Consider the following 54,051-nt stretch of genomic DNA (forward strand, 5'->3'; position numbering starts at 1 on the left):
GCAAGGAAACTGCAAATGAACATTGACTCTCTCTCCCCATATCTATGACACTTTTCCATATACACTGACTCAGCACTGGATTAAGAACACCTTGAACCTCAACTCCTTGTCCATTTCATGAGCTCCTGTTGGCTGGATAATTTTGGTTGGTGGAGCATTTTCAGTCCAGCAGTGACAGAGGGCTTTAAAAACTCTAGCAGCCATCCTGTGTGTGATTCATTTCAACCACCACAACACACACTAACATATCACCACCACGTATGTGTCACTTCAACATTGAGAATTATCTCTGACCATGCACAGACCAAGCATTATTCTGGTTGTCTCCATGACCCCTGCAGAGAGAGTGAGGTTGTAAATCCCAAATGGGCCAAGGAACCACTACATAGGTCATACATTCCACAGGGAACAACTTTTTCTCTTGAACAATTCACATAAATGTAAACAAATACAATCAGTATAATAACAACGAGACACAATGAGCATGCACTTGGAGAAAAAGAAAGCAACAACAAAAAAATCGGATCAAAACATTCATATTAAATTTCCACCACAGAGTCTTTATGGGTCTTGCTTTATGCATGAGAGCACAATCATGGTTTAATAGAGAAGGGCATTCCTTAAAGTGTTACCACACATTTAGAGGCAAATAATTTTTAAATTGTCTTTGTGTGCTGTACATAATCCTTCACAGGAACAAACGATAGTAGCCCAACCTGAAGAAGTTCTGAAATCATTATGCTTCCTCCACAATTGTTTTCTACAATTATTTTTAATGCTGGCTTTGGAAACCATAACATTGAATAAAAACAGAATACAATGATTTGCAAATCCTTTTCAACCTATATTCAGTTGAATACACTACAAAGACAAGGTATTTATAGTTCTAACGAATAAAATGTACTGTTTTTTTGCTAAATATTTACTCATTTTGAATCTGAGGCCTGCTACACATTCCAAAAGAGTTGGGACAGGGGCATGTTTATAACTGTGTTACATCACCTTTCCTTTTAACAACACTCAATAAGCATTTGGGAACTGAGGACACTAATTGTTGAAGCTTTGTAGGTGGAATTCTTTCCCATTCTTGCTTGATGTACAACTTCAGTTGCTCAACAGTCCATTGTCGTATTTTGCGCTTCATAAAGTGCCACACATTTTCAATGGGAGACAGTACCTGCACTCTTTTACTATGAAGCCACTCTGTTGTAACACATTTTCTTGCTGAAAAAAGCAGGGACGTCCCTGAAAAAGACGTTGCTTGGATGGTGCTTCAAAACCTGTATGTACCTTTCAGCCTTTTATGGTGACTTCACAAATGTGCAAGTTACCCATACCATCAGAGATGCTGGCTTTGGAGCTGATAACAATCTGGACAGTCCTATTCCTCTTTGGCCCAGTGACACCACGTCCATGATTTCCAAAAACAATGGACACTTTTCCACTTTGCGTCGGTCCATCTCAGATGGTCTTGGGCACAGAGAAGCCAGCAGCTTTTCTGGGTGTTGTTGTTCACTTTGCGTGGTAGAGTTTTAACTTGCTCTTGTAGATGGAGCGTCGAACTGTGTTCACTGACAATGTTTTTCTGAAGTGTTCTTGAGCCCATGTGGTAAAATCCATTACAGAATGATGTCGGTTTTATTGCAGTGCTGACCGAGGGATCGAAGGTCATGGGCATTCAATGTTGGTATTTTGAGCATTCCTCCACTTCCCCAGTCTTTTGTTGCCCCTGTCCCAACTCTTTTGGAACGTGTTGCAGGCCTCAAATTCACAATGAGTGAATATTTGCAAAAAAACTCAAAATAGGTTGAAAAGGATTTGCAAATCATCGTATTCTGTTTTTATTTATATTTTACACAACTTCCCAACTTTGGAATTGGGGTTGTATGTTTCAGAGTTCCAGACAACAAAAATTGCTTAATTTTATACATCTGTGAGCAATGTGTGTGGCTGAAGCCTGTAAATAGGGGGGTTGTCCACATACATGTAAAGTAGCTGTAGTGTAGCTAGGTGTACAGAATATTTTGTGTTGGTACATCTAATCTTTATTTAATGTATTATGTAGCCATACATATGTAACATATTTTAACTTAGAAATGACATTATAAACAATGCTTACAAGTTCTTTTTGAGTTAACTATCCCGTTTTTATATTTTTCAGAAGCAAGTTCCACCACAGTTCCAGGTAAGTAAATAGTATAGTAACTATTCTGGTTTAATAATAGGGCTTTATTTTCATAGAGTGATGCAAGCTATATTAAAGAATACATTTTACAGTTGTATAGTTACACATTTAAAAGCTTAACATTTAAAAGTCAATAAAAGTCATTCTGTTAATAAGTTTAAATGTTCTAGGTTTTTGCCCAACAGTGGATTCCAGTGTTTTCCATTGAAAATGAATGTAAGAGTAAAATTGAAGTAATGAAATGAAATGGAGCATGAGATGGTTGCAAATATGACGTGATGGGCCCTGGTGATGGGCTGACCATGTTAATTTTGGTTGCTGTAGCTTAAAAATGACCAAATAAGAGTTTTATTTTACAAATACATTTCAATGCAATCCTATGGGAGTATTTTGTCCAAAAACATTTTTCAAACACCTGCTTACTTAAAAATGATTGCATATATATAAAAAAATGCTCACATCAAATCATTTAGATGGAATCAAAGATGGATGAAAGATGAAAAGGGGCAGAGTTAACAAGACAAAAAAAAATGGAGTGAGCAGAAAAAATGTAAAAAGTAAAATGATGAAAAGCTAAAAAGAACAATAGTGTGATTTCCTACTAAATTATGGGGTTGTTGTAAGACGTTAAAACATTTGAGCAGAGGATAATTGCTCATACTAATATCAGACGATTTGTGTAATATAAGATGACTGATTATTTGTAGTGCCGATGTGTCAACTCATACTTGGTTAAGTGATTAATTAATTGGTTGATTTATTTCATTGATTGACTGGCTGATTGATTGGTTGATTAGCCTCCTTTGTTTAACAATAGGTAAAAATATGGTTTAAATCTGGTCATTCAGTTCACACATACAGCTCTTTTTTCTTGCCCTATAGAGGAGTTATGCACCTTAGTGATCACAGAGGCTTATCCTGAGGATTCTGGGATCTTTAAGTGTGTCACTGCAAATCCATTTGGAACAGCATCCTGCAGTGCCTTACTGGAGGTTTACACAGGTAATTTCAGTTTTTTTTTTGTTCTAATGTCGTTACACAGTGTGAGAAAGAAAGAAAAAGGAGTCATTATTACTAAATTATTGTACAAAATTAATTGGCCTATTTATTGTGTCCTATAATGGATTTTCAGGGGATTTGGCATTGTGCCCAAAGATTTGGCATAGGCTCTGGACCCACTCTAACCCTGAATAAGTTACTGAATATGAGTAAATGATGATAATGATGATGATGATGAGGATTTTTATTTACACTCCACAAAGAAGCATAGATCTCTTTTAGTGCTGAAACAAGCATTTTTGGATGTTTAAACTTAAAATGTAACTGTGAAATAACTATTAGCTTAATATAACCAGCACATATATTAAAAAAATCTATATACATACAGCTGTATATAATGTATATACATACAACTAAGCATAAAACATACTGTCATGTATTGCCCTGTCTAGTGTGTTCCTGCTTTGTCTGTCTCATTGTTTCATTTGTTTGTCATGTGTTTATTAGCACATGGCTCTTTGTTTTGTTTTTTTCCTGTTTCCCTCCTTGTCTCCGCCTTTGCTCCACCTTCTCGTTGTGTCTCCTTTGTGGTCCTCCCCCCCTCGTTATCAGTTCCCAGGTGTTTCTTGTTTGTGTTATCTTAATACAGTCTTTGTCAGTGGTTCCTGATTATGGGTCATTGTAGATGTAAGTATGTTTGTGGTCTGTGCTGCATGTCACGTTCTGTGTTTAAAGCTTCTTGTTTATCCCCTTTGTTCTGTTTAGTTTTTGTTTAGTGTCCTAGCCCTGTCCGAGCTTCCTCGTTCTGTGTCTACGTCCTTGTCTCTGATTGTTCTGTTGTGATTATTAAAGTCTCCTGCAATTACCTCCGTTCCCCTTTCTATATCCTTGACCACCCTGACACTCCCCTACACCCCACGTTGTGACACATACATTTGGTAAACAGATTTTTGTTTATTAATTGTGTAAAATATATATAATATACAATGTAATTTTATAATTCTATTAATAATTTATAATCACTCTTGGACATCTTTCTCATTTTTGCTGCCTGACTTGTGTGCAGTTCTGACACAATTTTTGTGTGGGTTTAAGCAAAGGTGTATTCCCTTTTGCTAATATGGTTTTGAAGGACTGCTCACCTGGGGCATAATTATACACCATTAGATAAAGGTACAATACATTATTGACACTAAAGTTACAAACAGTCTAAATGTACTTTTAAAGTTCCAACAGTGGTTTTACAACCCAATTATATTAAATTCTCTTATCCAGAAAGAGAGGTGAATATTTGTAATGTTTTATTATAGAAATGTTTAAAATAAAACAATATGTCCTGGAAATTGTATGAATTCTACAATTAAAAATATTTTAAATCTACAATTATTATAGAATAATAACTAAATAACTATTATAGAATAACTAAAGTTGCTTAAATGTACCCTTGAAGGTACCACCACAGTAAATAAATTCAATTCTAAAAGTGCACAAATAATATTTTTTGTTTGATTGATTGCTACTTAAAACTTTTATGTCACTTTTTTGCTTCAGTGAGTATTATTCTCCTCAAATTCGTATTTTTGTTTAATCATTTTGGCACAAATCTGATTCCATATCCTACATTTGTTACTGTAAATATCAGCAGATTTAATTAGGGAACATAACTGTACCATATTCTATAATAATTGTAGATTTAAAATATTTCTAACTGTAGATTTCATTTAATTGTAGTCACCATCAAGGGTATTTATCCAGTACCTTTAGTAAGGGAATATAACTGTGCTGTATTCTATATTAAGTGCTTGATTTCATACAGCCCATTTAATCTAGAGGGCTTTATATATATAATATTCACAGTAATATTATATTTTATTGTTATGTTTTGCACAATTCTGTAATAAAAGCTTACACATTTTCACCTTCTGGAGAAGAGAAGGTAATGTATCTTTAGGAAACACACAACTGGACTTTAAAGGTACATTTACACTGATTGTACATTTGGTGACAGTGTATGAATTTTGGTAATTGACTATCCAAGACGATTGCATCATCTATCAAGCTGGCACAGTGGCGGTCCTCAAGATCCCAAGAGTGCCCTTTGCATGGATGGTAATTGTAGGTGTGACTATCTAAAGATAGGAAACAGCATGGCAGTGTGTGGCATACCCCAGCAAACAGAAACAGCAGTGGCTTCTTCAAGAGCTGCAGTGGATTCTGAAGGTGCCTCTAACTTGATCTTCATCAGCGTTGACACACTGCTGCCCTTTAACATAGAAATGGTTAGGCACTTCCAGGCAGATGATGAGGAGCCAGCCCAGATGCACTAATGGAGAAGTAAAGGTTGGCTGTGACAGTATTATCAAAAGTGCTGCAGCCAATTAAAAGGGCTTTCCAGAGACTTTATAAAAGCCACTGTAGAACTGCCTCTTCAGTACAACACATTTATCCCTAAATGGCTAGTCCTAGCCTTTTTCAAAGTCATTGCTACAATATAAGGTTACAAATCTAAAAAACACACGTAATTATTATGTTTTTCATTTTCTTTTAAAGACATAGATGAGGTTTTATCAGATGGTGACGTAATTGGAGATTCTGATAGACTGGAGAATGACAACTTCCCCACGTTGCTGCAGGATGTAACAGGGATTCCTCCTCCAGAATGGCCTGATAGTCATGAGAAAGAAACAGCTTCTGATACATCCATGTAAGAAATTTTGCATTGTTTAAATGTCTCTTAGAGGTCCAAACCTCAGTATTTCTGAGGCATTTTACTAAAACGCTGCTTAGAGGACACTAGGTAAAATAAGATATTTTTTTCTTTTGTTACATGTCTGTTTAATTATACAGTTTTTAAGGGGAATCACAATTGCACATTTATTTGGGGATCTGAAGTGAATAACAACCAACAACACAGGCAGTTTTTATGGTCAGAAAGCATGGAATAAAATGAATGGTTCTAATACTGTGCTGCATCTTCTGTAGAATGTAGACTCTTTAGAGTTGTTTTGCCTCCTAATCCCTCCAGAATTCAGCTGTGGCTTATTCTCATTTAAAATAACTGATGTTGAAACCGGTCTGTTTATAAAAGTGACCTATTTAGAAAAAAACTCAACAACAAGAAAATAATACATTTAATCATGGCTAGGCTTTTGACAATTTCGCACATGGGAAAATAAAATGCAAATGTGCAAAATGAATGAATTGCATACGGTGTGAATACAGATAAATTCTAAATACTAACTTTTAATTTCACAAACTCACATAGATCTACAATTCATACTTCCCAAGAAAAATACAGATTTAAAAATACAAATGACACATTTTGATTTTAGTGGCAGTGCAAAAATATAGACAAATTTTTGCATGTAACAGACTGAAATGCATACGTGTACAAGTTGATCTGAATGAACAAAAAGTACATCTGGCACCACACCTGTGAAGGCTAATACGGGGAGGCGAACTCAGGGCAGGAATTCAGGGCTGCTTCAGAATGTGTGCAAATCCAAGCCCTGTTGTTGTATAGATGAAAAAAAGAGAAAAGGGTGGAGATAAGGCAGAGGTGGGAGTGAGTTTTTCAGACTCGGAAATAACGTGAGTTTGGAGCATATACATATAGAGTTTGAGCATGGTCCTATTCCCAAAATTTGTTATTTAATAACTCCATAAATGTAGGTGAAATTGAAATCTGCACATCATAAAAAGTATTTCAATTCAATTCAATTTAATCCTAAAATTACTCACTTGTCAAAGGTGAGGACAGTAAAAGCTAAAGACTAAAAGAGATAAAAATAAGTGTATTGGTCAAACTCTAAATACCCCAGAGGGAGAGAAGAGAGGAGAGAGTAGAATGAACCACTACATTTCCCACAATGCCTTGAAAATCCAACAGTTTACAGATTAAGGTTTCTAGATGGCATGCACAATTACGAATAGTCACACACACAATACCGAAAAATAACCCATGAAACAGGCAGTATGCTATTAATACATATACCATTACGATCCTACTCCTAACTAATTTGATAAAATGCTATTTTACTTTTTTACTTGCTCTTAACAATTTACACCAGATTTATTTCTATAGAGTAGTCTCGGGGATACAATCAAAGATTAGTTGTCTTGAGCTTAGGCATGAAAAAAGAGTAAGACAGCTCAAATTACAGCACCAAAATAATCTCGACACTCTTGAATGGTGGCAGCAGCTAAAGTTGTCATGTGAGTCATGCAGCATAGGACGTGGAAAATAAAGGGACAGTCACTTGGGCTCTGTTCCCTCCTCGAACGTCCACTCAGTTTCTCTGACTGACTGAGTATTCATTTTTGTTCAGAGAAAACCTTAGGCTGTTGTGAAAGTATTTTCAGGTAAGTTAGGTTTTAATGTAGACTAACAAAAATAAAGCTGAAGAATTTAATACATAATAATGAGAAGTGACAAAGAACTGTAGACTATTGTTTGCCATTCGTTTGCTATTCAGTGTATGCTATCTTTTATTTGAGTGTGCCAAAATCAACATTGCTTTTTAGAAAATCAGTAAATTAATGCAAATTATTTTTATTTCTTCTATATTTTTTTTTCATTCTATCTTGTAAAAAAAATATGCAACCAGACAATTTTTGGAATTTATGTCTTGACATTCATTGAATCTAGCATTTAGCTTTGTGGACATTCTTGTAATGATTATATAGTGATTTTTTTAAAGGTTCTTGCATATATATGCAAAAACCTGACTTAAGCTTTTTAATTAATGAATTGAATGTAACTGTGTAACAGTGGCAGCACTAGCTTATTTAGCACAAGGACATCCCCACTTACCTGACACAACACAATGACATACACATTATGTTCAAATGTTTGTAGACATCTGCTTGTTCAACATTTCATTCATTTAATGGTTGTTTAGTGAAAATCAAGGGTATAGGGAGTTTTCTCTGCTTTGCTCTGCTTTTACTGGCATTCACTCACAAGGGCAAAAGTGAAGTCTGGTACTAACATTGGTTAGTTAGCTCAGGATCACAAACATCACCCCAAAGGCATTTGATAGTGCTCCATCACTCCAGAGAACACAGTTCCACTGCTCTACAGTCTAAAACTGGGGGGCTTTACACGTTGTCCAACAGTTGCTATTGGGTATGGTGAATTTAGGCTTATGTAAGATTGCTTCTGAGCATTCCAGTCTGTGTAGGTGCAACTGAACCTCAATGTCTGCAGTATGCGCAGCTTATATTCACAAATTTAAAAAGCTTCTGGACATGTTTTTTCATATGGTATTTGTAACCTAGCACAGTGTGCACTGTATGCCATTCTGCTCCTCCCCACTGAGCATGGTATTTTTTTCAGACATGTATGGGACAATTTTTAATTTGGATATCTGTATGCAAGTGCATTTGTAAGAATGTAGGCATTCCCTAGACATTTACTTTTATAGATAATTGCTTATCTTAATAATAAGGACTAAGTACAATGTTTGATGTTCTTTAAGGCAAGAAATACTTGGGAATTTGTTTTGAATGAATACACTTATACATGTCATATTCTAATTAAAATTTTCCATTCCAGAATAATGGTGCAGCAGTTACTTTTTAAATTTTGAAAATTAGAAACAAAAAAATTTGAGCCAAAATATTCATAGTTATTTTGAATTTAGAGGGCAATTAAATGGCCCATTCATCATATAAATATTTTAAATAATACATAAAAACAGCAAAGGGTCTTTAAACACGATCACAAATTTCATTACAAAATCATTTTTCATTTTGTTTTCTTATTGTTATATATTCTTATATGTAGTTATTAAGATTAAGTACGCGTATGTTGTAATGTTTTAAATAACAATACGTGTGGTTTCCTGCAAGTCACTTATTAAAGAGAACTGTACTGCCCATTTTTGATATTAGACAATACTGTATGATGAGATATGTGCCATGACTTTGCTTGTAATCCCTTACAGACATTTTGTTACTGCCAGAGTAGCTTTAAATGAATTGCACCTGCCAGTATTTGTCAGCCAAGAGTTACTTCAGTCTAATGTTTTTAACTGCATGACATGTAAAAACAGCCTCTGTTGCTATTAGAGGGTACTCTCTGTTTATGTATGCCTTATATACCCCTGCAACAACAACATGAATTCCTCTTCAACCCCTCAGGAAGTTTGTATTAGTCTCCCTTGCTACAGAATATACATAATATAATACATAAAAAATTGTTTGTTATAATTGTTTTATATTATGTATATACTGTAGCAGGGGAAACCGGTTATTTAGGCAGGAAGAGCCACTGCTAACAACATGAAAGTAAACAGACTAAAAGTGCTACAAAACTAAACAACTTGAGTTACAAGCAGGTTTCTGTGGTAATTCAAATAGTGAATAAAAACTTACAAACAGTTTAAACTTCAGCCACATACAAACAAAAGTGTTTTTTTACATAACATAAAAGATGCTGAGATTCTGAACATAAACAAACCAGAGAGCACTTCAGTTCCCCACAATTATAGACATTCCCTATAAAGCCTGCCTAATGGGCTATTTTTTATGTATGTAGGATGTAGGATCTCCATCATTGATAGGATTTGATATAGGATCTTATAGGATTTATAGGCTCAAGATAGAATCTTTTAAAATCATTATACCTTTACTTGTACCCGAGTATATGTGAGCAAGAGAATACATAATTGAATCTGTACCCTGATATCCGCTGAATTTGTATCAGCAGGATCCAAATATCGTATCAAAGTATTTCTAGAAAACAAATATTAAATTTCAAGAAGTATTAAGAAACTCTACAGCAATTTTTAGTGCTGCTTTTAAATTCCTATATATGTTCTTTTGTTAAAATAACATTTACTTTTATGTGAGTCACTATTTTTAATCAAATAATTATGTAGAATTAATAATAATTATCTCCAGTATGAGTTTTGGCTACTCTACCCACATCTGGTTTTATGTTACAGCATTATGTATCTGAAATATATATATAAATATGATATATATATATATGAAATAAATATGATATATTAAAAGATTAGCATCACAATCTGTTTATCATCTGCTTCCTTTTGTTCGATGGATTTCAATCAAAATTTCAAGCATTTTTTTTTTTCTGCAGGATGCAAGATTTTCAGCCGGTTAGTGGAACATCCAAGAAGACCCTCATACAAGTCATTAAGAACAGCTCAAGCTCTGCTTTACAGACCTCTACAGATACTACAAAGGTCCTCGACACTCCCACTTCTCAGTCTACTGAATGTGAAAACACTGCTGCTAAGCCATACAATCCCTCAAGCAATCTGCGAGCTCCAGCAAAAGTCAGCAGCACCAGCAAGAGTTTAGCAGACCTCCCCACCTTCTCACCCACACTGTATGCGCCGTGTGCTTTCAACTACGAACGCCCCCGCCACTTTATCCAGTCCCAGCCAAGCTTTCAAGCACCCAGTTATGAGAGCCTGCAGTCCAATGGCAGCAGCAACTCTTCCCCTTACTCTTCAAATATCAGCTCACCAATCACAACCACAGCATCATCATTTGACCATTTGTCATCTGCACCTGCTTCTGGCTCTGTGCGCACCAGTGTGACTTTGATCCCTAGAGTATCCAGTTCCCAAAGCGATGACAAATCCTCATCTGCAGAATACTTACGCTCTGTATTACCTTCACAAGGAACTGCAAAAGGAAAATACATTTCTATGCCGCAGCCCCAATCCATGTCCCCAAGATACTCCCCCACATCCCCTAGTTATTTGCCAAGCAATTCACAACAAGTTCCCCCAAGTCAGCCACAAAATAATAGTCCTTGTTCCCCAACTTCACCCCAAATGTCCCCAAAGGCTATGAACACACCTGCTCTCCCTCAACATTCTTCAATGTTCCCTCAGCCCAATAACTACAAGGACACTCCCAAAAAGTAAGAATGGAATGCAAGAAAGTAATTTAACATTTATTTGTTTAAGAACCTTTACCAAAATCTCTGTCCTCTTGTTTTGCAGCTTGCCAAAACCAATCTTGAAAAAGACCATTTCCCAACCAGTGTTGCTCTCTACAGATGAAGAGATCCAGGGCTCAAAGGATGCTCTCATACAAGACTTAGAAAAGAAGCTGCGCAGTAAAGAGGCTCGCCAAAAGAATAACCAGGTGTCTACAATCTCTTTATTTTCATATAAAACCCTGTAATATTTCAAAGTCTCATTGGGGAAAAACAAGATACAATATTGTATCATATGTTAACCTGTTAGCCAGGCAAAACATTTTCTAATGTAACATTATTTTGCACTACCAAGAGATGAACTTTATAATTGTGTAAATAAAAAAATCAATCTCACAAATTTTAAAGAATAATCACCAGTATACTTGGAGTAAGTGATCACCTTTGTAGGTGAGTTAAAAAATATTTTTATTCTCATTAACTGTGAAAATGTGTTTTAGTTCATACCTTGCCTAGCATTACTTAACTGTGCTGTAATATATATATATATATATGGGTTTTTTTGTTTAATTTAAAATGATGCAACATAGCACAAAAAAAGCATATTAGTTTAGCAAGTTACACCACTGATATTCTAATATCAGTTATGTTAGATTTTTTGGCATCAAACTACAGTTTAAAGCTGGATACCAAAACTTTGTGTCCTTTTTTACTTATTTCATTCTTAATTTGGTTACATTTTTATTGTCTTAAGAGTTTGTTTTAATTTAAGGTAGAAGTAGTTTCGGGCCACCTTTGACATTCCAGTATTCCTAGTTTATACTAAAAATGAGTTAAAGCAATTGAAAATGCTAGGGGTTGAGGGAGTGCTCTGAGGTCATGTTTTCACAGATGGTAAATTTTGCAGGGTTGGGGGATTAATAAATGAAAAAAATAAATAAATAAATAAATAAAAGCAAATGTTTGTGGAATCGCTGGGCATTAAACTCTGTCCTCATCTCTCATTTTACAGAAGCTGTCTTATGAGGAACGCATGGCTCGCAGGTTGCTGGGTCCAGCTAATGCTGCCTCAGTTTTTGAATTTGGGAATCCTTCTGAATCTTTCCCTATGCAGGTAAAATTGTATTTTAATCACTTGTGCTTAAACATCATATTTCATGTAATATTATTATGTACATAATACAAATTCTTTCTACAATTTCTCTCACTTAAACAGATTTAAAAATTCATAATCACTATTATTAGTGAAGGTAATTAATCAATGGTAAGAACATTAAAAATAATTTTGGGTTATTATATTTAAAAAGGTTATTAATCATTAATTGTAAGAACCCCACAGTACCATCACAGAGTGATGATTTGAGTGGTTGGTTGATCATTTTCAGAGTTACAGTAACACTGATGTGGTGATGGTGCATTAGTGTGTGTTGTACTGCTATGTGTGGCTCAGACACAGCAGTACTGCTGGAGTTTTTTTACACACCATATCCACTCACTGTCCACTCTGTTTGAAACACCTATCTCGTTGGTCCACCTTATAGATGTAAAGTCAGAGACAGTAGTTCATCTGTTGCCGTACAGTTTTGTGTTGTCGTCCTCTAGTCCTTCGTCAGTGGTCACAGGATGCTGCCCACAGGATGCTGTTGGCTGGACATTTTTGATTGGTGGACTATTCCCAGTGCAGCAGTGACACTGAGGATTTAAAAAACTCCAACAGCCCTGCTTAGTCTAATCCACTTGTACCAGCACAACACACACTGACATACCGCTACCACAGGAAGCAGGAATTTAGCACATTCATTTTTTCATGGTAATTGCCACAACTTTCTCCCATAATTCACTCCTGAAATTTTCAAAATTTCTCAAATTTTCACAAAACATAGTGACTATTAGCTGTTATATCTAGCAATGTAAACACAGCATTACTACTGTTGAATTCAGAAGATAGATTACATTTTATTTATGCTGAAATATGCATTAAAAATCATAACTAACTCTCACTCTGACAAATATATATTTGAAATTTATATGCTTTGCCACAGGAAAAGGGACCCAACAGTTTGCATCACACCTTACCTTCTTCACTGTATTATTTTTATTATTTTAAAATAACGGGTACTTGCATTAGGCAAAAATATTTTAGTAAGCACAGTAATCCGAAAGTCATTAAGTAATGAAATGTGTGACATATTAAGACCATTTTGACAAGGGTCACATTAATATAAATTTATAGCCTATAAAAATATATTATACAAACACTACATCCACTGTTTTAACAGACAGTTTCACAAGAAGGCCAGCAAACTGGAGGAATATGGTAAATCTTTGCATATGCAAAATGTTCTTGTCTGTGCATGTATTGTTAACTTATACTTCACAAAATACCCCATACTGTGTGAGATCACTGGGATGTATGCATGAATCAAGAAACTCTGATGAATTCAGAGACAAATTCAACCTGGAAGCCTACACTTCATTGCTTTAGTTCTCATTACCAATAACTATGTGTGATAAAGCATATTACTAATTTGTGCATCTTGAATGTGTGTGGAGTACTGTCTGTCTGTTGAAGACAGGAGGGCGATCCATGAGGTAGACAAGAGAAAACAATAACAATTTATAATAAGGGTACATTGTTCAAGGTACTTAAGTCAGTAATAAGCTGTACTAAATGGTTATTTAATATCACAAGTATTCTTTAAGCAATGATAAAAAAGAAAGAACTAGCATTAACTAGCGTTCTTTTAACCTAAATCCTAAAATAAAAATTGTTCTTGATTCTATCATTAGTTAATGATTAATTGTGACTTAAGAATTTTAATAATGCTTATTACTATCCTTTTAATTAATACTGTCTTAAGTAGCGTAATGAATGTACCTTTATTGTACAGTGTTACTGAGGAAACAGTACTGCAATAGTATTTGCAGAGCTATCATCTAGTATTAAAGTGCTATATTTTCTGGTTTTACTACAGGGCTGTTTTTATAGAGCAAGTTGCCTACTATGATGCCATATTCTTAGGTTTTAATTAGTCCTTGCCCAAATAATTAGAATATTCATGAAATTTATGTAAAATCCCTTTAGACCTTACTAGAATTCTAAAACATTGTGATTTTTGATGATATTCAGAGTAGAATTATTTTTCAGTTTAACTGTATCATAAAACCAAAGAAATAATAATAATTAACTCTTAATTATGCATCTTAATATTACACTATACAAATCATGTTGTCCCAGTGTTTCATTAGGTAAAGGCAAAAATTAATTACAAAAATCAGTTTCAAATACAAAAAAAACCCAACACAATTCATCATTGAATTCAGGTGTTGTATTCAGTCCCATTGCCAGTGGCCAGTCTTTCCTCCTACATATTCCACAATCTATTTTGGTAATATTAGTAACCTGTATAGGAACCACAGCTATTCAGCACAAATATATGCTTCCAAATTTGTGGGAACGGTTTAAACTTCTATTCCAGCATGACTTTGACCAGTGTAAAAAGCATGAGTTTGGTGTGGAAGGATATGACTGGCCCCCACAGAGCCCTGACCTCAAACACATCAAACAACTTTGTAACCTCAACAGTATCTAACTACAATGGCAATTGAGAACCAGGGCCTCTCATCCAACAACTGTCTCTGAACTTACAAATGTTATTCTGAATGAATAAGGATAATTCCCATAGACACATTCCAACATCTTGTAGGAAACCTTCTCAAAAGTGGGGAAGCTGTTACAGCTGTAAAAGGGGTCCAACTTCATTTTAATGCTTATAGATTTGAATGGGATATTATAAAAGCTCCTGTAGCTGTAATACGTAGTTGTTAATTCACCTACCAAAGTTTTTTTTTTATTTAACTTGGTATTTAAAATTGGAGATGGTATATTAACACAGCTTCATTAGTAAACCAGCTTAACAAACTGTAAAATGGCATTTTATTTAAATATTATTTTTTTTAAATATAGATGGACATATTTTTAACTTCCTTTTGTATCATTACTGATATGCAGGTAAGACAGAAATGCAGTTATACTCCTCTAGCTTATTATTGGATACAACATCATAGCTTGTCTGACTTTGGTACATCTGTACCAAACACACTAAATCCAATGCCCCTTAACCACCCTGACACCATCATCTTTCATACCAGCAGCAAGGGTCTTTCTGGAGGATCTCTGACCGAAGCTTCTACTATTCAGGAAAAGTGTTATGCCCCTCGATTTGTACAGGTGCCCCAGGACCTTGTTGTGGAAGAGGGCCGTTTCTGCAGGATTGACTTTAAGGCAATGAACTTACAATATATATATTAATAAAATAAAATTGTATGTGGTTAGAATTAATATTAGCATCTGTTTCTAAAGTAAGTGGCAAGTAGCTGATATAGTATTCTGGAATACAAACCACATTTCTGGAAAAGCTGGGACATTTTGTAAAATGAAATATAAAGAAAATCTGTGATTTTTTTTAATTCTCTTGAACCTTTAAGCCAAAAATGTTCCAAAAAAAGATTTTCTTTGTTTTCACTGACCATCTTTATTCAATTTGTGACTGGGATAAAACAAGAATGAAACGTTTACAGAGTAGATTTACTGGTCTGGAACTTTCAGAGATAAGCAAGTGAATTGGTAAAATGTGAGGGTATTATAATTGGGTATTAAAGCACCCGCCTTTGCAAGCAAAGATGGGTCATGGCTCACAACTTTATGCCAAACTTTATGAACGAACATTTCTCAGTGCGAGATTGCAAAGATTTCCAGTTTTTTATTCAGTCTATAACCGCTTATCCGTTCAGGGTCACTGTGGGTCCGGATCCTTCATGGTCTTTCAATATTTTGGCAACTAATAATGTGAAATTTTTTTGAAATTAGGAGAAGTCTCTCTGTAAGGAAAGGCTTGAAAACACTCTTGATCCTGTATGATATACAAGCCCTCAGTGGGCACTACATGAGAAAATGTTATGTTACTATATAACAAACTGTAATAAACTGTCCTCTTTTACCCGGACGTCCTCTTTTTAGACTTGTCCGGGCGGAATTTCACAAACGTCTGGGATTTTGTTTTTCTAGAGCTTACATAGAATTTCGAGAAGCGTTTCGTTCACAAACTAGTCCCGCCCTCCCCTACTCCGTTTGGTTTGCTTGAGTGAGAAGGGGGCGTGGTGAAGTAGCCTAAAATCTTCTGATTGGACGGTCTGACTGTAGAGCTACCGTTATTGGTCGATAACCTTCTCTGTAAACATTTAATTGGTCAGTCTGCACAGCAGTAGTCCTTGTTTATGTCAGGCAAAGCTCATGTACCCACCCTCATCTCGAGCAGCTATGCCGAAATGTAAATGTAAGTTCTTGGATGAATTAAAAAAGAAAATCCCATGTTTTGTGCAGCAAATAAAGGTGTAAAGGACCTAAAAGCACACACAGGTTCAGCTAAGCATACAACGGCAGTGGGGGGCGAGAGCTCATCACCCCACCATCACAGATCTGGTCACCCTAATAAAAGTCCGACTCATAATGGTGCTGTAACAAATTCACAGCCTAATTTATTTTGTGTAACACCTTGCTCTGTTGTTCTGGCTTTAATAATCCGGAGATTCTGTCCGTCTTCATGTAAAATTAAACAAAAAGCTATAATGTAATTTACTCGTCAGAAAGTCAGTAACGGTGAGATGTGTCCGTGTATTCGTGTCGTTATACGAACAGACAAGATGACTTTCTGTTTGTTAAATATATAGTAGAAAACAAAAGGATGTGTCACAGAAACATTCACTAAACATAAAAAAGAGAATGTGATAAATATTACCTCAACAACGTTCAACACATTTCTGTTCAAGGCTCCAGTAAAACACTGGGCTGCACCGCGGTGGATGGAGGACCTACAGCGCTGAAGCGGCGCGAGCGTGTCCCAATTCAGCTCTCAACCCTCTGACCCCTTGAACCCTTGAACACTTGAACACGTGTTTTTTAGGTCCCATAAAAGTACTTGACCAGCGAAAAGAGGCCCTCTGGTCACCGCCGAGCGGCTTTAGTTCACGAACTGGAGTGCAAAATATGGCTGAACTAACAACAGACGGTGTAGTGGCACCACCGTAAGTTCTCTCTGTGAAATACAGCTGAAACAATTCCTGCTCGTGCGTTTCAACATTAGGTCTCAGTCTATGGAGTGAGATCACTGTCTTTTATGCGAGAGCACAAAAACCACACTAAATCGAGCAAGTCAGACTCAACGAGTGCACAGAATCATGAAAACCAAGCGAAAACAGCGACAGCGATATTTTCAGTTCACGCTCTCGTTTTTTCCTCGCTTCAAAAATTTAACCGATTCCTAGTGATGGCACCCTTGAATCTGAAGCTTGAAGGCATGCACACAAAATTCTCTCATGTTAAATACCTCATAAAGCAAGCCCACACGAGCCTTGCCTATGGTAAAAAACATTAGCGGATTAGCGCTGTGATAAACGTAAATGTATTATCAAAAGCCCTGCTCAAGTGTTTCTGCAAGAATATTATAATTTTAGATATTAACTGAATAATTACATAACAAGAAGTGCCAACCTGCAATACTGTGAATGTAATTACAACAGTATAGTTTCCCCAATGTGCTTCATCAAGATGCGTTATGAGTGTGTTCTAAACTTATTTTTAATATATTACTGTTTTATGCACCCAAACACAGTAAAAAAAGCTGTAAAATGTGACATCTCTTCGCGAGATACACAAAACACTTTGAGGTTTTGGCCACCAGATAACACTTATGTGCACTGTGTCATGAAGCTTCGAGTAATTAACCTTTTTCAGATTCAAGAGTGCCATCACTAGGAATTGGTTACAAGGATTTGTTAAAACTGAGTGAGCAGATTTTTGAGAAGCGAGACTGAGCTCAAATTTTTTGAAGCGAGCAGATATTTGAGAAGCGAGAGCGAGCTCAACTTTTTTGAAGTGAGACAATTTTTGAGAAGCGAGAGTGAGCTCAAATTTTTGAAGCAAGCAGATTTTTGAGAAGCGAGCGCGAGCTCAAATTTTTTGAAGCAAGCAGATTTTTAAGAAGTGAGAGCGAGCTCAAATATTTGAAGCGAGGAAAAAATGGGAGCGCGCACTGAAAACAGTGAAACGAGAGCGCAAAGCTACATCGCTGTTGCTGTTTTCGCTCGGTTTTCATGATTCTGTGCACTCGTTGAGTCTGACTTGCTCGATTTAGTGTGGTTTTTGCGCTCTCGCATAAAAGACGGTGATCACACTCCATATCAGTCAGTCAGACGATAAACAAGCGCATATGCCTCTTCTAGCCCGGCCTGGCAGGTGGTTCGGCAAAAAGTATAATATATAGGAAAGGCAAAGTAACATGCCTCTCTCCCAACTCTTTTTTTTTCAGTGTGTTGCAGATTTCTTTTACATTTACAACACACAAATAAGTTGGTCATGAAAACATTAAAATATGTTTTTGTAAAGGTTCACAAGAATGAACAAATCACTGATTCTTGTTTTTATTGCATTTACACAAAATATCAACTTTTTTCCGGAAATATTGCTTATAGTTTTACTTAAAATGAATATACATTCTTTCCTTAGGTTGTAGGTTTACCTACCCCTGACATCACTTGGTACCTGGATGGGAAAGCTATCCGATCTGATGATTATCATAAGATGCTTGTATGTGAGAAAGGTGTCCATTCCTTCATCATAGAGATTGTGACAGTTCACCATGCAGGTGTATACCAGTGTATTGCCAGGAATCGTGCTGGAGAGAGTCATTTTTCCCTGCGTTTGGATGTAATTGGTGGGTAGCCAATTATTAATCATTTAAACATCATTTGAGTTTTTCCACACCTTTGTCTCATACAATTAGATCTTGAGTGCTTTCTATCATTAATAGCTCAAGAGGTGCAGCATCCTCCCACCTTTGTGGTAAAAATGCAGAACCTACGAGTTCTTGAGGGTGACACAGTGAAGTTAGAGTGCAAAGTGGCTGCCTCACCTGATCCACAGGTGTACTGGAAGAAAGACAAGGAAATGTTGCGCATCGACCCAAAGAGAATGAGGTCTGTCCATCATCATACATCTAAAGTTTAATCTTTGAATTTGTCAAAGCAGATAATTAAACAAATAGACATCAAATGCAGGTCATTTATTTTATGTTTTAATTGTATTGAATTGCCTGTTTTAAACATATATGATTTCAACATTTCATAATTCTTTAATTTTATTGCTCCCCACTTCTAGAAAGAATGCATAAAACCACAGGACCATTTTTTTTTACCTTTGACTATATTGTGAAAATAAATTAGTTCTCCCAAATGGATATAATGATTCATAGTAATGTCTCATAAACTTTAGTGTAAGAAAATCAAGGTCGGTTCTGCTACCTCTTATTTTATACAATAGGCACTTGACATTAGAGAGGTCAAACATTACATGTTTATTTTGTGATTACTTACACCTCATGATACTGCAGCAAAACTGCATGTAATATAGTAACATTGCTCGTTGTGTTTTTTAGTTTATTTGACGATGGTTATGGACATCACAGTCTGCACATTGAGCGGGTGGTGAAATCGGACGCAGGCTGGTATACTGTCTCTGCTATTAATGAGGCAGGAATGTCCACTTGCAATGCTAGGTTAGATGTGGCTAGTAAGTATGCATTTATGTTAATATCCTCTTCATGTAAATCAAAATATGCAGTTGCAAATATGCAAAAATGATTTTTGCCTGTAAATCAAAAATCACACTGCTCCTCTGTATGAAAGAGTTACAGATTTTTCTCTGTGCATTTAAATATGTTTTTGTTTGTAAAGTAGAAATATCCACTGAAAACATTCAAAAAACATACGTTTTACATACGTTCATTCAGCTTTAAACTTACACATAATTATAGTTTTTCCTAATAAATGTATTTTATTTCAGCCAAAGTGAGCAAGACAGGCCCTTCAGCCAAGCCTCCTAAGATGCTTCTCATCACTAATCAGTTTTCCTCTTTGGGCTCAGAGAGTAGCCCTCACCACACTGCCCCTCTTTATGAAAGTGAGGAGTTATAGACCTTTCTCTGTGCATTTAAATATGCTTTTGTTCTGAGAATATAGAATCATGCTTTTTCTTTGTACTAATATAAGCCGTTAATATTTTGCTAAAGTATCATTTTTCTGATACCTTGCATTTGTCAGATGCACTTTAGACTGCAGTCTTTCAAGCAGTTAAGGAATTAATTAAAGTAAGTTTGCCATAGCAACACTATCAGCCACCTCCCTCAGACCTAATTAACACTAGCAAATGTCATGACAGATTATTGTTGTTGGTATAGAGAGAACAGATTAATGTGGGAGATAAATGTTCATATACACTTACATTATAGAAAAAAAAAACATTTTATAGATGCATTATTATATTTTAAGCCTGAATAATGTGTTAAGTTTTGATGGAATTTTCAACATTTTCAAAATTAAAGTGTTGGAATTTATTCATGAAAGACATGTCTTATTAAGATACAGTGTGTTATATTTGTTTGATTCTATATGTATAAATATAAAAGATAATGACAGAAAAACTTACCATTGTATTCATTTATTGTGTCTGGTCAGGATTCATTTGATAGTCACGTAACAGTATTTACAAGTAAGTGTGTGCCCAGTCCCATTAATGTTTTCACTTTAAATGGTGGTACAACCCTAAAGAACAAATATCTGATCTTTTGAGTCCCACAAGATGGCTGCTTACAACTTGATGAACCCAAAATCAATTGGCAACAGAAATAGCAGCAGAGTTAAAACATTGTTTTTTCAACTTGCTGTGTGAAAAAGTGTGAAGGAAAGTCTTTACACTTTTCCCCAGTGGCAGCTGAATAAATTTGATGAAGTCTAATGGTACAGGTATATTTGCGGTTAACTGCACGTTTGCATATGCATCATGCTTTGGTTTGGAGCATATGTCCTCAGGAAACAAACACTATGTGTACGCAAGGTAAAGTAATAATAGTAATAATAATACATTTTTATTTGAAAGCTCCTTTCAAGAGACCGAAGGACACTGTACAATAGATAATAAAAGAAAAAATAAATGGTAAATAAAAAGGTAAATACACATACATACATAGACACATACATAACCATAAACACATACACATAATATCATTCATGTGCTAGTTTAAAAAGATGAGTTTTGAGTCTGGTTTTAAAAACAACTACATATGAAGCTTGCAGTTCATCGGGAGGACTATTCCACAGCTTTGGACTCACGACACAAAATGCTTAAAATGTGGGACCTCAAGCAAATGGAGGCTTGAGGACCGAAGAGTACGCACTGGAGAGTATGATTGAAGTAAACTATTTAGATAAGAAGGGGCAAGGTCATGCAAGGATTTTAACACCAACACAAGCAATGTGTACTGTATACGGTACTGCACTGGGAGCCAGTGAAGACAACTTAGGACTGGAGTAATATGCTCCCACGATCGTGTATGTGTCAGCACCATAGCAGCAGAATTCTACACATACTGCAGCCTGCTCAAAGCCCGAGCAGGGAGGCCACACAACAGAGCTTTGCAGTAGTTGAGTCTGGACGTTACAAACGCATGGACTATGGTCTCAGCAGCAGTGAAAGTGAGAAAAGGGTGAATCCTAGAAATATTTTTAAGATGGTAGAAAGCTGTCCTACATGTGTTGTTAATATGTGATTCAAATGATAATGTAGAATCAAAAATTACTCCAAGATTTCTCACCTGTGTTGGGGTAGAGACAACAAAACCAGGGACACAAACAGTAGTGTCACTACGCCTCCTGATTGTTGCAGGAGAAGCAATTATGATGGCTTCAGAATTTTTATTATTTAGGCTCAGGAATTCTCCATCATCCAAGCCGTCACATAGGTTAAGCAATTCAGCAAGGCACTAGGTGGCAAGCTGTGAGAAGGTTTTGTACAAATGTATATCTGGACATCATCAGCAAAACGGTGAAACTGCAGCCCATGATGTCACCAAGAGGAAGGATGTACAAAATAAAAATCAGGGGCCCAAGAACAGAGCCCTGGGGGACACCATGTGACAAGGAGCATGTGTCAGATCAAAAACTTCCCATTGAAACAAACTGCTGCCTACCAGAAAGATACGATTTAAACCAGGCTAATGCAGTACCAGTTATATCAAACATATTTTTGAGCCAAGTTAGTAAAAGTCTATGACACACTGTATCAAATGCTGCAGTAAGGTCCAATAGGACTCAGCAATCCTTGGTCAGCTGACATCAGCAAATCATTGACAACCCTAACAAGTTTCAGTGCTGTGATTTCTCCTAAATCCTGATTGGGGTGATGAGCTTCCACCCCTCACTGTCGTTGCATGCTTAGCTGAATCTGTGTGTGCTTTTAGGTCCTTTACACCTTTATTTGCTACACAAAACATGGGAATTTCTTTTTTAATTAATCAGAGAACTTACATTTACGTTTCGACATAGCTGCTCGAGATGAGGGTAGGTACATGAGCTTTGCCTGACGTAAACATGGACTACTGACGTGCAGACTGACCAATTAAATGTTTACAGAGAAGGTTATCGACCAATAACGGTAGCTCTACAGTCAGACCGTCCAATCAGAAGATTTTAGGCTACTTGACCACGCCCCCTTATCACTCGAGCGAACCAAACGGAGTAGGGGAGGGCGGGACTAGTTTGTGAACGAAATGCTTCTCGAAGTTCTATGTAAGATCTAGAAAAACAAAATCCCGGACGTTTGTGAAATTCCGCCCGGACATTTTTTTAAGTCTAAAAAAGAGGACATGTCCAGGTAAAAGAGGACGTCTGGTCACACTAGGTTACACAATAAATTTAGCACCCAGGCTAAAGAACTGCATCTCTACATACTTAACATTAATTGGTTTCTAGAGGGACGTGTCGAATTTTAAAGTATTTTAGCTTTAATTATTTCTACAGTAACACGTGACACAAAAACCAAGGCAATCGATTTGCGAGACTGGAGGTGTTATTCTCTCTCATGTGTACAACTCTGGATATTAAAACACACATAACTACTGAAAAATTTAATATCAGATGATGTTCACTGTTCATTTATGGCACATTTCTTCTCTTAATGGTAATGTTATAGTAACAAATTTACAGCTATAGATTTTTACATATTCTTACTTTTTTTGTAGTGAAGGCAGGGAGGGGTCATCTGGTCTTGCCCATCTCAGCTTTTATACTGCCTCAGCTTCCTGTAATTGGTCTGAAAGTCTGACCCATTCAAGAATATTACGTTGGTTCAGTTTGATGCTGACTGAGACCATTCTAAGCGCTTTTTCACACATGGATGTCGACCATGGTCAAAACCATGGTTTGCGTTTTGGTACATTGTATACATTTGATGTGGTAAGTTTTGGTTTCACACAGTCATTTAAAAAGCAGACTATAGGACTTTGCATGAGATTCCTACATCCTGTCGTCATTGCCTTCGTGGGCTGCATATCCCCATTCTGGACAGTGATTGGTTTGTAGAGGGGTATGCGTATAACCTCAGTGTGTTGTAAATTCAGTAGGCAGCTGTAAACCCTGCTTCACTTTATATTATAAACTACTGCATGCCACTCTAATAATGATGCAGCAAATAGCTATTATATTTACTACATTAACACCCAACATAAAAACCAAGACAATTAACGCATGGGACTGGGATATTCATTCATTCATTCATTATCTGTAACCCTTATCCAGTTCAGGGTCGTGGGGGTCCAGAGCCTACCTGGAGTCATTGGGCGCAAGGTGGGAATATGCCCTGGAGGGGGCGCCAGTCCTTCACAGGAACTGGGATATATTACAATTTATTCTCCCTCATGTACAACTCAGAATGTCAAATTATGTATAACCACAGCTCACTGTTAGCTTCCTTTCAAGTTCTGTTTCTTTTTGTATTGTGGCATAAATGAGGTGGGATGAGAATGAGCCATTACTGCATTTGCTACCTTTAAGTGCCTTTACAAGAGCACTAAGTGTGAATAACACTCCGCAAGTAGTAATCACTACACCTCAAACCCATCGAACACAAACGCACACACAACCCCTCTTACAACAACATTAAACTCCCTATATATCCCAAAAACAAACCTGACCACCAAAACAGGCAGCCGCTGAGCATGCTGGGAGCTTCCCCATGAGCTCCTCAGCTCCTCCCACACTCTACATATCCATGCACAGAGTGCTACAAGGCACAAATAACCCACATTTTAATTTTTCAAAGTTTTACACAGGGTCCATAATTGGTGTCCATGGCGATTTGTAGCAGGGCTTGAGACCGTTACAACAGACCTTTCTTGGCAGTGCACTTACATACAAACACTGTCACTCCAAAGTGTCCCACAACCCAGCGCCCCATACATAGCCCTGAGTGCTGCCATCCTCACACTCCTGGGCAACAACACTTACCAAGTGCACCTTCCAGGCACAAGGTCCTCCCACAGCCAATATAACAGTCAGCCATGGGTGTGGAGGCTGACCAACCTTCTAAAGTGCCTTTTTTTCCCAGATACTTGTCACTTTTCAATGAACAACACTGCAGTCTGTTTGCACAGTGCCAAGCCAGTGGATCACCATCTTTGCCATTTCTATTTCAAGTCCTGTGCTTGCACTCTTGTCATAAAATGCATGCCACTCTCAGGACTATGTTGTTGCTGGCAGACAAGGTCAGACATTCCTTTGACTGGCTGAATGTTGCCTGTATGAGGATTACATGCAATGCCTTTGGAGTGACAGGGTATATACCTTGCAAATCCACTTATGGGAGATTTTTGGGAGTGTACAACTTAAAGTGACTTGAACCATTGATCTGAATGAGTTTGCAGGGCTGAGGTCCAGACTTTTGTAACTGCAGTGAAGGATGGTTTTGATCTGCTCACATGAAATGAAAATAAAATGAAATAACACACACACCCTAGTGCGATGGGGCTGTGAACATACACGCTGAGCAGCAGGCAGCCATCCCCGGCACCTGGGGAGCAGTTGTGTGTTCAGTGCTTTGCTCAAGGGTACTTTAGCCATGGATTGATGGAGGAGGTCAGTGCTGTTCCTCTCACTGGGAATTGTACCAATGACCTTTCAGTCCTAAGCCTGTCAGCATATTTATATTCCTTCTCTAATGCTTTCTCAGAGCAATTCAGAAATGAGTTGATGTCCTTTTACACAGAGTAAAAGTTTGAGTGTTTAACCATGTGTTGAAGACTCTCAGGGGTGAACATCGGCCTGAAGTATTCAGGTTGGAGTGAGCACCTCTGACACTGATTGAAGATGACCTGACCAGACTGGAGCAGGATATTGGACCCAAGCTTGAGTGTTCCATAACAACCTACTTATTTGCTACCCCTGACTAACCTCCATATTGCCTTTCATATTCTGCAACATTCTCTTCACTTCTATCACTGTATATCTTATCCCATCACATTATCACATTTTTGCAATGTCATCATCTGAGTTGCCGCCCTCATCGTCTTCATTACCTTCAGAAATAGGCAGGGCATATGTTCTCTTCTTTCCATAAAATGTACTGGTATCTTAAAGACATATAAAGCCTTCAATAAATATTAAATTACATTCATACATTTCTGGAAATAATCTAATTACATTTTCTACCTCAAAATTACTCACCATTGCGGTGTGGCCCAAAGCATACAGTTTCACTTATGGCACTTTTCCACTGAATGGTAGGTCTACACTACTTTACAGTCCTCATCCTGGAGATCCTGTACAGTTTAGCTCCAAATCTAGTCAAACGCACCTGATCCAGGTAAAGGCCCTCAATGGCTTTTGAATGATAAAATTGGGTGTGGTTCTGAGATCTCCATTGATATTTTCTTTGCCTAATGTGAATATAAGATGGAGAACCATGTCAGTGATTATATATATATATATATATATATATATATATATATATATATATATATATATATATTTTTTTTTTTTTTTTTTTTTTTTCAAAGGATTAAACTAATATATTTATGTTTGGATAAAGGTTTATTTTTGTGAATTAGCTTCAATGGAAAAAATTAAAATAATCGGAAAGAAAGTCATTGTGATAAATTAAACTGGACACTAGATGGCAGCATGGAGCCACATGTAAATGGTTCAAAACACTGAACCATAAACTCAATTTTGCGAATGCTTCCGAAAGCTTCGTAATGCCTTTAATCGTTTAAAACAGGTTTGTAAACATTAAAAAGCAAATGTTTTCCTTTTTCTGTCTTTTCTGACATATAGGGTTAAATACACAAACACACTTTAAATGCCTATACTTGAATGTAGGGCTTTTATTTTGAAGAACGGCACAGTAGGAGGCTTCTACAAGCTTTTTGTTTTTCTTTTTTTTTAAAAATTCGTTAATATTTTTTTTAACAATATAGAATATTTTATTTGAACTCTAATGTAAATCTTCTGTATGTTTGTACGTGAACTTTTATTACATCTTTAAAAATGTAGCATACGCATTTATGTTAATCATATGCATATAAATAAAAATTCCTACATTAAACAGTCAACAAATAATTTTTTTTTTGATAAATTAAATGAATAATAAAAATAAGTTAACTAAATAAAATAAAGAAATAGCTGTGTGTGTATATGTATGTATGTGTGTGTGTGTGTGTAGAAATTGTAATGGCGGCTGCAATGGCGGCCGGTCAGTGAAAGAAGCTTTAGAAAGAAAGGTCTGATTTTTTTCTCCCGTAATTCTCTTTGAATCTACGTGCAAGTCTATCGTGGTTTGGAAAATGACGAACCGGACGGCATACTTCTATGATCCAGACGTTGGGAATTTTCACTATGGTGAGATACACTTACAAAAGAACAGTGTTAGCGCTACTGAGGTGAAACAGAAATGATGTTAACGTTACCGAAAAGGAACGGAAAGGGCTACAGTTATATAAAACACTGCCTAACAGGGGTTTTATTGTTCCCTGATTGTTTTTAATTACCTCCACATAACTGTAATTTGTAAATATTACCGCTGTGGCAGTTTTACAAGAATAACGTCTTTGGCTTAAAAGCTAAAGCGTTGGCTCTGACAGGGACCGTAAGTCACAATAATGAAAAAATCTACCATCATTTTGACTTGTGTGACTTTATTTTACATCTCATTTGCATCTTAATATCTGAGTAATAGTTAAACTATTAATAAGTCTATCTTATAACAATATTTATCATTACAATTGTGTGATGTGATTGTTTAAACGCTCGTAAGAACGTGTAATATTGAGTAAAACTCGAATCCCACTGTTTTGGTGTTATGAACAATAAGAAACGTCATTAATATCGGATTCTAATTAATTTATTACGGAGTAACTCATAATTATGTGACTGGACGTCATAATAATGACGGTAAACCATGAAAAGTGTTCATTATTATGTGATTTAAAAAAAACAATGTAATTTAAAGGCGGTAAGTCATTTTGTTTTGCACATCCATAACTGATATATGTTTTTATGTTCCAAAATATAAACGTCCAATCCATTTTTCAAGCCAAATGAGCCAAAACTCACAACTACAAACGTGTAATATTCCAGCTTCATTCTACTGACTGGAATAACTTTTTTTTTTATTGTTATTATTATTTAAGTACGGACATGACTTTTTTTTTTTTCATTAAAATTTATTTTTCAGTAATGTCAGCTTAAGAATTTTAGTAAAAATAATTAAAAACCTTTATTTGGTTTATTTAAAAACATGCTTGCAGATATGTGGCCCTATATTTCTAAATAAATATAAACAAATAATTTAATAATGGACTTAAAACAGAAATGGAAATTAATTAGTTTAGACAGTTTACTTCTGGCACGTTTTGAATTAAGAAGAAGCTTTGTTTGGTCAGAATAGTAGGAAGTTACTTGATGTCCAGTCTTTTATACCTTTAACACAGTTCGCCATATTTCCATAGAGGCTCAGGATTCAGATCAGGTCACTCAGAAGGCCACTTGGGAATACTATATATTTTGTCCTTAGTGATGCTTGATTGCTTTTAGCTTTGTATTTCATGTCATTATCCTGCTGGAGGAACCATGGCATGCTACTGAGATAGTCCTCCAATACTGAGCAGAGCAATATGTTCCAGAATGTCTTGATCCATCTTTATGCCATCCGTTGTCTCTATTTACATAGATTTAATGACTCATTATAAGATTAAAGAAGAGTGGTACTCACTTAAAAATATTAGTTTTTTTGTGTGTGTATATATATATATATATATAAATTTTTTTTTTTTTTTTTTTTTTTTGTGAATTTCCCTTTGGTGATTAGTAAAATTCATTTTATTTCACGTCTACCATGTTAATACTCACACCACATACCTTGACGTAAACAGCAGTGAAAGTACTATTTTTAAACATTATGCAGTAGGCAAATTGTATTTTTAAGGAATGCAGCTGCGCCCCTAGACTGGTAGTGGGGAGCCCCTTGATCCGACATTTATTTGTTTTTAGTTCTACCCTTAACCTCTCCTTTATCCCACTACAGGTACTGGACATCCAATGAAGCCTCATAGATTGTCCCTAACCCACAGTCTGGTCTTGCATTATGGCTTATACAAGAAAATGATGGTATTGCAGATTTATGTATTGCTTTTCACTATAAATATCGAGATGAAATATAAATAAGTATTAAATAAACCGTTCAAATCATCCATTCATTTTTTTCCATCCTTAACAGGTTTTCAAACCATACAAGGCGTCCCAGCATGATATGTGCCGTTTCCACTCAGAGGACTATATCGATTTTCTGCAAAAAGTCAGCCCCAACAACATGCAAGGTTTTACAAAGAGTCTGAACACCTTTAATGTTGGCGATGACTGGTGAATACATCACATTTATTTATTGCTCGTTTTGTCTAATTTTTAAATAGTTAATCCAATGGCATTTATCTTACAATCTTAGTTTATCTTCTAATTGTGTGTGTGTGTGTGTGTGTGTGCGCATGCGCACATATGTGTGTGTGATTGCTGGCGCTAAGTCCTGTTTTTCCAGGGTTGTTTGAGTTTTGTTCAAGATACACTGGTGCCTCATTGCAAGGAGCAACTCAGCTAAACCACAAGGTTTGTTGTAATGTTCTGATGTATTCCACAATCAGCTTTATTTATGATAGATTAGACTCGCATTGCCAGACTTTCTAAGGAGAGTCTGTTACCTATTGCCAATTAACTTAGCATGGCCAAGAACCACCTACTTATGCAGGAAACAAATAAGACTGACTAACACACTATAAGAATCTCTTTAGAGCCCTTGTGGGTGGAGTGTCTGTGGCTAAGAGCAGGGATAGTTTAACAAAAAAAAGTAGTTTTATTTTTATGTTTTTCTTTACTTTTTTACAACCATTGTTCATGTAAAAAAGACAATAAATAAAATGAAATTAAAATCTCTTAGATCTGCGACATTGCTATCAACTGGGCTGGAGGGTTACACCATGCTAAAAAGTTTGAGGTAAGTTTATTGATTGATGGTTCTGTGTGTTATGTTTTGTATCATTTGGGGCAGTAAAATTAAATGTTTTTTAATACAGAATTTATAAAAAAAAAAAAAAAAGACATGGAAATGAAGATTTTTAAATGTTTTTAAATGTTTTCTCACCTGATTCTTATCTGTTTTTACAAGTCTCAGAAAAACTGAATATTAATAATATAATAATAACATAAAATTAATGATAGATATTTTGTAAATAATAAAAGAAAGTCCTTGTATATTGTCATGATGATAGAGTTACAGATTTTTTTTTATCTTTTGCTACTTGGATGTAAAGTAAAGTTTTATTTGTACTACTGTTCTTACTGATACTTTGCAATTGAGAAAGTGTGCTTCAGGGCAGCACGGTAGTGTAGACCCCACTCCAGGTGACTGACGGTGAGGAGTTTGGTGTGTTCTCCCTGGGTCTGTTTGGGTTTCCTCCCACAGTTCAAAAACACATGCTGGTAGGTGGTTTGGCGACTCAAAAGTGTCCGTAGATGTGAGTGAGTGTGTGTCGCCCTGTGAAGGACTGGCCCCCACTTCAGGGTGTGTTCCTGCCTTTATAAGCTCCTCAGGCTGTTTATATTTTAACTTCCAGTTTTAAACGTAACACGTTTCCTACCAGTTAAACACACACATGCTTTGTTTTTTAGCTCTGTTTTAGCTTGGTTGTCTTCCTATTCCTCTCTTGTTTTTGCCAGTTTCTCTTACTTTTATTTTCATTAAGGAATATCTGATACATTAAAAAATCTATCTGGCAAATTTCCAGTAAATTACAGGTAACTTTCCATGGGAATTTAGCTTGGGAACTATCTAAAGGAACCATATAATACACTGTCATCAATGATGTGCTGTTTTTTGTCAACAGGCAGGCATACCAATACAAATAAATATGACACATAATTGCAACCAGAATTTATAATTGCTTAATTCTTTCATTGAATATTCAAAAACACTCAAGAGGTCAACTCCTGCGCCCCCTCACCCCACACCCACCCTACACCAAAAAAAATAAAAAAATAAATGTAACATCAAATCAAATAAACGTGCTTTTCCACAAGCTTCTCAAGCCTGGACCCTGCATGCTCTGCATTATTTGCTTAATAGTTTCAGGCTTCTTCCTGAACCTTGGTAGCCCCCGTGTCCACTTCCTAATCATTTGTAACATCTGACTCCTCTTCTTTTGTGTCATTGTCCAGCCTAGTTGAGGATGGCTCTGTGTTTGGCTCAAAGAGCCTTTGGTTTGCTCGGATGGTCACTAGTTGTCCCACCTTCTCATTTGTGAGCCTGTTGCGAACCTTTGTGTGGGTGTTCCCAAACAGTGACCAGTTCACTTCAGAGGCTGCTGATGTTGGTGGGATTTGGAGGAGGATGGAGGCTATGGGCGCAATGGTCTCAGATCCACAAAGGCCTTTCCACCAGATGTATGCTGGTATGTGCTGGCTTGATTGCCAGATCCCATCGCCTTGCCAAAGACATTGCTTGGTACGATACTTGGCCAAACTACCAAGAACTTGCCAACATCAAGTTTCAGGTGGTCAGACAAGCGGTGATAACTTTGTAAGCGCTGTCGATCTCTTCTGGGGAGTGTGCACCTTTGTTATACATTGGGTCAGGCATGTATGCTGCTGCATGTATTGGCTTCATACAGAACTTTTGCCACTTGTCCATTAATTGTTCTACTACCTTTCCTTCCGCTTTGAGGAGGGAGGAAGTGGGAAGAGCCATTTAGATTTGCTGCTTAAGATCAGCAAAAAGGTGGCATCACCCCCCTCGATCTTGGTAATGGCTGCTGCTATGGGTTTGAGGATAGTGAAGCTTCCAGTTAGTCTTTCCCAAAGCACATCATCTAAGATAATTCTCTTCACATCACTTTCGATGCCTGCAGTCTGACAGATGGTCATCTGTTGCAGAGACTCCTTTCCCTCCAGTAGACTTTCATACTTGATTACAACTCCACCCCATTGTGTGTTACTGAGCAGTTTCAGTGTAGTACTCTTCTTCCTTTTGCTTTGAGAGATAGATTGCTAAAAGCACTTCTTTGCCTTTGATGTATTTCACCACTTCCTATGCTCTCTTGTATTGTGTGTGCATTGTCTTCAGTTCCTTGATGTCCTTAAGGAGAAGACTGAGAGTGTTGGGCAGCACAGCCAATATGAGGATATGCATCCTCCGCTTGTGCCCAGGCAGCATTCATATTTTGGTCATTGTCGGTTACAACTGCATTAACCTTGTCTGGCCCAAGGTCATTGACCACTGCTTTCACCTCTTCACCAATGTAGGTACCCGTGTGTCGGTTGTCTTTTGTGTCTATGCTCTTTTAGAACACAGGTTGCTGGGTAGTGACAATGAAATTGATAATGAAATCTGATGTTTGACCATCCATCCGATATGACTGAAATGCTGTCTATGACCTTGGCTTGCACCCTGCTAAACTCATCATCAAACAAATGAGTTGATAAAGCATGCCTGGTTGGATGAATGTATGTTGGTCAGAGAATGTTGAAAAACTTCTTCCAGTAGACCTTTAATTGTAACCTCAGGGGTGAGCCAGTTGCAAAAATTGCTCGGGCAAAACACTCATCTGCATTCTTCTGGGTTAGTGCATCCATTGAATCAAAGAATGTTCTCATGCCAGAGGGACTAGCAACTGATGAGTATGTGTCTGTGTCCAACGCAACAGATGCATTGTCGACTTTTCATCGTGGTTAGCTGGTGTGAAATGTCCCCACAGATCAAATGACATACTTCTGTTTAATAAAATGACAAAGTGTAAAAACTCTTAAGCTAATGCTCTTCAAAATGTTAAATAAATAATTAATAAGTATTAATTCTTGCTTATAGAAACACATTGGGAATGTGGAATCATTGGGCGCAAGGCGGGAATACACCCTGGAGGGGGCGACAGTCCTTCACAGGGCAACACAGACACACACACATTCACACACACACACCTACGGACACTTTGGAGTCGCCAATCCACCTACCAACGTGTTTTTTTTTTTTTTTGGACTGTGGGAGGAAACCGGAGCCCCCAGAGGGGGCTCACACGGGGAGAACACACCAACTCCTCACAGACAGTCACACGGAGCGGGAAACGAACCCACAACCTCCAGGCCCCTGGAGCTGTGTGACTGCGACACTACCTGCTGTGCCACTAGCTTTGAATATTCCCATTTGAATCCCGTTAATTCCCATAATTACCTGTTAATTCTCATGGTAAATTTCCCAACTTAGAAAATTCATGGAATTTTGCTAACCTAACTGGAACATATAGGGGTGTTCTCCCAGACAGGGATTAAGCATAGTCTTGTGCTACACAACTATTCTGAATTGTGATTTTTCCTTTGAAAGGAGCACATAGTCTAGACTAAAACTGTGTCTGGGAAAACACCTAACATCCATTATCTGTAACAGCTTATCCAATTTTAGGGTCGCGGGGGGTCCAGAGCCTACCTGGAATCATCGGGCGCAAGGCGGGAATACACCCTGGAGGGGACGCCAGTCCTTCACAGGGCAACACAGACACACACACATTCACTCACACCTACGGACACTTTCGAGTCACCAATCCACCTGCAACGTGTGTTTTTGGACTGTGGGAGGAAACCGGAGCACCCGGAGGAAACCCACGTGGACACGGGGAGAACACACCAACTCCTCACAGACAGTCACCCGGAGCGGGAATCGAACCCACAACATCCAGGCCCCTGGAGCTGTTTGACTGCGACACTACCTGCTGCGCCACCGTGCCGCCCAACACCTAACAGATTAAATAAAATGTGAAGAATATTGTAGTGATGGCATCTATACAAGTGCATGCAGACACTCCAGTGAAATCATAATGCATCTTTACCTTCACCATTTCTGTTTTTTTTTTTTTCAGGCTTCTGGATTTTGTTATGTAAATGACATTGTCATAAGCATTCTTGAACTACTTAAGTAAGTGGATGTCATGCATTACTCACTATAGTAGTACATGTAAAAATTGAACTGGTAACATTTAGGTTCATGGAGTAATTGATCATAAAATTATAGATTGTATGTTTCAACTCTTAATCCATCCTCAGAAGGTATTATTTATTTAGATGATGTTGCAATTTGTTCTTTTGACTATCAAAGTCTACATGACTTTTATAATTTAAAATTGATATCTTTCAATTAAAATCCTGTCTTTGTCCAATCCTCTTGATAGGTACCACCCACGTGTTCTTTACATTGATATTGACATTCACCATGGTGATGGAGTGCAGGAAGCATTTTATCTTACTGATCGAGTCATGACTGTGTCCTTTCATAAATATGGAAACTATTTTTTTCCTGGAACAGGTATGGATGATTATTCTTTTGTATTAACTGATGGTTCTGTTCTGACACATTAACTTAATATCATATGTACGGAATTTGCAGTATATTAAATGCCTTAAAACTGTATCAACAATCATTGACCATTTTGAGAGATATGTGAGACTTTGGAAAGATACTAGGTATGTGTTACCTGAAGGAAATACCAGTACTTGCAAAGGTAAAATTGAAACAAAAAAAGGTTGATACATTTGTAGAAGGATAGGTAGATAGATATGTATCTGTCTATCTGTCTTGTTTTCTTCTATGCAGTATCTAGGCTGTTGCTATGGTATTCCAGCTGGTTAATAAGTTGTTGCTAGGTAGTTACCATGGTTTCCCAAGTGGTTCATTTGGTGCAAGGTGCATGATGGTTGCTAAGGTGTAGCTTGGAAGATGCTATGGCGCCCCAGGTGGTAGCTATATATCCCAAGTGGTTGTTGTTTGGCCGCTGCTGTATGTGGTAATTGCTTTAAAACAACTTGGCAGCAACCTGGTTCCGTAGCAGCCACATTATATACAGTAGCAACTGCTCAGCATCACCTTAGCAACCAGTTCAGATACAACACCTTAGAAACTACTTGAGATACCTTAACCACTGTCTAGCATCCACACACTACTTGCACATCACACCACTCACTCCATATCCCACCACACCCTACTACACACACACCACATACATACACTGCATAGATCATACCACACATGACACCATAAAAACACTCCAAAAACACCACAAACTTCACACTTTGACAATGCAGTTTCTGGGGGCTGTGGTATACCCATAGTTTGATATGCTTTATGTAGCTTGTCAGTATGGGAGATCAGGTTATATAAGTAAAATTTATCCAGTATGCCTTATTTTATATTTTAAATATAACATCAGTTTAGTGGAATATATTACCCTGTTTTAATATGTTAAATATATGCTCAATGACTGCATTAAGTGTTCAAATAACTGAAGTGTTTTTATTTTTTGTATAACACATAATTGCAATTAAACATTCAAGTATTTTCCTACTCTTTTGTCATTTTATGGTAAGTGTTGCATACTATTAAAACGACAATTCTCTTGGTCTCATTGAAAAAATAAATATTCACCCACATTGTTTTTCATGTTGTGCACAGTAAAGAGCCAGTCAACTTATGAGAGAATATAGAAACATATGCAAACTAAAAGATAATGTATTTCTATTCCTTATGTTTTTTTTTGTGAATTTTTTCATAGGTGACATGTATGAAGTTGGAGCAGAGAGTGGTCGCTACTACTGCTTGAACGTACCTCTTCGTGATGGGATTGATGACCAGAGTGAGTGCTTGAATAGAGTAAGCTTATTGCTTAACTCTGTAAGTTTACTAAGCGATTTACTTTCATTCATGTGAGTGTAATGTTATTATGCTGCCTACTACTCTTTTGTGCTTTATGTAGTAAAGGTAGAATGCTTAATAAGCAGTGCTTTTCTAATTCTTATTCCAAGAGTATTCTACTTCAGTTTCATATAAGGAAGGGTTTATAATGTCTAATTATTATTAATTATCTAACAATTATTTATGCAACTGTGCATTACATGTAAAAAGAGATGCGCAAAACAGTGTATTGGTTATTGTCAGATACATATGAGCATACTACAACTGCTACTTATCATAACATAATCATAATGCGATTATGATACAGTTTCTCATTATTTTTAGGCTACAGGCAATTGTTTCAGCCTGTAATCAAGCAAGTTGTAGACTTCTATCAGCCAACATGTATTGTGCTTCAGGTAAAAAAAATCTCTAGTTTTTCTTTTCTCTCTGTTTTATGTTTTGTATTGGTTACACTATTCCTCTATATAATATTTGTAATTGCATGTATGCTGGATAATTGTCTGTAGTGTGGAGCTGATTCACTGGGCTGTGACAGATTGGGATGCTTCAATCTCAGTATACGAGGTCATGGGTAAGAACAAGGATTTTTTTTTATTTAAACAATAATCAAATTAGAGGTGTATATTGACATATGTACGCACCATTGCAATATTTTAAAAATGCATTCATACTGGGGGAAAAAAAGAAATTGTGCAAGAATATATATAACAACTTGCCTCATTCCAAGTCAACACTTGATCTTAGGCTGTCTTTGGTTGCAAAAGCATGTTTTTGCTTTTAAAGAGTGATACAACCTAATTATTACTAAAAGTATTATTTTACTTTTTTTTTTTCTAATTTTAGAGAATGTGTGGAGTTTGTGAAGAGTTTCAAGATCCCTCTGCTTGTCCTGGGTGGAGGAGGGTACACAGTCCGCAATGTGGCTAGATGTTGGTAGGTTATTTTATTGTATATATGCCTTAACAAAATAGAGGAATGAGATGCAGATAATGCAATTTCTTACTTTGTCAAAGATTATACAGTGTAAATATAGTAATTGGACCATTTTTAACTGGGGAATTTAGCAAAAAAGTTATGGTCATTGGCACTGTAGTTTAATTGCCTGCAAAAACTAGTACTTTTAGGGGTAAACTGGAGATATTCATCCAATATCAGTACCTGATTTTACTAATGTTCTTGTGGCTCAATGTAAAAATCAAATTCTCACAGCAGTCTTCCAACATCTTGGATAAACCCTCCCCAGAAAACATACAAATATGGAGATCTAGAGGTCTGCATAGGGATGATTTTTAATACCCAGACCCATCTGCTCCGACCACACTTCATGCTCTCCCCTGATCACAGAATATCGCATCACTCAGGCCTGCACTTACTCTCACAATCTAGCGTCACTCATGCTCGCACACACAGGCAAACTTTAGCAGCACTCGCCTGCACCTGCACACTCTAAAAACATGTCCATCCTTGGGTAAATATGCCCAGGATTAGAACAATTAAGAAATTCTTCCCAGCACCTAGATAGAGTAGAACATTGTGTTGTAGAAGGATAGATATTCATTCATTCATTCATTCATTCATTCATTCATTATCTGTAACCGCTTATCCAATTCAGGGTTGCGGTGGGTCCAGAGCCTACCTGGAATCATTGGGCGGAAGGCGGGAATACACCCTGCCAGTCCTTCACAGGGCAAAAGACACACACACATTCACTCACACACTCACACCTACGGACACTTTTGGGTCGCCAATCCACCTACTAACGTGTGTTTTTGGACTGTGGGAGGAAACCCAAGCGGACACGAGGAGAACACACCAACTCCTCACAGACAGTCACCCGGAGCGGGAATCGAACCCACAACCTCCAGGTCCCTGGAGCTGTGTGACTGCGACACTACCTGCTGCGCCACCGTGCGGCCCCATTATATATACAGCTGTATGTACTCCCTTATCCAGTTCAGGGTCGCGGTGTGTCCAGAGCCTACCTGGAAACACACCAAACTCCTCACAGAGGACTCCTCGCGGACTGGGACTCGAACCCACAACCTCCAGGTCCCTGGAGCTATGTGACTGACACTACCTGCTGTCCCCTAAGCATTAGGCCACGGCTGCCCTGTATGGCCCCCTACTGGACTGGCATGATAATTCAACTGTTATCGTATAGTCTGGACTAGGTGTGGGCGATATGACCCTGAAATAATTCCACAATATTTTGTGTTTTGTCAATAGCGATATATTTGGCAATATAACAAAACACTGAAAAATACAACAAAATAAATGTTATATTTCTATTAAATATATTACATTAAATATATTTAATATCCATTAATTATATTAAATTGTTTTATTTTACTACAAATGTAACAGAATCAAACATTCAGAAGAGGTGACAAAAAATCTGTAAACATTTGCTTATTTTGTAAAATAAAAACGTGAAAATTGTGTGTGTGCATATAAACAGCAAATGTAAACAATTTTACAAAAGTAACCTTAAAGCTTTACAGTAAATAACAAAACAAAACTAGTTGCTTTGCTGACTTTGCCTTGTCCTCAACCAGTTGCTTCTGCTTGAGGTGGTGAAACGGATTAGTTGTTTCGGCTTGTGTTGTTATGACCTCCTTTCATTTCTTACATAATGCCATGATTTATTGTACATCTGATATTACGTAACCAAACCAAAAACCAATGTGTTTTTTGTTTTTTTTTGTTAAATTCCTGCACCTCATGGTATGGCGGAGCATACTTTTCACTTTCCACCATACTTTTCACTGTGTCTAATTGACTAATGTAAAAGCGTATGCCATATTATGAGTAACTGCATGACATTATTACGTAAGCAAATCAAAATGTCACTTATCACAATTTTTTTTTTTTTTTTTTTTTTTTTTATAATTTACAAATTATGACAATATTATTGCTAAAGATTCAATATGCCACAGCCCTAGTTGGGACTGGGGTATTTTCAAAAATGCAGGGAGGAAAATCTCCATTTTTAAAAAAGCCCAGATATGTGTGAAAAGGGCCTCAGCAAATCTGTTTAATAAGCTTTTGCAGAAAAGGCAATGTTGTAGAAAAAATTTAAATAGATTGTTAGTGGATTAGTAGAAGTATTTTCTATTGGACTGTATTGCTTCATTATGTGCATGTGTAATGTAAAGAAAAAGGCTGCACCTTCAGAATACTTTCTTCCTGCAATAATCTGACTACTGCATCCTGCCTCTCCCAACGATTCCTTATACCCCCCACACTTTCCCGCAACCTGTTGTCTTTGTGCTCGCTCTGATGAATGCGCTGTACATATAATGCTATTCACGTTTTCTCAAAACCAGATCTCAAGCCCACCTTGTGCAGACCTCTAGAGTCATGTGACATAAACACAAACAGACTGTACTTTCTCTTTACAGGTTTTTATAATCTGTTTTTTTTTTTTGTTTTTGTTTAGGACATTTGAAACATCTTTGCTAGTTGAAGAGTCCATTAGTGATGAACTACCTTATAGTGGTATGTATTTTTTCTTAAAACTTTCAAGAACTTGGATTTTAAGACGTTGTCATTATTGCTGTAATTTTTAAACATGATCATTTCATTACACTTATTGTTTAAATTGCTTTGTTTTCTCATTTAAAAATTAAAATGTATGCTTTGAAGCAATGTTTCTATTTCAATGTTACAATGCATAGTATAACAATATTTTTATAATAAATTATGATGCTTTTTAATTTTTTTTTTCAGTCTTGCTTTGAGAACATTTTGTTTTCTCACAAAACTCCTCTAAACTTCTGACAAATATAAACCAAGCTTTCAAACTAAGTACACCATAGTGTAACTTAAGTATGGTCAAGTATGAGCAACATTCCCAATTTTATACTTTTGGCCTTTTTTTTTTTATTATTTTTTTTATTTTTACTCTTTAACCTAATGTCACACACATTTCACATCAGTTTATCTAGTACTATTTAAGCCTGAACAACACTAAGTTTTTTATTTAATTTTTACCTACTATCAATGGAATACAATTATTCTAATATTTGTATTTTTATTTTTATACAGAATACTTTGAATATTTTGCACCTGATTTCACACTTCATCCAGATGTCAGCACAAGGATTGAGAACCAAAACTCCAGACAGGTATTGATGTATTCTCAATTTGACTAACACTGCATACAGTAGTCTTTTAATAGTTTATTGTTCTGAACAAATTATGTACACCAATCAGCCATAACATTATGACTACCCTCAGCACGATCATACAGTAGTTATACAATTGCAGACTATAGTTCCATCTGTTAAACTGCAAATATTGTTAGCCCTTTTTAGCCTGTTCTTCATTGGTCAGGACATCCCACAGTGTAGGTATGATTTCATTGGTGGATGAGTCTCAGTGCCGCAGTGACACTGATGTTGGGGAGGTTTTATTGTGTGTCATGCTGGTACTAGTGGATTAGACACACCAACTGAATGCTCTATTAGATGCACCTACCTTGTTGGGCCATCATGTTGGTATAAAGTCAAAGTAATTTTGGTTGGTGACGGTTTTAAAAATACCAGCAGCATTATTATATATAATTCACTCCTGCAAGCACAGCACACATTGATGCTTCACCACGTCAGCAGCACTGAGAATGATCCAAAATATAAATAATACTTGTGTCATGTCCTGGCCACATGAAGAACAAAGTGAAAGGGGACAAACAAAATATGTTTATTGTAGAACTACAAAGCAATTCTGTATGTTCAGTAGAGCTGAGAAAATAGAAATTAGTGTAGAAACAAGTGGGTGGTCACAATGTTATGGCTAATCAATGTATTTTTACATTTTTATGAAGATCCTGACTAGGGATGTCCTACTACGAGAAATCTTTATGAAAAATGTATACTACTTTTTCCACAGTACTTAGAGCAGATTCGTCAGACTGTCTTTGAGAATTTGAAGATGCTAAACCACGCACCAAGCGTTCAGATCCATGATGTCCCCTCAGACCTGCTCAGCTATGAGCGGACAGATGATGCTGACCCTGATGAGAGGGGTTCAGAAGATAATTATTCTAGGTAAGCTACCTGCTGTTGGATATTGGCAGGGTAAATGGAAAGTGCGAGGAAGAGGAAATGCTTGTCTCTGGCTTGTTTTGTTATTTGGCTGTAAATTACAAATATCCATGCAATACACAGTACTTCAAAGAATCACCCTAAAACTTTCATCTATTTTTTAGCTTATGCTAATGGTTTGGAATTTCTTTTATGGGTAATATTACCAAGTGCTTCCTGAATTTCCTATTATTCCATGTGAAATAAGGTCAATTATATAAAACGCAATATTACATCGTTTTTGCTGGTTGATACACAAGGAAAACTTGCACAGTTCTCATGCTCTATGACTGTCACAACGTAACAGTTTTCTCTGATGTAAGCATTCTTGCATAAACAGCAACCCTCTAGTCACAGTGATTCTTGACCTTGGCTTTAGCTTGGATTGATGTAAGACAATAAATCATCAATAACATTTGTGAATTTAATGCAAACCCCGTTTTCAGGAAAGTTTAGTTGCTGCGCAAAGCATATACCATATGAGAAAGTAGACCATATGAGAAAGTGGCTAAATGCAGTTAAAAATTATATACGGTGAGTTACGGTAACAGGAGGCATCATCAAGACTGAGTATAAAACTTTCAGCCACCAAGGGCTTAGGCTTTCCAAGGATCCAAAGATGGATGGTGGTTCACCAGTTTGTACCAAACCTTGTGAAAATCTTTGTGAAATGATATTTACGTCTTTCACCAAATACAGTTCAAAAAGTTTCAGGGAGTCAGGAGAAATCTCTGTGCCTAATGGCAGTGGGAACTGCTGATGAATGTTTGTGTCCATGGGACACTCAGGCAGTATGGTTTAAGAAACTTTCACGCTACAACGATGGGCATAGCCACATGGGCTTTGGAAAATATTGTCACTTGGCACTAGTGATCGACCGATATGGGTTTTTTCATGGCTGATGCCGATATTTAGACAGCAGTAGTGGCCGATGGCTTATTATGTAAAGCCGATATTCCCATTCCTCAGGAATAAACAGTGAATAAACTAGAGGCATTATCGTGATTTATTTTTACAGAAAACTCTTCAAATTTGTAAAAGAAATCATTTAGAGTCCTGAAATATATATGAAGTGGTCAAAAGCTTATGAAAAAAAAATGTAGGCGCTTGTCTTATTTTTGGAAAAAATGTTAGTGACTATAAACTGAAGAGTTTGTGAGTCCTGTTACTTTTTTCTTTTTAAAATTGTGTCTCCAGGGGTCTACTTTCATCAGGTAAAATTTGGAGTTGATACCTCCTACTGATTTGAAGTTATTGAAGCTGAAGCAGACAGTGGACAGATGGACTCTCCAAATGTCTCTTTAGACCCCAAGCTCTCCATAAGGAAAATGATTACTTTTACTGCAAAAATACAGTGTACATATCTTGTCTAGTCCTAATATCAACATCTTAGAGATTTTCTTTACTTTCTTTGAGAAACTAGTCTCCTGTCCCTCACCAAGTGGACATTTACCCCTCACCAAACAGTAAAAACCCTTAGTTATGGTGTGTTTTATTCTGATGTACTGAGTTTATTTCTGATGTTTACACTTGTTTCTCACTGAGTACAGTGTCCCTTTAAATGTCTGACATGTTAAAAGACAAGAACTGTGCACTGATTGGCTGTAGAGCATCCTCCCCACACCCCCTGCTGCATTTAAATGTCCTCAGTGGGGAAGTGTAACTAGTAAAAGAAATCTAAGCTTTGAAACATGTTTATTGACTTGACTATTGTTTGTGGAGCTTGTGGCTGCCAAACAGAATCGTTTGAGTCTCTCTCGCAGTGTCTGGGTCTGTTAGGCGGTGAAAATGTATGAGCTCTGCTGCGTGTTTGTCCCTCCTCCTTGGGTTTGATGGAGAGACTCAAATTTAGTCTCATTTTGAAGGGGACTATCTAAGGTAAGCGATGCTAACTTTGTGTGTGAGCCGCTTGTGGGCTCTTCAGGCTTCGAGAAGCAGCGGTTTTGTCATTGATGAGGAAGAAACCTGAAGTTTGGAATATCTTATTCTTTCAGCTTTAATACCTTAGTCCTATATTTTAGCATATATTCTCATGAACCTGAGAGTCTGACCGTTCGATTGGTGTATGACATGTACACACTGACTCAAATATGGCGCCATGAAAAATTTGAAAATCTGTAATGTCACTAATATTTTTTCATAATTTCCTGGCTAGGTATATTTCGACCAAATTACTTCTTTATCGAGTGAGATTATATATAACATGATTAAATCAATGAAAAGCAGTGACTTTAAACTTTAATTGGGTACATTGACTGTCGATTTTGGACCTGTAGTACTGACAGATATAACAATGAGTGATTTTTTTTTTTAGGAGCTGACAACCAATGAGCGAAATAAGAGGCTAAATAACGCTTGGTTTCTAGGTTACAACTATCAGCTCAGTCGTTTATGATGCAGATTATTGAGTGTAGGTTACAAAGTAACAAATAGTGAGAGATGAAGAAGAGAAAATAATTCATACCGTTTTCTCTGATGAGACGGCATGCAGCTACAGGTTGGAGGCTTGTACTCCTGTACTTGTTCCTTTAATGATGTCTGCCTGTAAGATGGCAAAATGGATGCAAGGGGTGCTCTAACAGCCAGAATGACGGAGTTTCCCACAGTGTTGTGTAAATATTGGCCTCTTCCACCCATATCTGCTGATGCCGATTATATAAAAAATGGCAAAAATCGGTCTGATTTAATCGGCCAGAACTTACCTGACTACCTGGTAGTCCTTTGGTCCAAATGTGTGCAAATGTGTACATGTGATGGAGGAATGAACAGTGCAGGGGATGTGGCCTCAATAGCCATGTGCCTGGGATTGAGGAGCAGCTTTGTAATTCATCTGTTCTGGTATCATATCTTATTATTTTAGCCAAGATTATGCTTCAGTATGTTTTTACCAACAATATATGTTTCTCAACTTTAGCTTTGAATATTCCCATTAATACCCGTAATTACCCATACATTCCCTTTAATTCCCATGGTAAATTTCAGAACTTGGAAGATTCCCATAATTTTGCAACCCTACTTGGCACACTCTGCTGCTGCATCAAGAAAGCAGCTTGCATTATGCAGAGAGGAAACCATGGATTTGTTTTGCACAGAAATGCCAATTGGCTCTCTGGGATTTATCTCATCTGAGTTGACCCAAATAACATTGGAGACATGTTCTGTGGTCAGACAAGTCCAGGTTTCAACTTGTTTTTGGAGAAAAGCAGGCATTAGAATATATGTGCCAAAGATTACAAGGTACCCCTGAATTAACAATTTTTTCCCCTCCCCTTTCTCCTGTGTCATTGGGTGTATTTGAAAGTTTTCATAAACATTAGGTGTTATGTTTTGGCTGGCTGTTTTAATTACTTGTGTTCAGCTATTTTAGATGATGTGGCTTCATATAAGACAACCTTAAAAAACTTTTACTAATCCCTCTCCGTGTATAAAAGGTGACTTGTGCATTTGAAAACAGAGTGCAGACAGGCAAAGAGTAAATGGAAACTGTCTCAGGTTCAGGTCCCTTTTCTGTACATGAAAGATTTGATGATTTTGTTCAACAATAAGGTTAGGGATGCAAGAGCTGCATATTTTAATAATTTAATTTACAAACCGGATTCCAAAAAAGTTGGGACACTAAACAAATTGTGAATAAAAACTGAATGCAATGATGTGGAGGTGCCAACATCTAATATTTTATTCAGAATAGGACACAAATCACAAATCAAAAGTTTAAACTGAGAGAATGTATCATTTTAAGGGAAAAATATGTTGTTTTCAAAATTTCATGGCGTCAACAAATCCCCAAAAAGTTGGGACAAGGCCATTTTTTTACCACTGTGTGGCATCCCCCCTTCTTCTTACAACACTCAACAGACGTCTGGGGACAGAGGAGACCAGTTTCTCAAGTTTAGAAATAGGAATGCTCTCCCATTCATGTCTAATACAGGCCTCTAACTGTTCAATCGTCTTGGGCCTTCTTTGTCGCACCTTCCTCTTTATGATGCGCCAAATGTTCTCTATAGGTGAAAGATCTGGACTGCAGGCTGCCATTTCAGTACCTGGATCCTTCTCCTATGTAGCCATGATGTTGTGATTGCTGCAGAATGTGGTCTGGCATTATCTTGTTGAAAAATGCAGGGTCTTCCCTAAAAGAGATGACGTCTAGATGGGAGCATATGTTGCTCTAGAACCTGAACATAGTTCTCTGCATTAATGGTGCCTTTCCAGACATGCAAGCTGCCCATGCCACAAGCACTCATGCAACCCCATACCATCAGTGATGCAGGCTTCTGAACGGAGCGTTGATAACAACTTGGGTTATCCTTGTCCTCTCTGGTCCAGATGACATGGCGTCCCACTGTTCCATAAAGAACTTCAAATCGTGACCCATCTGACCACAGAACAGTCTTCCGTTTTGCCACACTCCATTTTAAAAGTCCCCTGGCCCAGTGCAAACATCTGAGCTTGTGGAGCTTGCTTAGAAATGGCTTCCTCTTTGCACTGTAGAGTTTCAGCTGGCAACGGCGGATGGCACGGTGGATTGTGTTCACTGACAGTGCTTTCTGGAAGTATTCCTGAGCCCATTCTGTTATTTCCTTGACAGTGGCATTCCTGTTTGAGGTGCAGTGACGTTTAAGTCCCGGAGATCACGAGCATCCAGTAGAGTTTTACGGCCTTGACCCTTACACACAGCAATTGTTCCAGATTCTCTGAATCTTTTGATGATGTTATGCACAGTTGATGATGATAACTTAAAGTCTTTGCTATTGTATGCTGGGTAACACCATTCTGGTATTGCTGCACTATCTTTCTGGGCAACAATGGTGGAATTGGTGATCCTCTTACCATCTTGGCTTCAGAGAGACACTGACACTCTGAGAAGCTCTTTTTATACCCAATCATGTTGTCAATTGACCTAATTAGTGTTAAATGGTCTTCCAGCTGTTCGTTATTTGCTCAATTTCCTTTTTCCAGCCACTTATTGCTACTTGTCCCAACTTTTTTGGGATTTGTTGACACTGTGAAATTTTGAATCAACATATTTTTCCTTTAAAATGTTACATTTACTCAGATTAAACTTTTCATCTGTCATCTATGTTCTATTACGAATAAAATATTGACATTTGCCATCTCCACATCATTGCATTTAGTTTTTATTCACAATTTGTTTAGTGTCCCAACTTTTTTGGAATCCAGTTTGTAATAGCTAATAAGCATAATTCAGTCTTTTTGTTTTCTAATATTGATTCTCTCATCAATGGTGCTATGCTGAACAGTCGTACATCTGATATTGTGTGTGAACAATTAAAAAAATATTTTACAAATAAGATTACTCTTATAAGAGCTAACATACCATCATCATATATATGTATTGATGTTCTTCCTGTTACTTTGTCAGGGTAAGTTAACAGTGATTGTGCAATACTTGCAACCCTTTTCTGGCCCTCATAATGTTCTTCCTATAGATTTTCATAATGTTTTAGAGTCTGTTGAAGGGGTGTGCGATATGGTGATAGCAGATCGTGAAGGATAAGAATTTGTCCACGATACAGCACCACAGGGACATCGTTGGATCGTGCTAATGCTCATTCTCTCCGCTGCAGTTCTTTTAAGTTGTTTACATACTTTGTACATATTTAAACATAAGTCAAATGGGCAGACTCTCGGGACACCGATAATGTAAGTCAGTACTCTAAATTGACTACTGAATTAAAACCAAAAGAATTTATTCTATAGATGCGATCTCTTCCTTGCAAAAAAAAAAAGAAAAAAACTGTGGCGCCACAAAGCCTGGAGAGCCCACAAGCGATTCACACACAAACAAAAAAACAAAAACAACGGTTCAAAAAAAAAAGTACAGCAATTAAAATCATTTAAATATGTTAGGTGTTGGGCGGCACAGTGGTGCAGCAGGTAGTGTCGCAGTCACACAGCTCTAGGGACCTGGAGGTTGTGGGTTCCAGTCCCGCTCCGGGTGACTGTCTGTGAGGAGTTGGTGTGTTCTCCCTGTGTCCGCATGGGTTTCCTCCGGGTGCTCCAGTTTCCTCCCATGGTCCAAAAACACACGTTGTTATGTGGATTGGCAACTCGAAAGTGTCCGTGGGTGTTTGTGTGTGTGTGTGTGTGTTCCCCTGTGAAGGACTGGCGCCTCCTCCAGGGTGTATTCCCACCTCGTGCCCAATGATTCCAGGTAGGCTCTGGACCCACCACGACCCTGAACTGGATAAGCGCTTACAGATAATGAATGAATGTTCCCCATAGATCTCTGCTATGGCCATGTAGCTTGGGCTGTCAGGTTTAACGACATGTCAATCAAGTCTGTAGACCAGTCAGGGGTGATTCTCAACCAAAGAGATGGTGAAGCAAAGAGAATGCAGCAGTGTTTCTGGTTTCTTCTTATATACAGTAAGCTTTGTTCTTTGCATAATAGGTACTTAATTGCAATTATGGTTTTCATAAGTGTTTCTGAATCCATGCAGTGATTTCCACCACAGAATCATGTGTTTGTATTTTTGTTTTTTTCAATTCAGTGCCATCTGTTTTTAATAGCAGCTTCTCAGCCACTTGCTTCTAATATAGTAATTTAGAGTTTGTGCTTAAAGCTACTGGCTGACCAAAAGCTACTTATAGCACAGTCAAAAACTTTCATACTCATAAAATACTTTACATTTTATAGTAAAGTACTAGAGAGATTATTTTGATGCTCATATTTCAGATGGAAATGTATAAAGAGAACCTAAGACAACTGCATCTTGACTCATTCAGCTAATTACAACACTGTGCGAATGAAATCTAGAATATATGCCACTACTGGTAACATTTCTGAAACCCTTGTTGTTTGGGATGTGCATTTATTTCAATGCATGAATTTGAGGTGAATTCACATTACAAAGAATATTGGTTTCAAACAGGTATTTCATGATATGACTTGAAATTATATACATTTGATTATTTATTATGTTTCTTCTTTTTTGATTAACAGGCCTGAAGCAGCAAATGAATTTTATGATGGCGATCATGATAATGACAAAGAGAGTGATGTGGAAATCTGACATTCATCTTCTACACTTTTTAAAAATGGGAGTGTTTTTTTTTTTTTTTTTTTTTTTTTTTTTTTTTTTTTTTTTTTTCCCTCTCTATATGATGACTTAAAATAATAGAGCCCAAGACATCTCACAGTTTATTTTCTTGGTTGCTTCACTACCCCTGGCTAAAAATACATGTTGACAAAAACTTTTTTTACTTTATTGAAAATAAACAAACAAAAACATATCACAAAAATATTTTGTTTAATAGCTAAGCGTTCTGATTTTTTTTATACCTCAACAAATAAAATTACTTGAATTAATGGGCTGTTTTATCCTGCTGAAGTAGGGGAAGAAATCATGGAATGATTTTTGCCATTTTATATATATAATTTTTTTTATATAACTTTCTTTCTGGAATGTTTGCTGGTCATGTCAAGTTGATATGCCCTTCTTGTAGAAAGGCTTTAACACTCACTGCTCTGTGGCAAGATGCATTATCAGCTCTTTAAATAACTTGATTAAACATTTTATCAGTAAAATGACAGAAGTGTCCAAAATGTCAATGTGCACCTTTTTTAAGAATAATACCAAGTAAAAGATGAATTTGTGATTCATTACTGAATACCCCTTTCATCCAATCACATACTGTCCATTATTTCTTCTTTTTAGCCTACACTAACAGTGTTTAAGGGGTTAGGCTTGGTTTTCTTTTGGCTTTACCTTTTCCTAGCTGGTTTCTAACTGTTCTGTGATAAATATTAACTCCTATTTCCACCCATATATTTTTATTTAAAATTTTATTGTGCATGGTGTATTTTCAAAGTATATTGCGTTTTCTGTTCTGATGCTTAGATTTCTTCTTTTTGTCTATCTACATGTATTTTATAACATCCTTTTGGGTACAACTTTAAAATAAATGTCATAATAATCTGTTTATTACATGGATATTAATTAGTTGGATAATACCTGAAGTCATTATTCGTTTATAACATAAACAGAAAGGGCAACAGTGACTTGTTTTTGTCTAATACTGAAAATGTCATATAACCTACAGAAAATATCAAGGTAAAGAATTTTGAATTTAGTCATTTCACATGTTAAGTTAAACCACATTATCATTCATGTATAAAAAGACATTAATTTTTATAAAACGACATGACTATATTAAACTTGGTGCTTAAATGTATTAACAAATGTGTGATAAGCTTAAGGTCGACTGATGGAGAAGACAAAGTAAGGTCGGTATCTGGCAAGTTTAGAAGTATCTGTGGTTTAGAACTGTAAATGCATATGGGTTCACTATTTGGCAAACAACAGGTCACTGTTGCCATTACTGTCTGTTATAACTGGTTATTAATAACTTTGAATGCATTAACAAAATATTTAGTTACCATTAATAAACAGATTTTAAATTATTTTTAAAGTGTTGTCTTATTCTGAAGTGGTCCCCTCTGGTTTATACGGGCACCAATTGGATATAGTCTACTGGGAAGAACCTCTGTCTTTTGCCACAGAATTTCCTTCTTGAAAGTGTTTTATAATGATTTCAAATTTTTTCAGCTCTTATTTTTATTTATTTTTTTAAGGGAAAGTGCTAATTTATTCCATGGCTTTTACCTCAGCATTGAGTGAATCCATAATTTTCAGTATGCCATTAATTCAAGTGGTTTCATTGACTTTGTGGTATGTTCAATGAAGCCGGAATGTTTAGCTGTTAGATGAAATTAGTTAGTTTCACTTGCTTGGTGAGCATCATCCTCCAAGTGTGATCATTTCCTAGTTTTTTTATTTTTTTATTTTTTAAAACCAGGGATAGTACTGTAATTTTTATTTTCTTTCTTTTATATTTTAACTTGGGGCAATTATTTGTGTAGCTTTTTCTGACTTGTACATTTCTTTGAGTACCATGATTTTATCTTTCCTAAATAAGTGCTTATTTTTTTGTATTGCAGTATATAAATATGTAAAACTCAATCTGTCAAGAAAAGTCATTCTATTCAAAATAAGTCCTGTTGCTTTGCAATGAAACCTTGTCCAAAACTGGTTAACAGCTTATTAACAGTGTATTATACTGCGGAATGTCTGCAAATATGTTCATATTGCTTATTGTTTATGGACTGACAATATATTAAATCTTTCACCTTGCCACAAAAGTTGAAAAAAAAATGAAGACCATCTTGTTTAGGTAGGAGGAGCCTGTGACATTGATATCACATAAATAGCCAGATGTGATTTCCCCACAGAAAATTGCCCAGAGCGTCACATCACCTCCACTTCTATTCTTCCCATAAAAGATCCTGGTGCCATCACTTTCCCAAATAAATGAATGAAATATTCCCAGCCATCCACTTCATTGCAAAGGAAATTGGACTTGGAGAGCGTTCTTCCATTTCTCTATGATCCAGTTCTAATGTCTGCATGCCATTTATTGTTGATATTGACAGAAGGGGTCAGGGTGGGTGCTGGTCTATATCTATGCAGTCCCTTTTGTAGCAGGGTGCAAAACTCTGTTATGGATTCTCATATATGGAAATAGCAGAGTGTAATCGTGTTCAGGAGGACTGTGTCACAATAATGCGACTTCTATTTTTGCGACTGCCCTTTTATGTGTAAATGTTATATATATTTCACTACCCTTGCACATCAGAAACCCTTGAGTGCCCAAAACCCTGGTTTGTGTCATTTCTCTCTTTAGACCAATAGAAGTAGGTCATGTTTGAAAAAAGAAATGAGCTTGGGATTGGAAGGCACAAGGCACCTAACCCCCATAATTCTCCCTGAGTGCCAAAGGTGCATGCCCGTTACTTCAAGTGTGTGTTCACTACTACGGAAGGGTCAAATGCAGATGTCAAATTTTGGTCGTACAATGATCATTAAAAACAATTTTACAATTAATTTCATTTTCACTGCAGACTCCCAGCTACCCACAAGTATTTCATCTGTCAATAATGGTTTGGCCCTTGTCTGTCAATTAGGTCTTCATGCTGCCTATGTCTACTGCTACTACAGGAAGCAACTGTTCATTTACTGTCATACAGACTTTGATCTGTGCCGTTGTTATATGAGATGGTGATTGGTTATTCTTCATTCCATTTGTCAGCAGCCCAATAACCTCCTACAATTGTGTGATAGCTGCAAAAGATGTGGTTTAGTCCTTGCAATTTCTCACAAGTTGCTGTATCCCAATTTTACCTTGTTGTTTGTACAGGATTTTATTTCAGTCTTCAATATTTTATAAAGTACAACTGTCAATCAATAAGAAAATGAGTGTAGTTTTTACCAAAATAGTGTTGTTTACAATAAGTAATACAAACATTTATACAAAGTACAGTAAGAAATCATCGGCAACATAGATAAAATACACAGAAGACAACAAAGGGCATATACAATAAAACAGGTTAATTCCGGAGTCTCAGTAAAGGAATTTGCCTTTTGGGCTTCCTCCATTGAACGTCTGTTCATATGGACATTTCTTGACACTGGATAGAGGAGTGTTAAATGTCCAAACAACTTTGGAAAAGGAATTTCTCACCTATCTTGCAGCCACTCTCATGTCTCGTTCAAACTTCTCATTGCTGTGCCGCGAGCATGCTGGACAGAGCTCTATGGAGAGGAATTAGTGCCAAATTGAAAAGCAATCACTGTAATAAGACAATGTGAAATGCAATCCACACGTCATTGCTTTTCCCAACTAACACGAAGAGAAAAGCCAAAATTAATAGCAAAACTGCTATTATATTGTTTTCACGTCGCTTGAACACTTTACTGAAAAACAATACACGACGATTTACAATTTATAAATGTATTAGTTTCAGACTTGAATATAATCACCTCGAAATGTAATAAGTACATAACTGTATTGTGTTGCATCATGAGGCACTTCAAAATCTATTAGTGTGCGGTAATTATTATATATAATAACTAAATATAGTCCACATCTGAACACTTGTTTGCACTGATATCTAACAGCCTGAAAAGATTTCATTTTTTTCTTTTATGGCAAAATTAACAAGTAATTAATTATTTCTGAATTTACAACCAATACAAATCAGATTTTTGATTGCACCACTGTAAACCAAACCAGACAATTTACTTACATTTTAAATTGCTGAATTTCTGAATTTTTCTGATCCTAAACTGCTGGATTTTGTGGAATTTAGTCCACCTCTGATCATATTTCAGTCAGTTAAAAAAAAAAGTTAGCACTGATATCCAATAAATGGATTAAAAAATTAACCAAATGTTAATTTGAGATATCCAGCTATTGCTGAATTTATTGCAGAGTGGTGCAAGCAACAAAACCAGACAATCTACATGCGTTGTTTTCGAAAGTGCTGAATTTAAGTCAGGTTCAAAACTGGTGAAGCTACCAAAACAGGAAAATGCAAGTTCTCTAAAATAGAAACTGAATTCTTGAAGAGGGAGGTCACAGTCATAAATCTGAGTAAAACGGCCAAAACGTTAACAGGAACACTTTCAAACAGGTGACATACCATCTAGAGCTTGAAGAGTTTGCTCTATTGGGACTGAGTTCTGTTGGTGCATCTGTCTCATAGTCCAACAAAAATGTTTTGCCTCGTGTATTTTAGTTCGTCTGGATATTCCAAGTTCAGTGCATACAACAGTCCAAAAAAAAAAGCATAATAAAGAATGGTGAAATGTAAAAATCATTCCATCACCACTACGCCCTCGATGACAATGGCCATGTTCACAAGTGTCTGTGGTGTTGCCTGAGTAAGGTCATACTCCATCACTTCAACAATTATTTTACTCTCATCTTGGGTAAGACTCCTCTGGATTGGTATCCTAAAAAAACAGCTAAATTATGGTGTCCTTGCATGCTCACTCAATTTTAATTGCACTCTTTCTGAAGCATGTTACAATAAAAGTAAATATATTTTTACTTTTATTGTAACATAGAATTCTCATCTTGCCTCTGGTCTTTACACTGTATATTTTGATTAGTGTGGCTGTATGTGTATCTAGCGATGTCGTAAAGACAAAGACATCGTAAAGACATTTTGAAGTCCATACAGGGGATCTTTTTTGGAAGTCAGCTAAAACCTGAAGAGGGGTTAAAGAAAAAGACAGAGAAAGAAAGATAGAGAGACAAAAAGAAGAACACATTTACAGTATCAATTGAATATTGCATTCCACTATCAATATAGTGTTAGTGTTAGAGCAAGTTTTAAATGCGTGGGTGATAGATGAAATATACGACGGAGTTTTAGGGCCACAGCATTGAAAAGAAAAAGATTCAGAGAGAAGAGTCAGAATTTTGAGAATAATCTCTGAATAATTCACTGCATGTATAATGGGGCAGATACAACCACAATGTGACACACTAAAACTCCATCGTGGTCCTGACAACACAACTAAAAGTGAGAAATTCTTATCATTGTGTGGACATCTGGTCCTAACAAACATAAAAATACGCCACCCCAGACACAAAAGCAGTGTTTGTTAATTACACTAAAAACTCGATCTGTTTATTTAATTGTAATTCAGTCTAATTCAATCTGTAAACGCGACCAAATACCCTTTTTAATTTAACCATGTCTATATAGAGCTCTGTGGATTTTTCCTAGGTGACCAATTGGTCATCATTTTACCATAAAGCAACGTTACTTAGTAATGACGTGGTTACAACATTGTGACAACCTTGTTCAGACAAAGTAATCTGTTCCACCATTTGACAACGTTGTAGCAACATTGTAAGGAAGTAGACAACTGTCACGTCCTGTGTTTTTTTTCCTCACCATGTGCTCATTTAGCACATGGCTCTATTTATTCTTCCTGTCTCCGCCCTAGTCCCGCCTCAGATCTTGTCAGTGCTGCTCTCGTTATCGGGACTGATAACCTGGGACTAGGTGTTCCTTGTCAATGCTCTGTGTGTTTGTGTGTGTGTATATATATATATATATATATATATATATATATTAGTCTCTTTGTTTCAGTACTCCCTTGTCGGTTCTTGCGTGTGTAGATGTGTTTCTTTGTCTGTTGTCTTACACATTACCACCAGTTCACAGTTATGTTCCTGTCCTAGTTAAGTTCTAGTTTGTTTTCTTGACTCCCTGCCCGTGTTTGTTGTGTTTGCCTTGGTTTTGCCTCCTCATCCTCCCCCAACTGTGACAACAAGTAACCTTGTGTGTTTGCTGGGTATAGAGACATGTCCATTCCATCTCTACCCAAATCTATGCCCTTGGCCAGACCACATGTTTTACTGCTGTAGTTAAAGAGGCCGGTCAAATAAAAAAAGCAGTGTGCCGTAATTTGAAGTATCTGATGTATAGTATAAAGAAGACACCTGCTCATCCCACGTTTCTAAAATGTTCTTTAAAACCTATTTTAATGTAGATATTGATGCTTTTGTAGGTTTCATACACTAATGTGGTAGTAATGCCAGGTATTGTTTTATATTATACTATAATTAGTTTTGTGTCACATCAGAAACCAAGAGAAACTCCAGCTCATACCAAAGGATTAAATTATGCTCCTGTTTGTGTGTGTTATTCTGAGAACTGTCACTGCTTATGTACTCTGACCAACAACTAACATAGCATACATGGAAACTCAAACAGGAAACATCCGTGTTTCAAAATGATGTGGTTTTGAAAATTAGGTGGTTAAGTGGGCAGAATACAGACCTGGGCCCAGTTAAAACCAGGAGTAGCATAAACACACGGGCA

At 36.8% G+C, this 54,051-nt stretch overlaps 2 protein-coding genes across 2 annotated transcripts; both read left to right on the forward strand.

Moving 5' to 3' along the window:
• Window positions 1-11,018: 11,018 nt before the first annotated feature.
• Window positions 11,019-20,132, forward strand: myot (myotilin). The gene is made up of 9 exons (XM_066648725.1): window positions 11,019-11,084; window positions 11,167-11,311; window positions 12,115-12,239; window positions 13,382-13,419; window positions 15,290-15,387; window positions 18,667-18,874; window positions 18,971-19,136; window positions 19,595-19,728; window positions 20,002-20,132. Exons 1-9 carry the CDS (start codon window positions 11,044-11,046, stop codon window positions 20,130-20,132), a joined length of 1,086 nt encoding a protein of 361 aa, XP_066504822.1. The 5' UTR covers window positions 11,019-11,043.
• A 6,588-nt stretch (window positions 20,133-26,720) lies between these two features.
• hdac3 (histone deacetylase 3) lies at window positions 26,721-50,606 on the forward strand. Its single transcript, XM_066649104.1, has 15 exons — window positions 26,721-26,885; window positions 28,570-28,652; window positions 28,762-28,904; window positions 29,063-29,144; window positions 29,473-29,529; window positions 33,437-33,492; window positions 33,746-33,879; window positions 35,123-35,203; window positions 35,587-35,660; window positions 35,772-35,836; window positions 36,109-36,198; window positions 38,705-38,763; window positions 39,313-39,392; window positions 40,156-40,313; window positions 47,314-50,606. The coding sequence occupies exons 1-15, from the start codon at window positions 26,831-26,833 to the stop codon at window positions 47,381-47,383; spliced, it is 1,287 nt and encodes a 428-aa protein (XP_066505201.1). The 5' UTR covers window positions 26,721-26,830; the 3' UTR covers window positions 47,384-50,606.
• Window positions 50,607-54,051: the final 3,445 nt, after the last annotated feature.

This window comes from Hoplias malabaricus, chromosome 17, assembly GCF_029633855.1.
Source record: "Hoplias malabaricus isolate fHopMal1 chromosome 17, fHopMal1.hap1, whole genome shotgun sequence".
Classification (NCBI taxonomy): domain Eukaryota; kingdom Metazoa; phylum Chordata; class Actinopteri; order Characiformes; family Erythrinidae; genus Hoplias; species Hoplias malabaricus.

Bases quoted from the DNA above. Each gene is read 5' to 3' on its own strand.
- myot (XM_066648725.1), top strand. From the start codon at position 11,044: ATGTTCCCTCAGCCCAATAACTACAAGGACACTCCCAAAAA. The intron at 12,240-13,381 runs GTGCTTAAACAT...CTGTTTTAACAG, and splicing joins AAATTGTATTTTAATCACTT to ACAGTTTCACAAGAAGGCCA. The intron at 18,875-18,970 runs GTGGGTAGCCAA...TATCATTAATAG, and splicing joins CCTGCGTTTGGATGTAATTG to CTCAAGAGGTGCAGCATCCT.
- hdac3 (XM_066649104.1), top strand. From the start codon at position 26,831: ATGACGAACCGGACGGCATACTTCTATGATCCAGACGTTGGGAATTTT. The intron at 28,653-28,761 runs GTATTGCAGATT...CATCCTTAACAG, and splicing joins GCTTATACAAGAAAATGATG to GTTTTCAAACCATACAAGGC. The intron at 29,145-29,472 runs GTTTGTTGTAAT...AAAATCTCTTAG, and splicing joins CAACTCAGCTAAACCACAAG to ATCTGCGACATTGCTATCAA.